At 32.5% G+C, this 72,089-nt stretch overlaps 3 protein-coding genes across 3 annotated transcripts; 1 reads left to right on the plus strand and 2 right to left on the minus strand.

Moving 5' to 3' along the window:
* Positions 1-6,415: 6,415 nt before the first annotated feature.
* On the minus strand, positions 6,416-10,931 carry LOC126736466 (uncharacterized). Its single transcript, XM_050440844.1, has 9 exons — positions 10,743-10,931; positions 10,579-10,693; positions 10,394-10,513; positions 7,477-7,612; positions 7,341-7,420; positions 7,073-7,285; positions 6,846-7,020; positions 6,711-6,793; positions 6,416-6,651 (listed from the first exon to the last, which is right to left on the minus strand). Exons 1-9 carry the CDS (start codon positions 10,839-10,841, stop codon positions 6,455-6,457), a joined length of 1,218 nt encoding a protein of 405 aa, XP_050296801.1. The 5' UTR covers positions 10,842-10,931; the 3' UTR covers positions 6,416-6,454.
* A 15,284-nt stretch (positions 10,932-26,215) lies between these two features.
* On the plus strand, positions 26,216-33,016 carry LOC126736477 (probable ubiquitin-conjugating enzyme E2 C). Its single transcript, XM_050440860.1, has 3 exons — positions 26,216-26,443; positions 26,670-26,986; positions 32,652-33,016. Exons 1-3 carry the CDS (start codon positions 26,337-26,339, stop codon positions 32,753-32,755), a joined length of 528 nt encoding a protein of 175 aa, XP_050296817.1. The 5' UTR covers positions 26,216-26,336; the 3' UTR covers positions 32,756-33,016.
* A 10,505-nt stretch (positions 33,017-43,521) lies between these two features.
* LOC126736472 (syntaxin-16) lies at positions 43,522-58,086 on the minus strand. The gene is made up of 4 exons (XM_050440852.1): positions 57,861-58,086; positions 57,475-57,644; positions 44,292-44,507; positions 43,522-44,234 (listed from the first exon to the last, which is right to left on the minus strand). The coding sequence occupies exons 1-4, from the start codon at positions 57,939-57,941 to the stop codon at positions 43,772-43,774; spliced, it is 930 nt and encodes a 309-aa protein (XP_050296809.1). The 5' UTR covers positions 57,942-58,086; the 3' UTR covers positions 43,522-43,771.
* Positions 58,087-72,089: the final 14,003 nt, after the last annotated feature.

Below are 72,089 nucleotides of genomic sequence, written 5' to 3' on the forward strand. Positions count from 1 at the left end.
ACGAGCTAGCGCGCATGTGCTGCTCAGACCGTTAAAACATATTAACCTAATTACAACTAAAAGAAGAATAAAGACTTTCCCAATTATAATTATTAAGAAAATAAGTCATTAAACCCTAAAAACATATAAAAGATAAAATCAAAAAAAAAATATAGTGTAATAATTTACTATATCAATTACCTTAATATAGGTACCATCTGTGCAATAGACAGAGAGGAGGAAGGGCGGCAAAAAACACGAGCCGAGGCTGGAAAACCAGGGCAACACGGCGCAAAAATGATGACGTCAGAGTTCTCCTCAATCACTTATACTGATAAATAACAGATTCAGATCATATCTATCGAATTACGCTTTTTAGAGTAGGCTAAGAGTGTAGTATTGCAATACTAAAACCATTTATTCAGGTTGGGGAATTAAATATTACGCATTGTCGTCGGATAGGTATTTGCTGTTTTTCTTTTTTACAAAATAACAATAATAATGAGGCATGCCGATCCTCATTTCGCTGTATGACACGAATTAAAATTCGATACTACGGATTTATATTTTTAAAAATCTTTTATTTCGTAAATAGCTACAATGCGAACAAAATAATACGTGTAAGAAAACACCGAGTTTTAAATAAATTATGATTTAGTAAAACGAAAAATCTTAAAATAAATTAGAACCAATTTCTCCTCAGAAATAATGCGTCGCAGACGCTGTCTAAAATTCGAATGTCTTCTTTTCTTTTTAATGGCAAAACTCTTTAAACTTAAAACTAACGCAAACACTCCGCATCCATAAATCGTCATCATAAAGTATCCCATAATGTCAAATAAATAAGGCTAATTGCTCGGGTGACAATTTCATGAAGAGGGCCCTATTGAGTTTGGAATCTAGCTGGTCTGGCACGGAATATATTCTCACATACGTATATAATATGATATGTTTAAAACAAGGGCTTTGCTCTGACTGAAATGGTAAACTAAAAGCGAAAGCATAAAAAATAAAAGAAATTGCTTAAACAGCTAAAATGACCTAGGATCGGTCTATTTTCAACATGTCAGAGTGTTCAAGTTCAATTATTTAAAAAAATACAACCTGTATATCATAGGTAAATCGAGACAAGTTTAATCTGAAGCGAGGGGTCGACTACATGCCCATTAATAATCAGAAAATAAAAAACTTTTCAAGAAATAATATTTTTTATATTTTTTATAATTCTAATGAAAACATAGTTATACAGGGTATTTCATGAAAAGATGCTGGTATTAAATAAAGTAAGTTTTAGAATAAAAGTTTAAGTAAACCTTCTTCTTCCCCGATTTCGATTGGATTCGCGTCACGGCCGACCACTTAAATAAATCGGTGTCCTTCAGAACTTAAGGACCCTCGTCTTATTCTAAAACACATTGTATATTAGAAAACCATTTAGATACCCATTTGGAGCACCATTAAAGGTTTTAGGACGAAAACACCCTCTTTTGCCTAGGCGGGTATAAATACGTCTGAACAGTTTGTGATTGGGAAGTGCTGATACAAGCCTACTTGAAAAAAAGTCAATGTAATAACGGTGGCTTAGGATTCTTTACGCTGAATGTTTAAAATGCAAATAACTTAAAAACTGATAGAGTTATATGAAATAAACAACAGCACCTTTTATTTAAAATTTAACAGCCTTTTAGATTTTCTAGTCGTTTTAGCCATAACTGATTAGGCAAAAAAGATGTGTTGTAATTTACCTAAGTAACAGGGTGTAACTAATGCCCTGTATAAATAATTTAGCATTTCATCATATTTCTTAAATAATTTAGCATATTCACCACAAAATTCATAATTTTCATGTTCAAACACATAAAGTCGCTAATTTTCAAGACGATACTGCTTAAAATCACAAAATTATTAAGAAATTTCAACTTTATATACCCTGTATCTCGTAAACCTGCAACATTTGTATAAGACATGTTAAGCTCAATCGCCATATTTTGGTGTGTAGTATCTCCAGTTCAGAGATTGCCCATTCTTAATGAATCACCCTGTATATAGCGCTGTTTTACACTCTTAAATTTTCTACGAAACGATGCTCATATTGAATATTAAATTTTAATAGCTTTTTCAATTACATCGTTGAAGGAAAGTTATAAAAGAATATTAGAGAAATCCTTTTTGGGCGACCCTGCTTTTTGCTTTAGCAGAGCGCCACAATCAAGATTCTATAGGTCATGTAGGTGACCTCTAAAAATTCCAATCGCTGAAGAATTTTTACCATCATTATGATTGTCTTCTTATTTTAAGCTAATAGGCGTGGATTGATTTAGCGTTTATTTATTATTACATAAACTTGATACACTAATGGATGTCTCTAGGCTAGTTACAATAATAGCATGCATATTTAAGTTGAACGCGGAAGTGCTTTGGCAAGTGAAATAAATGGTAAAGGGGGAACGTCGTCATGTTTAACGTACATACTTTACAGGATGAAGAAGCGGATGTATAATAATATATTATTTATGTATTCCTTGGCGCCAGTTATAAAAATTGACTAATAATATTGTCATATTGGGCGTTTAAAGTAATGAAATAATAGGATAAGACTAAATAAAAACAAAATTAACAAAAAGAAGCTAAAGCATTCTTTAATCGTTGAATTGGAGATGAATTAATATATATATATATATTTTTCTCCAACAATATTTCAATACATTATATTTAGATCAGGGTGTTTCATGAAGGGTGGCGACGTACCATATTTTGAAAAAAGTTGCTAAAAATAATTATTAAGTGTTTACTTTTAAAAATTATTTTTAGCAAAAGTTTATTTTTAAATGTTCCTGATGGAGGGTGTAATTGCTGTTGTTAAGTGAAAAATACGTTTCATTTTATAAAAGTAATAAAAAATATTGCCTATAATTTTACTACAATTCTACATCCTTTTGGTTTAACACTTTTTGTTATAAAATGTTAAATTAGGGTAGAAGAGGAGAAGAAAAGTCTATTGATAAAAGTTTTTATTTTTTTATTATATTTATTTATTTTTTTTTAATAATAGCTTGGTCTCATTAAAAAAAATAAGGTTTGGTCTTTAAAAGGCAAGAATCACTACGTCATATTGCGTTCTCTGGTCACTGCTAGAAGGAAAATTTATAAAATTTTACTTTTTTTTCAATTTTTTTTCTGGAAATTTAAATAGAATGACAGAATTATTATTACATAAAGTACATTAAATGTGCGGTAAAAAATGTGAAATATTCCATTTTCGATGTCCTCATTCGTTTTGAAGTTACAGCGAAGAGAAGAATTATTCACCTATTCTCCATTGATCAAGGAGGCGATGGAAAATTGAAATATATGTAATAATAATAATTATTATTATGATATAATAGCCTATAATAGAAGAACTTGCACAAAAGGAGACTATCTTAGAACAATATTGTCCGAAAGGTTATGCCACATAGACAAACCTTTGACCAATAAGTCCCAATTTATCTCAGAAAAAGAAAAATTTAACATGTACAGCATTGGGAACTTTAGCATGAATATCAATGTTAACACAAGTAAGTATATAATTTATATGTTTTTTTTAAGTCCATACCATGTATTATGTTGTGGAATCCCCAGCGGAATCGAATTATAAATATTGACTGCACTATATTATAAAGGATCTCTTGAATATTTTTACATTTTTCGGGATATTTTACATATTTAATCTACTGGTAATCATAAGCCTAAAGATTAATTGTTGTCTTAATTTAATTAAACACATAATTTCTTCCTTATATCTTATGTTAAAATATGCCCATTTTTATAAAAAGTTTATTAAATTAAATTAAACTAAAGCCCATTTTAAAAAACGATTTTTGAACTATCGACTTTACTTGGGATCTAAGGCGCAAATTACCATTTATTGAAAGATAAAGGTTTAGGTTTATTTATATATATACAGCGAACACATTATTCAGCATTTTTCCAATAATTAGTATAGGCATGTTATCCACCTTGGACTGTAATTTTCCAATATTAATACTGATAACTTATAGGCATTTAACTTAAGACCATTTAGCTGAGTAGTCATATACATATTGAAGAGCTTTATTTAAATTTTTAACTGATTGTCTTGCGTTTTGCTTACTATAGTGGATATATACTCATATATCGTCTGCAAATTTTTATATTTAGTAGCTATTTACAGATTTGTTTAAATTCATCCTTTAAAAAGTAAGAGTTCCAATATGGAGCCCTGAGGTACGCCCCTTGTCACTTAATATTTAAGCGTTTTCCATTGTCGCCAACAGTCAAATTTCTGCCGCTAAGGTAGTCTTTAATAAGAATGATAATACTGCCATCGAAGTAGTAATAATATAATTTAGCAACAAAACGTTGCGAAAGAATGCTGAAGTCTAGAAAAAGTAATGTGGAAAAACCAGTATCATTTACTATATATAATAAGGCAGTTGTTGTACTGTGAGCGATTCTAGAACTTAGCTCATTGTCCTTTATAAATTTAATAAAATCAGCGTACAAAAGTTTTTAAACACATTTATTAAAAATAAGTGGCATATAGCGTATAATATATACTCATCACACAGTTCTATCATTTCCAGACTTATGCAATCAATTCCAACGGCGTTTAAATGAATTGAAGCAATTGCATGGGAGATATAGGTAAATAAACGGTCCAATTTTTAAAAAAAAGTATATTATTAGACATTCGGTATTTTAATAAAATTGTACAGTTTGTGCATCTGCCTAAAAATTTAAAGAAGTTACTGACTCAAGAAGTGATGTATATGTGATGTTTTCATGTAAAGCCTTCCAGGTCTGACGACTTCATTTTGTTGTTCTAACATACTCAAGATAGACCTTTTTTGGATTTCTGACATAAGTAGTAATAAAGTTTTACAGTTTTCTTACTTCTTATTCTATTTTTTTATATTTGGTTTATTTCACAGTCATAATGAACTTTTATTTGTTATTTGATTTTCGTGGACCTTCCTTCAAAATTTGTTTAGGCTTAGGACTGGTCAAACTATATTAAGATTTGAGGCGCATTTAAAGATCAAATAACTAAAATAAAAACATAAACAGAACAGGTTTATTATAATTAATCAAACCATAAAAAATATGTCAAATCTTATAAATTTTGAAAATGATTCCCAACTTGTAAAATGCAACTGAACCTTTCTATCATACATATTTGCAATTGCATTTTTTAAGCTATATCTTTGAAACAAATATAAATGATTCCCTATTATCGAAAACAAATTACTCCTTACAATCTAACGATTTGGGTAAGGAATGTCTGAACAAAAAGTTTACAAACCGTAACACTACACAAATGTTGAATAATGTTTGACTAATGTTGTATCACGAGACAAGCTTTGTTTATAGACTAGACAATCTTTGCTCGCCTTGATATCTTAACAATACTAACAGTTATTATCTTACGCTAAACTAGGGGCACTCTTCTTGCCATTTCCGTGTCAAACAGTTATTTAAGAATATATTAATTTTGGTCATTAGAACCGATTTCTTAGTATATAATATTTTTATTGATTTTACGAAGGCAATAGTCGAGTATAAAAAAATTAAGATACTTCGTAGTTACAAAGATATAATTACACTTGCTTCTATTATTTATATACAGGGTGGTGCGTCGCCGAGCGGAACATAGGAAATCCCATGTAAATTTTAAGAAGGTCAATTATTGGCTTCCCTATACATTTAACAGAAAAATTGTAAGATAACTTTTTGAAGAGATCAATCTGAGAAACCCTCGTGCAAAGTTTCAAAAAATTTTAATAAGCGAATCTGGAATTATTTAATTATATGTTATTGCAAAATTACCAAATTTTCGGTTCAGGTAAAACCAGACACCAGCCACCAACAAACAATTTGTTATAAGGCTTTGTCAAATCTGACGTACAGCCGAATACAAGAAATGTTTTTTTTTCGTTTTATCAATCCCACAACCATACATTCAAACTAAGACACGTTAACATTACTTCTTTATCTAAACTTGTATTTAATGTAACGATGAAGTTATATTAAATATTTATATCTATTTTTTCGTCGATTGAATAATTCATACTTGTTTTCAAATATATTCTTAAATATCGACTGTCACTAATTTATTGACACTTATGATCACGTCAGTGACAATATTCATTTCACTGGTGCCTGTTTGGTTTTACTTCAACCGAAAATTTGCTAATTTTCCAATTACATTTAATTGAATAATTCAAGATTCGCTTATTAAAATTTTTTGAAACTTTGCACGAGGGTTTGCCAGATTGGTCTCTTCAAAAAGTTATCTTACATTTTTTCTATAAAATGTACAGGGAAGCCAATAATTGACCCCCTTAAAATTTACATAGGATTTCCTATGTTCCGCTCGGCGACGCACCACCCGATATAAAATAAAATACAAAGAATATATGCTTAGCATAATATACTAATATAAAATAATATATGGTTAAGAACACGTCAACTTGGTAGACTCTTTTTCGTCCATTTCTTCGCATAACTTTGTAGTACTACTACACTTCTGGTTACCATCGGAATCTACACATCTGCAGACTCCTCTCCTACACTGCACCTGTTCGTAGTTGCCATTTTCTTGGCATGAGGGCTTTTCTGCTGTTGATATTAATAACGTAGCCCTAACACATTCTAAAATAATTTAAAAAAAAAGTAAAAATATCATTAACTTAGGAATGGTACGGTCTTACTACAATCCATAGCTGCCGCTAAAGAGTTAGTTTTCAGAATAGGACTAGTTAGCATATTGCCTTCCTTATCCACACAGTATTTACTAAAACAAAATAGGTTTGATTTGTGTACCATACGAAAAGCAGGTTAATTACTGAGTAAAATTTTCCTGAACTGCCTGATAGCTGCCATCCAAATCGCATTTGGGATACTTATACCCAAGTATGAGATTGTAGCTATTTTTACGCTTTAGCTCTTGAACTTCTTTATATATATTCAAAAACTCTTTTTCACATTTAGTATAATACTGCCCTTGCTTTGTAGATGTATCTAAAATTATGGACAATAAAATAATTATATATCAGTTTGCCTTATTACATACAACAAGGCAAAGTTTCCTTGTTTATTTCATCTATTTTAACTAAGGCATCGTCGGGATATGTTGGTGCGCCATCTTGACTATCTACACACAAACATTCTTCATTTATGCACTGGAGGGAGGCAAAACTTCCATCCGAATTGCACTTGAAATGTTCGTGGGGGTACAGTTCACGACCAATAGTATCTACTGCATCATAATAAGCTCGAGAGCATGCTAAAATTTTTTTTTTGTAGTTGTAAAAATGATTATAGTAGATAGTACCACCCACCACAAGACATATAGTCATTGAGAGTATTATAATTCTTTTCTCCAAATATCCTAGAGCCGTTTGAATGAAGACAATAGCATCTATTTAAGAAAAACCATTGTAAATTATAAAAATATATAGATTTTAAATAACTTACGATTGTCCAGGTATGCACTTGTATTTACCATAGAAGCCATCTTCATCGCACAAGGCTCTGGTTTCCATGGTACCCAAATAACCATTTTTCCTCCTGATGTCGTAGCTCTGCTGTTCTTTGGCACATGAGGTGGACACTAAAAGATTCTTCAATGTATTTTATGTTATTCAAACTATATTTTAAGGGCTGTTAACTTAGAATCAACATAAGTTGTAAGTGAAAACCTGCAGTAACTTAGGCTCCGGCAGATTCTAAAATAAGGTACTGAGTCTCTCTACTTGTTTAATTCGGAATTCAGATGTCATATGTTTATTTTTGTGATGCTAAATAATTACTTTTACGTTTAACTTGTATTAAAAGCTTACATAAATCCACGATGGAAAATTATTCTGAATTGGGATCGTTGGAAGACAGCCATCAGTTTAATGCTTTGTATACCGATTTCAACAACACCAACACATTTGACCGGAGCTATCAAATGCATTGGTGAAATTGTAAATTGTAAGCCATCAAATATTGATAAGCAAATTTCAGAATATGGGCATCCAGAAAGAACGTTTGCAGGGGTCATGGGCAAACAGTACTCTAACCAGCCTCCTAGCACGCAACTGAGCCTGATGAAGTCTGTTACGTATTGTTTTATCAGAAATTCTGGTTCCCGTTGTGGTTGCTAACTAATTTTAAAGCGCTCGTGCAGTAGTGGGTCGTTTCCTAATCGCCCACAGACTTAATAAAAGGTCTTCTCGAGCTAATGGACCCTTTGACGTTGAGGATAGGGTCTTCATGTAACAATGTCATAAATTAAATACCGAGTCAATGCTCTGTTTATAGTGGCCCGACTCACACTCAAAATTTCTACGACTCTTCTTCTGGAATAACCTTCTTTAATTAACGATACGAACACAAAAAAAATAGTTTAGAAGTATACGAATAAGACTGAGGTCTATACATTTTGATTGTAAAATAATATGTTCGTTTAATTACAAAATACGTGGAATAAAAGCTTATGGAGTAGTGGCTCCTTTTTCGTTTTGAGTAGTTTTATATAATTATATCTAAACAGATTGTAACAAAATTGAAAAATACACTTTTATTGACAACGTCAAAAACTCTAACCTGACTTATGTTCACAGTAGTTTCATTGTTTTCAAGGTAAAAACTGACTAAACAATTAAAATTGTTTGAATTGAATTGTCTGAAATTTTAATGAATTGTCACGAAACGCGATTTCTTTCAAACACCCTCATGGAACAATTTAGAAATGTTTAGAATTTTCTACATGGTTTTTGCCTATGGAGACCAATAATTTCAAGAGAATATTGACAGTCAAAGCAAGCAAGTATACAAATTCTAGAAAATTTAAAATACAGGCATATACAATAATATAACCTAAATAACCTAAATTGGGGCCCAAATAGGGCCCTCAAATACGATGAACTACAAAAGATATAGGTGAAAATAATAAGCTAAACGTATGTAGAACCCTAAATAAACTTAATTAATCAACTTAAACTACACAATGCAAGCAAAATTTTATAAAAACTATGAAAATAACTAATGTATTTACATTTTCATAATACTGCTCCCCTCTTAAGTTTGATCGTTTCTTTTTTCCAGTAGACTTGTGGATAGAAGAATGATATCCCAATAGAAATGGTTGTATATAGGAATCCCAGTTGGTTTACTTATAGTTTTTCTCAAATAGGTTTCAAATATCTCTCTGGGGACACTAATTCGGCATATCCAGTTCTGGAACGGCACTTCAGCTACTGTAATTGCTTCTTGGTTTGGAATAGCATAAACCTCGGGCCACTTACTAAGATAATCCACAGCAACGAGGGTACTATATCAATCTCCGGAGTTGCTAGTATGAAAAGGTGGTCTACTGCATCATAATAAGCTCGAGAGCATGCTAAAATTTTTGTTTATAGTTGTGAAAATGTACTACGTCTATGGCAATTCGTTCCAAGGATACGCCAACAAGATTTTTCCTCTGATCCAGGTTCTTCGGCCCTTGCTTGGTTCACACTGTCGGCACCAGCGTTCAACATCTTCATGATTATTTAGCCAGTATAACTGTTCTCTCACTTTTACCAAGGTCAATAATACATCTTGTATAAACAACGAATTCCATTGAGACCAATAAGCTTTCGGTTCTGGAGATTAGTCAGATATATCTTTCATTTTGGCTTTGAAATTTCTCGAGACTTTAGTTCATAAATAAAACCAAATACTGGGTCGAACGGAATTCAGGGACATACTTTTATTGACAACGTCAAAAACTCTATAACCTGACTTGCATGGACTGTCGTTTAATTTTTGCCAAGATAAAAACTGAATGGAACAACTTAGAAATGTTTAGAATTTTCTACGTTCTTTTTGCCGATGGAGACCAATAATTTTAAGAGAATACGGACAGTCAAAGCAAGCAAGTATACAGATTCTAGAAATTTTAAAATTTACAGGGATCTACAATAATATAACCCAAATAACCTTAATGGGGGCCCAAATACGGTCCTTAAGCAAGATGAATTACAAAAACTATAAATGAAAATAGTAAGCTAAATGCAACCTTTCTTTATTGTTGAGTTGCTGAGCATCCTTAGCAAAATTTAATAAGAAGCTGAAAAAATAAAGAAGACTTAATGGAAAAAGTACTAAGAAGAAACTGGAAAGGAACTGAATGATTCACTGCTACTTTTAATTAGATAATTTAAAATTAGCACAAACCCTACAGCATATTATCATACTTATTACTGAAAAAACGGTAGAAGCTAAGCAGTGATACCAGCTACCTTCTTCAAGAAAAAAAGGAAAGACAAATATTATTTACAATAACGCATTATGAGAATTGACGCAATACATATTGCATTAATTGCATCCTTAAAAGTCGATTAGTAATAATTGAAATACTTACTTGGTTGGCATGTTCCATCAGAGCTACTTTCACTTGATACTAAGCAAGCCAATCCTGGTCCACATATTGATGTAAATTTATTCTGTGAAGGATCCCCAACACTGCAAGTATCGCCTTGCGCTAAATATTTTAAGATATAATTTGTATACATTTTTGTTGTGTGAAGTGAAAATAATATTTCATACCTAGGTTTTGAAGGCAGTACTCGCAACAATTACAAATATCAGGGGAAAGCATGTAAACGCCTGAATTCGTGATACTTGTGCTACATTTTGAGTTTACCGGATCACATACAGCATTCTAAAAATACAAAATGTACGAATAACAATAATGCATAATCTATGATTACCTTGCAACTTGTAGCTCTGCATGTAATATCTTCGTCGCCTAGCCCTGAAATTAAACAGAAAAGACAAGAAATTATTAGAAGAACTTTAAAATAATCCATTTGTAATATTATAAAGCGTATATTATTTATCCTGTAAAAATATTTATTAAAATCACTAAAATATTTATCTTATTGCAACGGAATATATCAATCTCAGAATATCTAATCTTCAATAGGATTAGTAATATATTTATTAGACATATTAATCTCTTTTAAAGTTATTATCTCAATTCCTGATATAGCTACCTACATCATATAGAAATAAAATTTGAAAATATCCCAGATCATATATAATATACAGGGTGACAATTTAAGAACTTGAAGTGGCCATATATTAGAAACAAAAAGCTAAATAAAAAAACGCTGAACACAGTTTCTATAAAACGAATGGGGAACAAAAACAAGGATATTAGATCACCTATATCTACAACCCCTTGGACAGGGTGAAATACACCTCTAAAATCCTAAATATAAAGGGGAGTCGAGTGATACAGCCTTTTGAAGCTCTTGAAAAATGCTTTCTAATGACACTATAGAAAATTACATTTTAGAAAATTCTTCTCTCTTTATCAGTAGTGTAACACATTTTTGATTTTTTTTATTATTATTTAATTAAATGTTCAAAATCATGGCTACCATAAGCATGTCTCTTATGAATTTTAAACATGTCAAGCCCGTAGGTTCTTGTATGGGTTTATTTGCTATGATTTTTTTTGTCGAAAAAAAGGGTTGCTTATAAATATTATTTTTAACAATGGTGTATAGCATAACTGAACGTGTAGACATTATTTTCATTTATGGCTCCCAGGATAAATGTTTCTTAAGGACATCTCAACGTTTTAAGGACAGACAGGTCAAAATGTAAACCCAGAGTATGTTCGCCAACTAGAAGTCAAATTTGCAGAAACTGATTCTGCCACAAATAAAAAGAAAAATCAACCGAGATTAGTCGACGAAATAGCGCAAATTGAAATTCTGAATCAGTTTACAATGAATTTAACTTTATCAACTCGTCAAGCAGCTGTAGCAACTGCATTATCTCGTAATTCAATAAGAAAGTATGAATGGAAAGAATTACATAAGTTTTATCCCTATAAACTGCAAATACTGCAAGAACTTGGTGAAGGCGACCCGGTCAGAAAAAACCGGTTCTGTGAAATAATGACAGATAGAATTACGGCAGAAGCTCGACTAGACTAAAAATATTTGATTCAGTGATGAGTGTACCTTTTATTTAAATGTTTGTTAAAAAAGTTGTCCAAAACGGTCATTACTGGAATGACGAAAATCCCCACGTATTTAGAGAAGGTCATACGCAGTACCCCAAGAAAATTAATGTTTGGCTGATACATTGGGAGATAGGAGTATTATCGGCTCAATATTTATACCAGAAAATTTAAATGGCGACACGTATTCTAAAATGCTACAGAGGTCTATCGAAATTAGAAAATCAAAGGGACGTATATGAAAATTTATCTTTAGAAGAACGCTTACTACAATTGGAACAGGATGGAACATCTCCCTATTATGTAATTCCCGTTAGGCAATGGTTGGATGATCATTATCCTAACCAATGGACTGGAAGAAGAAGAGGTTCTATGGAATGGCCACCTAGATCGCCGGACCTAAAACCTTTTGACCTTCTTTTTGTGGCGTCACCTAGAATCTGTAGTTTTTAAAACGCAACCTGAGTCACTAGAGTAATTTCAGCATAGAATAGTAGGAATGCCGTGGTTTATCCAGAGAAACATTTGTAAATGTACGTGAAGAATTTGAAAGTAGCCTTTATTATTGTCTTCAAACCAACGGAAATCATTTTTAATAGTTAGTTAAATTATAAACATTTGAAAATAGTGTTTTTATTTATTGTTTTCCTTAATAAACAGAGAATAATTCTTTTAATTGTGGCTTTCTAGGGTATCATTGGAAAGTATTTTTTAAGAGCAAGATAATGTATCTTACCCTGTACAAAGGTGATACCCAAGGGTTGCAGATAAGAGTGAGATAATATGCTTGTTTTTGTTCTCCCTTCGTTTTGTAGTAACTATTTTCCGCGTTTTTTTACTCAGATTTTTATTCCAAATTTATGGCTATTTCAAGTTTTTAAATTGTCACCCTGTACATTTGAGCATGATCGTATTTATTGATACCGTGTTTTTTAGGAGGCAAATCAATACGCATAAAAAACCTAGTTAGTTTTTTAGTAGTTAATTATTTTAACCTATAATAATTATTATATGATTATAATCATCAGAGCATGGGTTAAATTGCTTCATCATTGACAAATTGGAATTATTATTCAGTCGAATAGAAATGTTTAAAAAACGAGAACTTGGTCAACATATCATTTCAATATTTCTGGTCTGTATCAAATTGCTTCCTTTGTTAAAAATTTCATTGAATAAGTCAACTATAAGCGGATAGCAATTGTATTCTAGGAAGATGTTTCTTGATAAGGAGGCTTTAGTCTCGAAAATATTTAGGAGCACAATGGGGGAGAGTGTGGCGGTTTTATACTGGACCTGCGGACCTTTTTACTGGACATTAGCCGAATTTTACTCGTTTAACGTTTCTAACCCAATTTCAAGGGTTTATGCGACCTGTGTTAATGAGATGAATAACACCGGGTCTAATAAGTGTATTTTACAGAGCTTTTGGGGAATCGGGCGAAACTCAATCACTTGATATTGCGGGCGTGGTTCAACATATCCTCGAAACTGCGGCAACATGCGGACCAGCCAAGGCCGGAAAGAGTGGACAAACTGCGTCGGAGAGTTGACAAAATTGGACTAGTGTACACAAACTTCCCATCGCCATATAGACAGGGTACTAAATGCCCCAGAAGCTCAGAATACTCAAACTAGGAACTACAGTGAGAAGGTGTCCGGATAGGAGTCGTTGATCGGAGACATCCAAATACTCTTTTGAGGAGCTGAGCAGACTGGTTTAAGATAAATTGCATGACGCTTTAGGTGGCAGCGTCGGGTGAGAGTCCCATTTAATTTCTAGTAGCGTTGTTTTTCGCAGGAGTCCTCTCGTTTGCGCATCCACGAGAACGAGAGAGTAGCTGGAGCCAATGAAAAACATCTTTGAGGGGATTGAGTTTTGCGTCCTTAAGGCCGAAAGCCGAAAGTGATTGGACGATTAGATAAAAAAATCTAAAATTCTTTACTAACACAAAATTTTGGTCTAAAGTCTAAGAAGTTGAATTTACTCCCGTCTAAGCCGCAAGATAAATGAGAAGGGGCAGACGTTGGCCTACGCACTAGATGCGGCTTCTTATAAGATACAGGAGAACGCAGGCTTTAGGGTATTCTACCAGCTAGGGTCACTCCGACAGCTAAATCCCAAGATGAGAAAAGGAATGAGGGTAATGCAGATAAACCAGCAACACATCAAGACTGCACTGTGAAGGGCAATGAAGTCCTTTGACATTGCCTTATTACATAGAATTATAGTTTTTCGACGTTTTAAATAAAGAATTAATACCTGGTTTTGTAGCTACAAAGGAATGAGGGTATTATAATATTACAATGGGTACTTCGTACATAGTTAACTTTATTGAAGACTCCATGTATCCCAAGTCCCAGAAGAGCGGATTGGGAGGCTTTAAGGCAGAACTCTACGGTGCGAGTTGGTAACAAGATATAGGCAAAAAAAAACACTAAATGACTGTGTGGAGCACTGACCGACCCAATCATAATGTTTTACATTGTCCAAAAGTCATGAGGAAGTCATATATAAGACTTGACCTTGAAAGAAGACAGTTTAGAAAAAATCCAATCAGGCAAAAAATTCCGGTAGGTAAGGGACATATAGCCTTGACAGAATATAATGCGGGCAAAAACCAAAAAGAGATTCATGGTAAGGAACTATAAAGTACTCCAGAGTGTGCTAAACTTTAGCAGATTCTTGTTAAAGAGCCAAGATATACTAAAAACAATGATAACACACTTACAGGAGGAGACACTGGCTAAACTATTGTAGGTTTAATTTTTTGGAAATATCTTAATAGACCAAATATCTTGCAATGGCACGGCCAACTTAGATTCTACCACAGAGATCATCAAAAAAACTGGAAAAATGCGAGAAAGGTTGTAACAAGATCAAATGAGCGATATTAATTATGCACTGTTCGGATTTTCTTTCTTTAAATCTCCGGGAGGGCATTTATCCAGCACTACTTCAGTGGGGCCTGTAATAGTTATTGTCTCACCTCATGGGGGTGTTCAAAGCGTTTCTGACGCTAAGATACATTCCTATGAAATGAAGAGTTGTCAGAGTTGCGTTTCTTCCGAAATCAGTGAGGCTTGACTATACAACTCACAAAGCTTATTACCCTGAAATCTATGGAAAGACTGTGACAAAAATACATAAGGGATGAAATCCTGATACCAAACCCGCTACATCTCAGTGATAGGATAGGGGATGGACCACAAAGAGTCCATTCTGGATGTATTTGTTGACATCGAAGATACATTTGACAAAACAACATTCCGAAAAATCAGCTAGTCACTAAACACTAGAATACTAGAAACACCCCAGATACAATACAATATATTACAGAAATTTGTACAAATACACAATTCAATTTATAGACACAACTTAAAAGCTATAATATAATTCATAGAACTAATTTTAGATATTTTAATAATATTTAATGTTATTCTTATTGTTTATATTATCTTAATTAGATGATGAAGCCATTAGAATGAAACGAAAAATTTTTCTAGACCACAAATTAGGCCTGTGTTCAAAATTTTTCATTTCCTACATTGAGGCAAAGACAAAAAAAAGTTTTTTTTTGTAAATAAATAAATATATTATTCTACTATAAGGAGTAGAGGAGCGGAGAAGACATAAGAAGTAACAAGAAGGAAATTAAAAATTTAAAAAATTTCAAAACAAGAGATTCGACTTTCAGGGGATTATAATTTTATGACAAATGGCAACTGCGTTAACTGATAATAAAAAATAATTAACAAATGTACTTTAAATTACTTTATCAGTAATTTTTTAAAACTATTATAGTTTTGTGTAATAAACTGTGTTAGTTCAGCATTTACATTTTTTTTTTGGTTATGGTTTCCCTCAATTTTTGTTTTTAAGTTTTGCGGTAAAATTTTAAGAATTTTTTTGAAGCAAAAATAATATATTTCTTTGCAAAAGAGAATTGTTAAAAAAATTTGATTGTATTTCATTATTTCTTTTAGAACGGGTGCTATATTGATGATCAAGCTCAGTGAAAATGACTTTGTGTCCTTACCTTTGTTTTAAAAATGTGTTTTATTTTTTGTAGAAATAAAAGCTTGTACTTACAAATAATCCTCTTAGGTTTAAAGCATTTTAATTCAGAATAAAGATTTTTTTTGTAGGATACTGGCTATTTTTACAACAAGTTTAAAATCTGCAATGCAGTTTCGTGAAGGCCACCCCAAATTGGTAAACAGTATCTTAAAATAGACTCTACATCTTTATAATAAGAAAAATAACATAGTTATTTTTATAGTTATAGTTAGTTTTAAAACAATTAAAAAATAAGATGGCCAAAGATAGTTTAGTTTTAATAAAAGCCGACAAGGGAAACTGTATTGTTATAATGAACAAACCAGATTATTTATCTAAGGTTACTTAAATTCCAATAATTTTTGCAACCTAACTAACAACCCTATGAATAAGTTTATAGCCCTATTAAAGTTTACTCTTAAACAAATCCAGTTGACTCTTGATTATTTTTCCATCTCCGAAAGAAAACTCATTCCCATGAATCCCTCCACTCCTCTCCTTTACTGGTTTACTGCCTACCGAAAATACATAAAGCTAACTACCCTGTTCGTCCAGTAGTTGCCTACATGAATTCTCCTGCTTCCAGACTTTCTTCTTGGTTATCTTCGATTTTACCTTCTACGTTAAACTACAACAATCCTTTTTTTATAAAAAAATTCTTTGAAATTAACTGAACATTTATCTCCTATCCAGATACCACCCCAATCCTGGCTTATCTCTTTTGATATTACTAACTTGTTTCCGAGCATACCTCCGAGTGATTGCATTTCAATACTCAGAGAATTACTTTATACTAACACTAATTTACCCAGTCATTTCATTTTGGATTTGTGTTTTCTAGTCAATTGTGTGCTTCTTCAAAACTTTTTTCAATTTGACAATAATTCTTTCGAACAAAAAACTGGATTAGCAATGGGCTCTAATTTGTCACCTTTTTTAGCCGAACTGTTTATTTATAAACTAGAACAACAAATTTTGGAACACCATTTATTTCAAAAACATATAAAAACATGGGTTTGCTACGTAGACGACATTTTTACTATTTTTATTGGAACCAAAGACGACCTAGAAAACTTTGTTGATTTCATTAATTCTGTTCATCCCAACATACAGTTTACCTATGAGTTACAGAAAGAATCAAGTTTGCCATTTTTAGACCTTTTAATCACTAATCACAATAACCATTTTGAGTTTCAAATATGTCGTAAACCTACAGCCACAGATACAGTAATACCCTTTACCTCTAATCATCCCTTTAGCCAAAAATTAGCCGCTTTTTATTATTTTTTTCATAGATTATTCAATATTCTACTAAACAATATTAATTTAAAAAAAAAATATAATATAATTTTACAAATCGCTCGAAACAATGGATATCCTAAATGTTATTAAGCTATATAACAAATTTTTTTTCAAAAAACTTAAACCATTACTCAGTAAACCCAACACCCTCGGATCTTATCGATCTATTACTTACTTTGGCAACGTCTCTTCTAGTGTCGCACAGTATTTTAAGTCCAATGAATTTGTCACTAAACCTAATATTTGTTTTAAAACCAAAAACAACTTGGCAAAACATTTAGTAAACACTAAAGATAAAATACCGATAACACACCGATCTGGAGTTTACAAGTTAACTTGTTATGTGATATCTGTTATGTCGGCCAAGGCTGAAGGAAAATTGAAGTCAGAGTCAACGAACATTTAAGACTTATCACGCGAAATAAAAATACTTTTATTAACAATACCAATTCTCCTTTTGCGAACCACATATTAGAGTCTGGCCATAATTTTGATCCGGGACCTAACACTGAGGTTCTGCATGTTTGTGAGAAAGGGTTACCGTTGGACTTGTTAGAAGCATTTGAAATAAATAGGGCCATAAACTCCTCAGACTGCACATGCATTAATGAGCAAACTAAGTTTGACAGTTTACGCGTTTTTGATTCAATTAGCCCTAGAAAATAACTTTTACCTTTATTGTTTTTATCTTATAACATTCGTATTAATCAAAATTTAAAATCTTTTTTTTTAAGGCAACGTTAATATACAATAGTTCCTTCTTTTAATATGTAGAAACTTGTATCGTCCTAAGTTTAAATTTTATATTTTGAATCGTAGATGTCCTTATTGTACTATGTTTTTAATTTTAATTCTTTTATTTATTGTTGTTTTTATTCCCGATAACGGGTAATTTTTGTTTTATTTGGTGAACGTATATGTTTTTTGTAATGTTCTGGTAAGTTCTAAACCTGTATTGTTATAGCGAATAAGCTCTTTTTTAAAACTGTCTTGAATTACCTGTATTTCATTTTAGTATCTGGTGATGGCTGTTTACACAGCCGAAATGCGTAATACATTTACCTAAGTGACCTACATGCATTTTTCTTGGAGATAAAGACTTCCCCATTTTGTAATCTTTTTAATGATGTTTTAGTTAAGTCTATGGAAAATCTTATGAATAAATATCCAAATAAACACGTTATTGTGGGTGACTTTAATGTAGACCTTTTAGCAAATAATATCACAGTCATCAGTAATTAGTAATTAGTAAGTTTCCTAAACCTTAACAATTTTTATATTCGTAATAAAATTAGTGATAAGTTTGCTACAAGAGTATCAAATATTCCAAAGTCAAGTAATTGACCATGTTAATAACAGATCAAAATCTAATTGTCCAATGTATAGTAAATGTAGATTCTAACCCTTTGTCTGATCACCAGAAGCTCATTATAATAATTAAAGAAAACTTGAAATAGGTCCGCCCAAAAGTTATACATGTGTTCACTTCCATTAACTGTAATAAATTCAAAGAGCTGTTTAAAAATAAAATTGTAAACCTAAAAATATGTAATTCTCAACACCTTATTGAACTTGTAAACCAGTGTAAACAAGAAGTTCAATATGAAAGAAAAATTAACGGTCATGAAGGTAACACCTGGTTTAACTATGAACTTTTTCAACTAATAAAAGAGCGAGATAACCTTACAAAAAATTATGTGACAATAGAAATGATAACCTCTTATCTGTAGAATTTCGTCTTAAAAAGAACCAGGTAACCAATAGAAAGAAAGAAAGAAAGAAAGAAAATGTGCTATATTACGTAAGAATAATCTTGTGTACAAGCATCCTACAAGCTAAAAAAAACAAAACAAAAATACAATTTCAAAAATTGACAAAACAATGAACAAAATTAAACACAAGAGACAAAACTTTTTGAACATACTTAAATTAAAGATAACTAAATAAAACAATTAATTACTAAATAAAGGTAAACTTGTTGACAAAACCAGAGAAGAAAAAAGGTGTGGTTTCCAGTGCTTTATATAAATCCGGTTCTAAAACTTCTATGTTAGCTTATAGGCCTATTGCTTCTGTAAGTGTTTTTTCCAAAATTATCGAAAAGGTGATAAAAAAGATAATGTTGTCATATATGGATAAGTATATAGAAAACGATAAATATCAGTATGCGTTCATACAATATAGTAATACTTTAAGTACAACAATGGACCTTGTTAATAAAATTTTCACAGAGCTAGATAACAAAAAAATTGTAATTGCGGTATTCATTGATTTAAAAAAGGCTTTCGACGTAGTAAACTTTGATATCTTACTAGAAAAGTTAAAAAATATGGGTTTTAGGGGTGACATTTTTAACGTTCTTAGCTTAAAAGCTGCAGGTCTTAGAGCAAATTATTATACATTTGCTGATGACACGGTTTTATTGTATGTTGGAGAGAGGGTAGGTGTCTTAGAAGAACAAATAAATTCTGACTTTACTTTAAAATTCGACTTTATTCATACTGGTTATTAAATAATAAACTAAAAATCAATGTTTTTAAATCCAAATAAATGCTATTCGTTATAATAACAATTTGCAAAAAGTCAGTTTTTTTAAATACCTAGGTCTACTTACAGATGAACATTTAAACTAAACGAAAATTATTTCACACATTTATAATAAATTATTACCCATGGTGGCAGCTAAATACAAATGCAGATATTACTTATCCTACAAAAATAAATTAAATATTTACAACTCTCATTTTTTATCACACTTTTGATACCTAATTCCTGTGTGGGGCACATGTGGATTAACGGAGTTTAAAGAGCTCAACTTCTACAAAATAAGATTTTAAAAATATTGTTTAGTTATAATCGATTAATGCTCATAGAAAATCCTAAGCTGCGGACATCGCAATACAGTCCTATCAATATGCTCGGACAGCAGAGCTGCCATTAAGGCTATCACGGCCGTAAAGGTAAGCTCCGAGCTTGTACTAGAGTGCATAAAAGTCCTGAAAAAACTAGTGCAGGTTGGCTGCAGGGTCCAGCTCGTCTGGGTACCTGGCCACGCAGGCCATGCAGGTAATGAGGAAGCGGACTCTCTTGCCAGACTGGGATCCGCGAATGTGCCGATGGGGTTGGAACCCATAATTGGTATCGCCAAATGCATAGCGGTCGCGTCAATGAAGGGTCTGCTGGACGAGTGGACCCACCGAAGATGGACTGAGTGCCCTGGTATGAGACAGGCTAAAGCCCACATAAATGGCCCTCTGCCTGTCTCACCAAAAATCTACTACGCCTAAAAAGACACAAAATTCGGCTAGTGACAGGTCTTTTAACCAGACACTGGCACGTAAAAAGCTATCTCCATACCATTGGTATTGTAGACAACCCGGAATGCCGGTGGTGCTGTGAGGAGGATGAAACTGTTGACCATGTGGTCGGGGAGTGCCCAGCACTCACGCGCGCCAGGTTCAAATACTTCGGTAACACCTTCAGTGTACCGAGTGACTTTAAGTCCTTTAGACCAGAGAGCCTTATCGGTTTTTTCTAAGGCCGTTGGGCTCTGGTAACCCCCGGTGGGGCATGACTGGAGACCTATATGCACAATTGGCTTGGCAGCCCACTGTTTTGATAATTTCAATTTCAAATGCAAACGTAACTTTATACAGGGAGCTGGGAGTATCGCCACTAAATAATTTAAGATATTTTGAACAATATAAAAATATTTATAAAATTACACATAACAACCAAAAATTCAATTCAGAAATTATATACAGGGTGTTACTTAAAGGTATGTCATAATTTAAAAGGGACATTCCTGGACCGATTTTAAGTCGAAAAGTTCATATAAACATGGGTCCTAAAATGCTTAGTTTTTAAGATACAGGGTGTTAAAGTTTAATTTTTTTTTCGTTTTTAATAAATTTTTCAAATACGGTTTAAAATATTGAACTGAATTTTGGCACAGAATATTATGGCATAAAAACACATTTTTTAGATGTTCACCTACTTTTTTTTAGCAACCAGTGGCGTAGCTATGATAAATTTTTAATACAATTTTACAAAAAAAATACTACGCCATTGACTTACGAAAAAAATTATGATTTTATCTTAATTATCAATCAATTATAAACAAAAAATTCCTCCATGACTTTTGCCGTAAATCTTACCGTTTGGGTGTAATCGTTAATTAAAAAAACGTCTTTTATGCATAAAATGCATCTTTAAAAATTATGGAAATTAATCAAGTTAGCTTTGCTTGTTGCCAGAAATTGTTTTTTGTTGTTTTAAACATTATGATACTTGCGTTAGTGATTATTCTTGACAGTTTGTTTTTAGTACCCTTTGGATCTTAAAACGTGAATTGTACTAGTTAAAAAATGGCAGATTATTCTAATTTGGAAATGACGCAAATGCATTTCCTATATGGACTTGCCAATGGTACTGCTATGGAGGCGCGGCGTTTGTATCAAGAAAGGTATCCTAATCGCGCTGTCCCAGATAGAAGAATATTTATAAACATTCATCGTCGTCTGACTGAATCTGGGAGTTTTAAGGCTAATTCTGCCGAGAGAAGGCCCCGTACAGTTAGGACACCGGCAGTTGAAGAGGTTGTCCTACATGCAGTCGAAGAGAATCCGACCACAAGTACACGAAAAATTGGTATGGACAAGACGGTATGGGAAATTTTAAGGGATTCTTTGTTATATCCTTTTCTCATACAAAGGGTTCAAGCATTGCTTCTTAGACATTATGAACCGCGTACGTAATTTTGTAGATGGTATCTCCAAAAAGTAACACAAAATCCTTAATTTTTAAATTTTATGTGGAAAGAGTCATAAAGTAATAGTCTAAGCGATATTTAATCATTTCATTAAATAAATAAATGTTTTAAGCATTTTTTTAAGAATTTATACACTTGATTCGTAAAATTTGACTACATGCGCCCACGTACTATTTTGTTAAACGCCTGACCTTAGTCACAGCCACTCAAGCGTGAAAAGTTACATAGGTCCGGCCTTAAAATTTATTTGTATTTAAAACTTTATTATTCGGGATTTTTGGGTTTAGTTTTATTAAGTTAGAAATTTAGGATAGTTAATAGCAAGATAATATTTAATTTAAATATAAGATTTAAGTACGTAAAATGAGTTTAACCAAAAATTTTAATTTAATAAGTTTAGTTTTTAGCGCCATCAGTCCCTTATAATAAGTGATGAGAGAATAGGTGATACGAATTACTTAGGCCCATTTATTCTGTGGATTAAGGCGTTAAATTTTTACTTTTTGACACAAAAGTGTAAAACGTTTTCAAATTTTATATATTTTCTTTTTTTGGGAATTGAGATTTATTTTTACATGGTGGTGATTATTAATGGGGATTTTGGCTGCCATATTCAATGTCCTTTATTATAGTTTTTGTTTAATTAATACATATTATGATATATTATTATAATAACATACTCATGAAAACCCCCATCTCTATATTTAGTACCAACTTCTTTTGATAAAAAGTAATTATGTAGTAAGAAAATTGGAAGTATATTTTTTAAAATAAACTTTTACATTAAAAATCATCTAGCTGTCTATACTTTATGCGTTTAAAAGACCCAAATTTTACTTATAAAAAAACATACTTTACATCCTGAATGTAATATTTATTAATTTGTTTGCCTCGTATTTAGTTATTATGCATATTAGGAGAAATTAGATAAAAATTAACAAAAATAAATACTTATGCTAAAAACTAAAAATCTTATACAAAACACTACATTTTAAGTATACTGGATCCTAAAACTACAGTGAGGATACTAAATACTTTTATAAATTTAACCACTCTTTTGGGTCTGGCCCAAAAAGTTAATACAATTTTCTAAATTCTGTGATTTGTTTTGTTTTTGTGTTTTTCTTACTAAAGCAAAAAAGAGATTTTCCAGAGAATGGTGGAAGAAGCAGTCTTTATTGTGTCACTAAAGGACAAACAGGGGCAGTAAGCTGTAAAAAACAAAATTTTTAAACTTCTTTTATTAATAAAAATATGGTTTTCTTACTATGGCAAAAAAGGGACTTTTTCCCAGAGAATGCAAATCATAAATGTATCATACCTTGTTTCGGCTAAATAATATGTGGATCTTTCTTCCTCCCAAATTTTTTAAATTTTTCTCAAATATTCTATACACCACCTGACAATTCCATTACAGCAGCTCTTCTGTTAACCATCTTAAGCTTAAATCCAAGTTTTATCAGGTATCTCCGCAAGGTTGAGACTGAGAAATGTTTGTCCCTTGCCGATAAGGTGTCTCTATGGTCAGAACTTTATTGCTTTTGTATTTAGAATACACACCTTTCCTTAGCAATTTGGCAATATCCGTGTCAAGTCCCTTGATTGTCCTGCATCTTTTCTTTTTATTCTGCCTTTAATCCTTTTATTTTACAGGCATATTGTACTATAGGGAACCCCTGTTAAAAATGCTGTTTTTTGCAAAGCACTACAATCATTTGTGAACTGAGGATCATTCCTTAGATTGTTATAGATATTTAGATGAATTTGTTTTGCGTCTGTACTTAAACAATTACGTTTTAAAACTGCTTGATTTCCTCTGTAGCTTCTACTTCCCTTGCTTCTCTTTGCTTCCTCAACACTAGAAAATGAACTATCAGAACTATGTAAGTCTAAATCAATGTCCACATCACTCTTATTATTTTTATCACAAATGTTATTGTCTTTCTTGTACACCCACGGTCTCCATAAGCTCGCACACACTTTCCTCTTCATTTACCAAATTTTCATGCCTATTTTCCGAGGGTCGAAACATTTTAAGGTCTTTAGGTATAATACCAAAACAAATCCACAAACACAAATAAAAAAACATACTTCCTCACAGTAAAAACTGCAAAAAATTGAGACGAATACAGGCCAAATTCTAAATTCTTTACTTTCATAAACCTGTAAAAAGCATAACCGGCAAAACACATCAAATAATAACCTCACATGGCCCCCCTCCCAACTATTAAAGGTGATAGACCCATCCAACAACTATTTTAAAGGCGATAGACCCATCCTTAAAGATCTCTTTAAAAACACGTCGAAAGTAATACAAAAACTGCCCAAAAATTTATTTGGGTACGGCCCCATAATTCTTAAAATTAGTGGGATAGAGAGAGATACACAATCACTTGCACAGCCTAAAGTAGGAATCGCCAGAACGCAGGTGTTTTATCCTTGTTTAATAGACTGGCTAAAAAGAGGTGACAAGTCTGTGCGTGCTGGAAGTGTTTAAAATATTTTGTAAGATGCTTGGATTTTAGTCCGCGGTCAATTTTTTGATATTATTTTCTTGTGATATTTTCTTTCTAAAAATTTACATTTTTGAAAGAAAAATAAAAAATAGTATAAAACATGGGGTTTTACGTATATTTAAAATGATTTCCTAGATACACAATATAAAATTTTGCCATTTAAACATATATATCATGCGACAATAAATATGACATAGGCGCACGAACTAGTTAGTGCGGCATCTGCGACACATCAAAGATTCTAATAGATCTCTGAACTGGACTTTAACAGCAACCATCTCATTCCACTTATACCCCCAAATATTAACAAACTTTAAATGCAACTATTGAACTACATCAATATCCTATATGATATATTATACAAATCGATCAATATAAACTCATAACATGTTTTTTAAAACTGTGGTGAAGATTTTATATGAACAGGTATTTTATTATAAAAATTCATTATGTTGTGACTAAAAGATCTTTCAAAAATAGAAGTTCTGTGAAATGAGATTGTTATTGAATCTGTATCCTATTCTGAATAAATTGTCGAATCTTCTGATCCATTTCTGCCACTTTAAACCAACATTTCCTGTGTGTACGTTAAAACTTTCAATGGCACTAAGTTGATGTTTAAAGTTTGCTAAAGTTTCTCTGAATTTACTCATAGTGGTTTCGTTTCTCGTCGCTAAAATGTACTATTTAAATGTTGGTTATTGTTGTTGTTCGTATTTGTTTATTATTTAGATTAATACAATACAGTGTGTTGTTGGATTTCATGGATGTTACAAGCACTGGAATTAAATTCCACAAATTCGCTTATTTTTGTAGCAAAATAACATCGGTTAGAAATATAGACACATAATTTAAAAAATGGATAGGCTTACCACGTTCTATATAACTATTGATTATTAATCTATGTATGTATATTTTTAGAATAACTATTAAGTTTTATATGTATCTGACAGCATTCAAATTTAAAATTACAATATTTCAAAACCCTTTCGCGAAGAAGTACGAATCCCAAACATGGTTTAAATCGCGTATGCGTAGTTGACCATAGTTATTTGATCATCAGTTTCGTCAAGGATCGCTTCCGCGATTCCTCCAGACCTCCAATTCATGGCTTATGCGACTATAATAACATCAATATTCGTGCATACAGAAATAACTAGGGCCTTTTTACTATTAAATTACATTACGATGTGGTATAATCTTGATATTTGCGCTTTCAAACTTATTTTATTGCTGACTTTAAGGTCCTATTTTACGAAATTTCTTAGGATCTGTAAACTAAACGTAAAACCTTTAATGGTTTTAATCGGTTGGGCTCCTCTAAAAATCAGCGAAACCTTATGATTTACCTAATTTTAAAAATTTGTGTAGCTATAGTTGTGCTATTATATATTTTATTAGTTTTACTCGATTAAAGCGAAGAATGTGTGTTGCTACAATTCTCTATACCAGACATTATTTTAAAGTTATAGTATATAAGGTTGCTACAGTACAGATAGATTTTGTATTGGTCTAATTTCATTGGTCAGTTCAAATAAATTTTTTTGCTTTGCATTTGGCAGATGTCAATCAATCATATTTTAACGAACTTTTCGATCGAGAAGGTTTTTTTGATCAATTTTTCGGAATACCTTTGGTACATAATAGAATTTGGGTATTAAAATAATTTTTTGTCACGAAATGGCACAAAACGTCAACCCCTTCTTTGAACAACAGGCGAACAGCCCTTCCAAAGAAAGTGAAGTAACAAAACGGCCCCAAAACGATGGTCATGCAGTGACAAAGAGGTAAGACAGCATTTTTTGCTTTATTTGCGGAATTTGTGACTGTTTTAAACTATTAATCGTATTTAAAGTGGTTTTCTCCTTATCCTTTGCATGGAAAATTGTCATTACTGTGGCAAATGGAATCATGTTACAGCCATAATCATTGATGATTAATGCATTGAAAAATCATATGCTCTTAATCCCCTTTAAAATGTCTAATGCCTAAAACCACAATTTTTTTATGCAGGTTACACAAAGAATTAATGACCCTCATGATGTCACAAGATAAGAGCATTTCAGCCTTTCCAGAAGGAGAAAATCTTTTCAACTGGATAGGAACCATTGCGGGACCTAAAGACTCAGTTTATGAGGACCTTAAATTTAAATTGAGCTTTCAGTTTCCCAATTCATACCCTTACACAGCCCCAGTAGTCAAGTTCATTACACCTTGTTTCCATCCAAATGTTGATACTAGTGGAAATATTTGTTTGGATATTTTGAAGGATAAATGGTCAGCATTGTATGATGTCAGAACTATTTTATTGTCAATTCAAGCCTTACTTGGTAAGTATTTTGCATAATATAGCCATTTTAGCAAAGCAGCTTATAATTTTTTTAACATATATGGTTGAATATATAGGATGATTTCACACTAAAGGTTTAAATTTTTAAAAATAATAAATTACCATTCTGTATGAAAGCTGATAGGTATTTTGTGACACAAATCACAAGTGCTCTGCTGGTTATATATTTCTCCATCACAGTTTTCTTTGTGTTTTGAGTTTAGAAATTTCATTTGGTAGTTAAGAAATATTTTAAAAAAAAGTGATGCTCACAAAGTTTTGAATTGGATGCTTCTTATGAATCATTCAACTATGCAGAATTCAGTCTTAAATTTGTCTTGCATTTTTCTTTTCATATGTGTGAATATATTATGTCTAAACAATTTTTTTATAATTTTCACTTTATATCATTATTGAAACTTATCTAAACACCTAAGAGTCAATACCTTGTTTGAATTAAACCAGAATATCTAACCCCCCTGACATACATATTAAGAAATCTAAATAGTTAGCCAAGGACATAAAGAGTAAATCCCAATCTAACATATTTAATATAATTACAATCTATTATCTTTATAGTTGAATAGAAGTCCATATTTTGTAGGAGAATGTGTATATAAAGATTACAAATAGGAGAAGTCTTTATCTCCAAGAAAAATGCATGTAGGTCACTTAGGTAAATGTATTCTGCATTTTGGCTGTGTAACCAGCCATCATCAGATACAGAACATTACAAAAAAACATATACATTCACCAAATAAAACAAAAATTACCCATTCTTGGGTTACTCTTCAACGGATAATTTTTGTTTTATTTGGTGAACGTATATGTTTTTTGTAATATTCTGTATCTGATGATGGCTGTTTACACAGCCGAAATGCATAATACATTTACCTAAGTGACCTACATGCATTTTTCTTCGAGATAAAGACTTCCTCTATTTGTAATCTTTATTAACTTTATGTTTAAAGGCAACTTTTAGATTTAAACAAAACTTCTCTTGTTGCCCAATCTGGCACCATTACTTACATCCATGTGTGATCCAGCATTTTCAGTTTATACAACTTCTTAATGCATATCCCAGAATGTGTAACTCATAAGAGCTAACGCAGGAATGAGTAAATATACCCATTTATATATTGTCATTTTCATAACTTGTAATAGTTATTTACACCTTATAAGGTTGACAAAAAGTTGTATAAACCCTTACTAAAGTAATGCTTTGTGATATTATGTATTAAATTATGAGAGATGCATTAATGAAAGTTGTATAAATTTAGCATTATACAAAAATGAGTAAAATACTCTTTATTCTATGTTGAACCAGAAAATTCTACATGTTAGAAATTCCTCATGTTTTCTGTGATATATGCAGATTATTATTGATTTGTTTAATAGCATCAAAATGACCTGTGTTGATAGGGTACTTATACAGGGAGTAAAAATATTGGGTGCAAATATTTTAATATTGTTGTTGGAGTCAAAATAACATTTTTTCTATGAACATATGTCCTGAAATGCCTTCCTCAGAGTTACAAATTGCTTGAAGAAAATAATTTTTTTTCTATCAGGAGAGTGGAGGGTTGTATCACAGCAAGTGGAGGCCTTTCCAGCATTTCCTATGATAAATTAAGTTATGTTATGTTATTACATTATTATTTTTATATTGTTAATACATTTTAGATTGAAAAAAATGCAAAAGACAAAAATTTTAGATTTTTTTATGACAAGATGGTGTTGTTAGCTTTTAAAATTTTTTATTAGAAACACAAGATGGGGGCTATTAGGAGGGTAACTCCCCCTGAATCCTCTCCTAAAATTGGGCTTACACCATTTTTGGGATCGAAAATTTCAAAAGCACCAAAAACGGGACTTGCAAATTTTCAGGACATTTGATATGGTATGTCACAGTTTCAAATAATCAATTTTCTTCAAGCAATTTGTAGGCACAGGCTGTAGCTCTGAGGAAGTGCATTTTAGAACACATGTTTATAGGAAAAAGTCTTATTTTGACTCCAAAAATATGCTCCTAAAATATTTGCATAGAATTTTATAACACCTTGTATAAGATGTAGATGTAACTTCAGGTTTAAAAATGTAATGGCAGCAACAGATGATGATTAATAAAAGCTCATATGAAAACATTTATTGACATTAATTTATTGACAGTTTTCTCTGTAAAAATCAATGAATGGGTTATATTAGATAAATGCATGTTTTTTATTTCTGACTGATAGAAAACTTGCAAATATCTACCTACAAAGTGTTACAAAATTGTATATTTGAGAGACCTATTCTTGATATTAAAATAAGACCTTATGCATCTGTAGAATAGCCATGTATCCTAAAATTCACCTCCTCCCAGAAATCTTATCAATATTGTAACTTGCACAAAAAAAAATACATTTTAAATAATGGTCACAATTATGTCTCAAATGTTGTGGAAAGTTGCACTTTTAGTTTTTTGTAGATACAATCTTTATTTTTTACCTCAAGAATAATTTAACTCCATTTGGGTGGTAAATGATGGTTGCCTTCAGTTTATATGCCTAAAAATTTTCTATTTGCAAGTTTTCTTTTTCATTCAAGTAAATAGTTTTTTATAATATTAGGGCCTCAGTTAATATGAAATTAAGCTATACAGGGTGTCCCGAAAGTACTGGGACATAGAACAACAGTAGATTCCTTACGTCAAAATAATGTCATTGAGGCCAACTTGCCTTATCCTAACTTTAATAGTAACTGAAATACAGGGTGTCAAAGTATTATTTGATTTATCGTTTTTTTCTCATAGGTCCTGAACCAAATGACATACTGACAAGAAATTTAGAACATACAAGTCTTTTAAAAAGCAAAATAAAATTTCATATACAGTTTTTGTGTTTTCGGTAGAGGGTGCTCGTTGCGTTAGTTTTTACTTTTTTAAATCCTCTAACAAAATAATTTCCTTTTTTAATATTACATAAAAAATGTATACCTTCTCAAAGTCGCTAGGAGCAACCATTTCGGCAATAATCACACTCAGTTGACAAAAAACAAAGAAAAACACAAAGTCACGGTCTCACAACATGTAATTAAACGGGCTACACGTGTTCGCTCTAGTTAGAGCATCAGGCCTTTAGAAGCCATCCACACACTTCACAGTACAGGTTGGATTCACAGTGGATGGCTTCTAAAGGCCTGATGATGCTCAAACTAGAGCGAAACACGTGTAGCCCGTTTAATTACATGTTGTAAGACTGTGACTTTGTGTTTTTCTTTGTTTTTTGTCAATTTTGTATGTTGGTTTCTTAGAGAATAATGGATGAGATTTTTGGAATCACACTCAGGTTTTCATAATATGTGAATGACTTAAATTTACTAGATTTTTAGCAATGCAATCCTAAATAAAATAAAATTAATACCTAAGATTATTGATATTTATGTAAAATTAGAATAGTTAGTATATAAAAAAAATATTACATTTATATCATTTATGTCATAACCAAAGTAAATGATATTGATTTATTTTTTTTATATTTTATATTTAAACGAATATACCAAAAACAGTAATAAACAAAGAAAAATACAAATAATGCTATTATAACAACTGTTCAAAATGCCCTCCATTAACTTCAATGCATTTTGAAACGTTTAACAAATGACTGCCGCATTTTAAAGAGAAGAAGATCCTCATTATTTTTTTAATATATTTACAGAATTTACAATTTTTACATCTAGTTTATTTAGATTCTTTATAGGACTATCATAAATAATGGATTTTAAATATCCCCAAATACGGAACTCCATGGGGTTTAAGTCTGGACTACGCGCAGGCAAAAGCAAAGCTTCTCCACGGCTAATACAACGTTCGGGATATTATTCGTCAAGGTAAAAATGCACTGGCGTCCCATCTTGCATAAAATACATGTACTGCCTAACATTTAATGGTATATCTTCTAAAAGACCTCCAAGTTCATTTCGTAAGAAATTAAAGTACGAGTCTCCGTTCAAATTAGGTGGTAGTTCATAGTGGCCTATTATATGGTTTCCAATAATACCACACCAAATGTTAACTTTAAATTTATGCTGGAAATGACGACTGACAACTGAATGGAGGTTTTCAGTATCCCACATATGAGCATTTCTAAAGTTAAATACGCCGCGTCTAGTAAATGTAGCCTTATACTAACTAAAATTTCTTCTTCCTGTTCTTGGGAATAATTTTTTGGGCGGCCCAAAATAGGCATTTTTGGCCGAAATGATCCAGTTTCTCCTAGTCGGCTATAAAATCTTTGGAATAATTTATGGTTTGGTTGTTGTTTATCAGAAAATATTTCCTGATACCTGCGTCTTGCATGCCGTCCATTAAAATTTACTTGCGCGTTAAAACAGCATATCACGCATCCAAATTAGTAAATAATTTTAAGTATGCCTAGGCATTACTTAAAATTATTAAACTTGGGAAAAAAACTTTTCTACTCATTTTAAAAGTTTTATATGACATTCAAAAAGTTTGACATAAATAATACAAACACTTGTCTCCAACGCCAACTGCCAAAGATGCGATTTAAATAAAGTAGTAAATAAATATTATTTTAAAAATATTTTTTGAAAAATGGTGTTTATGTCGAAAATGGTTGCTCCTAGCGACTTTAATAAGGTTTACGTTTTTTATGCAAAATTAAAAAAGGATTTATTTTGATACTTTTTAAACCGATATGCGGAGCTGAAAAAAAATTTAGGGTTCTAAAAAAGTAAAAACTAACGCAACGAGCGCCCTCTACCGAAAACTCGAAAACTGTATACGAAATATTATTTTTCTTTTTAAAAGACTCATATGTTTTAAATTTCAGGTCAGTATGTCAATTGGTTCAGGACCTATGAGAAAAAAACGATAAATCAAATAATACTTTGACACCCTGAATTTCAGTTACTATTAAAGTTAGGATAAGGCAAGTTGACCTCAATCACATTATTTTGACGTAAAGAATCTACTGTTGCAGTAGCGGCTCGTCAGGGGACGCGGGTGAAGCGCCGCTTCACCACAAATTTTAAAAAATTTAAGAGTTTTAAAATCGACATCTTTACGTTTACAATTTAGTTTGTTTTATATTTTATAACAAATTAATTCTTTATTTTATCTGATTTATCAAAATAAGTGTAATCCTATAAAGAATATATTTGTAAAAGTATTCAGAAACCCGAGCGTGCTAAACATATTCTCATAAGAGCAGCGGCGACCGCCACCGCATGTGTCAATGCAGCACAATTAGCAGAAACAATAATCCGCTGCAACACCTCTCCCCGCGCTTACGACGGTTGCTATGGCAACGGACGGACAAACACGCGGGGTAATTTACAGAACGGCGCGGCGTATGCATGCCGCTGCCAGCAAGGTTCTTATTCTATTGACTTAGTTCTTGTTTATCGGAAGTAAATTCCATCGCGTTCGGGAATTTTTTTTATAAAATGTTGCCGTTATATGACCCAATTTGCATAATAAAATTTTGTTTTTGCTGCTTATGGTATATTCTGGGTTTTGCGCTTCACCTCTTCCTAAAGTCACCAGCCGCCACTGTACTGTTGTGCTATGTCCCATTACTTTTGGGTCACCCTGTATATATTAGCTACTTATATATTTTAGGTATTTTAATTTTTTATTATTGCTATAATGTTATTTACAGGTGAACCTAATGTAGACAGCCCCCTGAATGCCCTTGCTGCAGAAATTTGGCCAAAGAAAGATTCCTACAAAAGGCATGTGCTTGAAATGTATAAAGAGGTCTAACAATTAAAAAATATTTAGGGTATTTATCATTCATTTATTCAGGATCTTCTAATCCAAATTGCTTGTATTTAAAATTATTACTTTTTCTTGTATATTGAACTACATGGCATTTCAGTCTTTCTTGTGCTCGAAAAATATTTTTCTTAAAAGAACCACATAATTATAAGGTCCTGAATAATTATTTATTATACAGTCTCTTAGATTTCCTTTTTTATGTGTTCACACGGGTGATTATTAATATAATTTTTAATTTAATATAAATTAGTGTAATAACATTATTGAGTGTAAAGTGCAAAATTGGCGTGAAAACATGAGATTTATTATAAATTTTTTGCATTGAAATGGTTATCAACTATTATTATATTTTGTCTTTTTATAGGTAGTGTTTCTTGTTTTAGTATGGCTTGTGACTGATCTATTTTTTTTAAGGGATAAACAGATAGAAACTATTCTTGGTGTATTAATTTTTTTGTCTTAAAACATGTTTTTTATAGTAAGGTAGAATCCTCTCTAACCATATATAATTCAATATTTTTTTTATATTAGTAATTTGCTGTTTGGCTAGTTGATTTTTGTTTGTAATATTGAAACACTGGAAATAAAGGTAAAAAAATCACAATGGTCTGCCTCCTGATTTACTGACGATGTTTCTGCTTTAATATTGTAAATATTAATTAAAGTTTCTCCTCTCAAAAAACTCTTGTTGCTATTACAGGGTGGCTCTCTGGGAACACCATCAATGGATTATAGAGAATTTGACGTACAACTAAAATATTTCGAAGTTTTCACATTTCCAGTTATACCGTAGATGCCAACTGCAGCAATTTAAATGAAACATCATATATGTTTTTGTTCAGATATTATAAAATTTCACATAAAAAATTGCATTTGCAGGTCATAAAAAAATATTTCTCAAAGAAGACTTATTACCTTTGGTAGCATTTTTATAACATTTGATGAATAATGTGATTAAAAAACTACAAAAATTGAAAACGTATTGGAAAAACTTCTTATTTATTTTGTAACTCCAGTAAAATCTCGTTTCTGGCAACTCCCATTTATTACAACTTTCGCCAAATGCGACGCAACACTTCTGTTAATTGCAACTTCCCCTCACTTGCTTCAGTCCCACCAAGCTGCAGTGTAGCATAACTCCGACTAATGAAACACCGAAGTAGGAGTAGCGCAAGTTTGAATTAAATCAACGTTTACATTATGATTTTAAACAGACCTATTCGGATGACGACGTGTTCTAAATCTCTGTGCGTTTCTTTTACTGTTTTCATGTGCTATATAAGGCTAATAAAGTTGTGCCGTGTATCAAAAATTTTGTTCAATGACAAACTACGTGATACAAGTGATTACAACACATAATCTTTCATCAGAGATCATAATCAGAGTTTTCGCGTAAAAGCGATTTATACAAACAACAATAGCATTGTATTGAACAAAAATTTTAAGCTCTAGTGTTCAGAAAATTCTTGATTCCATTGTATCGTGTCGCATGTCGATAAATTTTGACCGTTAGTGAGTTACCGAAAAGTAGCGTTAGCGTTAACGTTAAAATACTGCTTCACTTAAATTTCTTTTAAAGCCTAAAAATGAGAACTTGTTCCAAATGTCAACTGGATTGTGTGCGGTTTCGGTTTTCCTAGTGACCGATGTTGGCAACTTATCTGCAGGAACTACTCAGGTGCAAGAGTCACTGAAATAAAGGTTCTTATCCTGAAAGAAAGATCTTTCGTTCGATTCTTTTGCGCTGATTGCCTTAATAGCAAGGGATCAGATGATCAAATTTGTGGCACTCTGAGTTGTGCCATCCATCCTGATAATGTGGAACCAATTATTGACACAACTACCAAATTACTTTCTAGTTTTGATCAGCCAAAAGTAGACTTAGAAATAACCGCGATTTCAAATTTTTTAGAGGCGGTTTTAGGAGTAATAATATTTTTTTTTGCTTTGAATATGTTATTTTTGCGCTTAGAATAACATATATCTCTTTCTACTTTTTAAATTAACATTATATAAGTTGATATATAGTTGAAAATTTTCTCTTTTCAAAATGCATGTAAACTTGACAACAGAGAATCAATGAATATGTTTGTAAACAAAAGACTCCCCTTGCCCCTGTGCGCATGTTGAACTCAAACAAAGTTGTTATTTACTAATTCTAGCCTTTCAATGTTCTAACGACTTATTTCTATCGATACTGTACTATTTCAAAGTGATCTCGAAAACATTCCCTGGCAGATTTATTATGAATTGGATAATGTTAACGGTGAGGTAGAGTTTTTAACTTCTAATATAATTTGTCTTTTTAACAAGCATGCGCCTCTAGTTACTGTAAAGGGGAAAACTAGGCCATACGCACCCTGGATCACATAATTCGTCTCATAATAAAATTACACAATAAAGCTCTTAATACATTCAAAGCAACTAAAAATCCGAATCATTGGGAATTTTTCAAAGAACTTCACACTCTGATGACCCTGCTATAAGAGCTAAAAAGAAAGCATATTTAAATACGACTTTTCGACAAGGCAGATATGTATTTTAGAGATTCAATTAAGTCCTACGGTATTGAGCTATGTAGTATTATTAATTTTGCAAAAGTAATTGCATTTATGGCATTGAGATTTTCAATGAATGAATAGCTCTTCATTAATGATTCACAAATGTTTAAAACTGCAATTTGGAATGAGTAGTATTTAAGCTGATCAGAAATATCTATTAATTCCTAATCTCTTCTATGTCTTTATTAAAAGTTTCCTCGTCAAGTTTTTGAATAGTAGCGGTAAAATTCCGTATTACTGAAATTTGATTTTCTAGTTCATGTTCGTCATGTGTTAGTTTGTCTATCCATTCGTTAAAGTATTCTCCGTCTGAAGCATCGAGATTACCGGTTATAGATTTCCAAATTGATACCATTTATTAATCCGCCTTTTTCTCAAAAATGTATTTGCGTATGTCAGCCATAATTAAGAGTTTTTTGGTTTAGGGAGTTTGATATTTGTCTAAGGAGACTAACGTAAGTTTGGACTTCGGCCCTAAAGGGTAACATTCGAGGTACGTCTTCATCGAGAGTGTTTACCAGTGGTTTAATTTTGTCATTATTTTCTATTGTATTTTTTTTTAGTTCGAAGTCTTTAGAGACAGGAATTGTTCATTTGCTATTAGACATTTTTAATTTTGATTCGTGAAAGAAAATTCCAATGGTATTAATGATTGGTGTTATAGAATATTGGCAGAAGATGACTGGAAACAGTCCGAAGAGCAGTAAGACAATCATCTGGCTGATCGTCTTGTTCTCTACTCCGATTTAACTACCACGGGCTTCACCAGTGTTCCTTGCGTAGCTTGTCGTGAGTGAGGACGTCATACTTATTCGGTATTCTTTATGGTTCTTTTACTATTAGAAGATGAAGGAATCCACCGTTACGAGTTAGAATACTCGTGTTCTAGCAACGTTGTCAGATCCTACCAACGACTGCGCCAATTTGTTAGATTGCTTATTTCAAAAACTATTTATGAGAACTATGGACCGGATGACTTTGTTAGAGGTGACCGGTATTATGGGAAATTGGATATAACATACATAAACTCATTGACAATCTCTTACATAATATATGGCGCAAATGTTAATTTAGTGACACGTAACACTCCCGAGTCTCTAAGGATAGAAACAGATTAAATAACTAAGCAATTTATTTGTAATGGTTTACAGTTAAGATCATATAACCACTAAATGAAATGCTTAAGCATTTTCGTCCGTCTCGCTGCTTACTTTAGAGGGCGGTTGCCGGATTGTAATAAATGTAGGTATCTAAATGTTATGATAATAGGAAATTATAAGTTGTAATAATTATTATTGTAAGTTATAATTTTGTTTGATTTGAATTTCTGATTATCTGTTTTATTAGCCTAAATTCACCTGATCTCTCTATACCTGGTAATCAGGTAAAACACTTTATTTATAAAATATTGTTAAGTTTTAAATTAATAAAGTATAATAAATATTAACACCCACGTTAGTTTAAAGAATAAATGTTTAATAATTTTGCCTAAATTTTATGTTTTTTTCCAATTTTTTTTTGGCGCAAAGAAACAAAAAGCTTTTTAACAAATATAAATAATATAATAATAATACGAAAATTATATTTTTTGTTTAGTAGGTATTACTACTGATCTGATTCTGTCTTTTCCGAATGTGTGATTGTATTTTCCCATATATCAGTTGTTATAGAGTTCGAGATCCAGATACTAACCACGCTCTAAGGATGGCTCATCATAAAAGTATTTCGGAAGCTTTGGCCCATGGAATAGAGCATGAGACAGCTTTTCAAGCAACTAGAAGGCAGACAGGAATAAGACAAATCAAAACTTCGGAAAGTGATCTCGAAGACCGCCTAAAGAAGATTAAGTTATTATTAGTAAGGAAAGCCTAAAAGACCATTCCAATGCTGGATTGCAATGAGGAGGGGCACCTTAAACATCAATGCCCCAAGCCTTTGCGAGACCCAAGGAACCAGGAAAACTTCAACTAGTCAGCTTCATGGGGCGCAAGCTGGCTGGGTGCTACCAAGCCCCCCGTATAAGACTAAACCGTCTGCCACATCCTGGAGAGAGCTTGGTAGTACCGGTAAAAATATGCGGCTGTGAATGTGAGATGGTGGTAGATATAGGATCAAGTCATGCTATCGTGAAGCGGAACATCGTAGTTCACTGTAGGATTTTAGCACCACCAAATTTAATGTTGGAGTCTGCGGATGGAAAAAGGATTCCAATTCTTGCATGAAGCTACAGTCACCATTGGCTTAACAACATTCCAACAGCCAGTACTAGTGGCAGAAATCATGGTTGATGTCATATTAGGATTAGATGTTATGAATGCTCAGCAGTTTAAAATGGATGTATATAACCGGATATTGACGAGAAATGAAGAGATTTTTATGCACCACCTATATAAAGATAAAGTAAATACCAGAAGCGTTAAGTTATCCAAGGATATTACCATACCAACAAATTCAAGAGGGGGTGGTTAATGCTATAACTGGAGGAAAAGAGCGAGAAATTGTTTTGATTAAGCCCATGGAAAGCTGCAAAGTATATGGTCAAGGAATTTTTCCAACCAAGACGTGAAGACGACAAGAAATCTACTGTTTTGGTGCGAACGGTAAATTTAAAAGGATATGATCAACACCTGAAATAAGGAGAGAACATTGGCGTATGCTCTGAAGTAGTAGCAGTCATGAAAAATGCTGATAGAAGTCGTTATTCAAACAGACCTTTTTCTGCATGTTTACAAAAGCTATTTGAAGAATCTTCTGCTCTTAAGAAGAGAAGAATTCTTACCATAGACCACTGTAGTAAATTCCGACGTCTTTTTGAAGAAAATCAAGATCTTAATGCTTCAAGAAATGAGGACGCAAGGAGTGATAGAACCCAGAGTCCTTGGACATCTCCAGTTATGCTAGTGAAGAAAAAGGATGGATCCACCAGATTTTGTGTAGACTTTCGGCGACTGAATGACATTACCAAAAAAGACAGTTATCCCTTACCAAGAAACAACGACAATAGCTAAAGTGCTGTTCCAGAACTGGATTTGTCAATTTGGTGTACCCAGAGAGATACATTCAGATCAAGGAAGGACCTTTGAGTCACAAATATTCCAACAAGTATGCCAGTTGCTGGGAATCAATAAGACCCGTACAACCCTCCTACACCCTCAGTCTGATGGAATGGTTGATAGATTTAACCGCACATTTGAAACCTATTTGAGGATGGTGTTACCACCACTTTAAGCAAACCGACTGAGATACCTGTATACAACCATTCCTATTGGCATATCGTTCTTCTATCCACAAGTCAACTGGAAAAAGCCCTGCAAAAGATGTCTTCGTTTACCTTTGGACATTCTTACTGGGAGACCCCATGTCTGAAACCCTTGAGGAGTACGTCGACCATTTACAAGAGCGTTTGCAAATTGTTCACGAACAAGTACGGGATAAACTTCATCTAGAAAGTAACAGAATGAAATCACGTTATGACATAAAGGCAAATTCTACCAGTTTTAATCCTGGGGATAAAGTCTGGTTATACGGAGGACGAAGGGCAAGTCACCAAAGCTCCAGAAGAATTGGGAAGGTCCAGTCAATGTGGTCACCGGAATCAACGACGTGGTGTACCGTATTCAGCGACATCCGACAACGAAGATGAAAATGTAAATACGTTAATTATTCTCTTAGTTTTTGTACTAGTTTATTAGTATTCGGTAGTTAAAGTTGATTCGCAGGGTTTATTTAAGGTTCTACTTACGTTTGTTTTAATATTTTTATCTATAGTAAAGTAGTTTATCTTGTTTGAGGGCCCCCTTTTGGCCCCAATTTAGGTTATATAATTGTAAATCCCTGTATTTTTAGTAAAGTTTATATTAGTTTTCTAAAATTTGTATACTTGCTTGCTTTGACTGTCAGTATTCTCCTAAAATTATTGGTCTCTCTTGGAAAAAACAATGAAAGGAATTCTAAATATTTCGAAACTGTTCCATCGGGCTTTAAAAAGGACGCGTTTCGTGACATTTCATTAGGTTTTAATTGTTTAGTCAGTTTTTACCTTGCAAACAATTAAACGACTGTCTAGGCGAGTTAGGTTAGTTTTTGACGTTGCCAATAAAAGTGGGTTCCTGAATTTCGTTACACATGCTGTGGTAAGGGGCATTGTCCACAATTATTAATGATGGGCCAGTTAAATTTTTTAACAATTGTTTTTCAAACCAAAGCAAAAATTTTCCCGATTCATTTCACCATAGTAGTCGCTTGTTTGACTCTTTGAGGAAAAAATAAGATCTGTGTTTTTAATAAATCCATCTTCATTTCCCGCATGGATATATCAACAATAAAGCTTCTGCAATACTCTGCAGGAAATAAATATTTGTATATTTTATTATAAAATTTTTGTCTAAATATTTATAAATAATAACTTACTTCTCTAACAGCGTTCAGTGAAAGCAATGGGCCCTTATTATCCCGTTCATTCTCAAAATACTGCAAGAACGACGCAACTAACTCCTGACACCGACTATTTAACTGCTTTGACATTTTGTCAATAAGAGTAACACCGTACACTCTAAACTTAAAATAAAGTATACTAATCACGGAGAGAAAAAATCATTCTGAACACAAGAACAAAATGCGTAAAACTAAAAGACGAAAAATCAATCAGCCGGTATCCAAATCAATGCTGCGCATCTATTGCCAACTAACGAACAGCGAATTTAACACGCGGGAATTCAAAATTCAATGTAATCGACCCGTTACATTTGATTTGTGAGTTGGTATTACCAGACCGCGTTAATCCCACAACCTGTGACGTGCAACACCTTTTATTTTGTATGAAGTTTATACACATCGATTGAATACTATTCTAAATTAGATATCCATGGCTCACTCTGTCAAACCCCGAGAAGTCGGTGTAAATACTGTCAACCCGACGAAAAACCATGTTGCTGATTGTATAATTATATTCCGACCATGCCATGAGAACTCTTGGGTAAAGAGAATGGATCAATAATTTTTGGAATTTCACTTTTATGTATGACACTTAATTGTCATTATATTAGCAACTTGTTTTTCAAAAGTTTGGAAAACATATAAAATGAAAAAAAACGCAAAATAAATAATGTAGAGATTTGGTTAGGGAACACACACATTTTTTTAATAAAACTTAAGGTATTCCATCAGGTCGATTATGCCATCAGGCCGTTAATCGCATGAGTTTGAAACATGAGAGATATGTTAATAGAATCAAGATTGTAGCCGAAACTATCAATGTGAATTGTACTTTCATGTTTTGTATAAGTTGCTGAAAAATGACGGCCAAACAAATTAACTAAATCCTAACCACCTTCCCACTACCCAATAGTATAAAGCAAATCTACCATTTAGCTGCATACTATTAGATAGGAGACGAAAATTGTTTACATTTCTCAAAAAGTTTTGTTAAAAAAGTTAAGAAAATATACAGGGTGTCCCGTAAATAGTGGTCCAAATGAAAACTCCTAATAGATTGGACAATTTCCAATCAGAATAATCCAACATAGCTCTAACGAAAGTGTTACGGTTTTCGAGATATTTTGATTTTTGCGAAATTTTAAGAAATACCTACCTGTAATCAGTTTTTTTATGGTGTGTCACTAAATAAAAAAAAATCACAATTTCTTCGGTTGGATATTATTTGCCGATAGATGCGCTTTATGATGCGTATTAAAATTTTTCAGTTATGCAAATATTTTTCACAGAATTTTTTTTTTAAATTGCAATATCGGATTTTTTTTTCTTTTCAAAAAGTTTGAAGTCCTATGACGCAATAAAATAATAATAGAATCTTGGTGCCCATTAGCGTAAAAACTTATTCATCCCATGCTGTATTAAAGATAAAAACTTTTTGAATTTTTTGTTAACCTCAAAAAAAATGGTTGTTTCAATGCCGTAAGAACTATTTTGTGAAAAAAAAGTCGTTTTTTTTTTCGATGTAAATTAATTCGGTTTATTTGTGTTTTGCAATTTTACAAAAGGTGTTCAAAATGGCCACCACCTGCTGCTATACACGCCCTACATCTTCTTATAAAGGATCGCTTAATCCGTTAAGCGTGGCCAGCTCTATTTATCTCTTGAGCAGTAGTTTGGATGCGCTCGCGCAGATATTTACCACATATTTCTGCGAATGTCTAAAGGAATATTTTCCAAAAGGATGGGGAGAATATGGAGATAATATTCAGCATTGAGATTTTGCAGCAACTCAAACGGTCCTATAATTTCACCATTAATAATCCCTGTCCACAAATTGATTTTAAATTGGTATTGCGATTTATCTTTTCTATTAATATGTGGATTTTCCAATTGCCAGCTATGTAAATTATGCAGATTCAAAAATCCATCTTTGCGGCAGGTTGATTCGTCGCCCCACAAGATATTTTTAAACCAATTTCCATCTCGCATACTTCTCAACATCGTACGACAAAAATCTACTCTTGCTTCATAGTCTCTTGGTTCGAGCGTCTGAACGCGCTGCACATGATACGGATGGAACCCATAAGTTCGTTTTAAAATTTTTTGAGCTCTGCTTTTGGATATACCTGTACGTCGTTCTATGGCACGTACCGAGGTACTGGGATCCGCATCTCTCTCCTTCAAAACTTCCTCTTCTCCTTCTAAATGCGGCCTACCTTCACGAGCGCCACCTACGCCTTTTCCAGGAAATCTTCCTTCGAGCAATGCAGCATGCTCTTTAATAAAAACTCGGTGGTCTAGATGACGGGCGTTAGGGTACCTTTCTCTGTATAATTCAGAGGCTGTCCTGGCGTTTCCTTCACACAAGCCGTAAATGAAGTGCATATTTGCATACTCAAGTGATGTGTATTGCGGCATACTAACAACTAGAGGTATTAAAAAACTTTAAAGCTTAAGTTAGTGCCAAGTTGTCAACGGTGACAATTTTAATATCGGTGTCATAGGTCATAGATATAAAGAGGATAAGAGGAAAGAAATATAAGTAGGTTATTAGATGGGCAACTGCCTATGTACGGGCTTGGCTGTTGTACTCGTGGCGCCCTCCAGCGTCCGGAAAATCCACATATTAATAGAGAAGATAAATCGCAATACCAATTTAAAATCAATTTGTGGACAGGGATTATTAATGGTGAAATTATAGGACTGTTTGAGTTGCCGCAAAATCTCAATGCTGAATATTATCTCCATTTTTTGCAAAATATTCTCCCCATCCTTTTGGAAAATGTTCCTTTAGACATTCGCAGAAATATGTGGCTGCAACACGACGGATGTCCTGCGCACTACGGTGTGCAAGTTAGAAATTTTTTAAATGAATCCTACCCTAACCGATGGATCGGACGTCTAGGACCTATACTGTGGCCCCCACGGTCACCTGACCTAAATCCTCTTGATTTTTTTACTGGGGATGCCTCAAAGAAATTGTATACACGAGACCCATACAAAACATTGAAAATCTGCGCGAGCGCATCCAAACTGCTGCTCGAGAGATAAATAGAGCTGGCCACGCTCAACGGATTAAGCGATCCTTTATAAGGTGTAGGGCGTGTATAGCAGCAGGTGGTGGCAATTTTGAACACCTTTTGTAAAATTGCAAAACACAAATAAACCGAATTAATTTACATCGAAAAAAAAAAAAGATTTTTTTTTCACAAAATAGTTCTTTCGGCATTAAGACAACCATTTTTTTTTGAGGTTAACAAAAAATTCAAAAAGTTTTTGTCTTTAATACGGCATGGGATAAATAAGTTTGTACGCTAATGCGCACCAAGATTCTATTATTATTTTATTGCGTCATAGAACTTCAAACTTTTTGAAAAGAAAAAAAAATCCGATATTGCAATTTAAAAAAATTTTCCTGTGAAAAATATTTGCATAACTGAAAAATTTTAATACGCATCATAAAGCGCATCTATCGGCAAATAATATCCAACCGAAGAAATTGTGATTTTTTTTTCATTTAGTGACACCATAAAAAAACTGATTACAGGTAGATATTTCTTAAAATTTTGCAAAAATCAAAATATCTCGAAAACCGTAACACTTTCGTTAGAGCTATGTTGAATTATTCTGATTGGAAATAGTCCAATCTATTAGGAGTTTTCATTTGGACCACTATTTACGGGACACCCTGTAAACAATGTAAACAGAAAAGTTGTTACCTCTTTGGTCAATCAATACGTAATATTATACAACATATTTTAGCAAAAAGAAACAATTATATATATTACACAAAAATTACATCATATATATATTTAAAATATTTGGCTTTGTTAACTGTTCTATTAAAATAAATATAATATTCAGCAGTAATACTTATTTCTCCTATACATCCTTTATATCTCTGCATCACATAAATCCAAATATTGGAGAGGATCATGAAATGAAATGAAGCTTATACTAACTTTATGAAAAAGTTCATTTATACATATTAACCTAAAGGAATATATTATAACTTTACAATAATCAAAATAAAAGTCAGTAAAATAGTAAGTGCAGCCAATGTAACAATAACACACATTTTCCTGTTTTTTCTCTGATATGTGTCAGCTTTTTGTAGTTGTTTGTAACCTTCATATACCTGAATTTGCGTGTTTTCTATATTATAATCTATCCTATCTAGTACTGTCCCTTGATCTGCTACCATTTGCGATAAATCCTTGAAGATTTCATTTAAATCCACAATAGACTTTACTATCGCGTTGACTTCTTTTTCTCTCTCCTGGGCAAATCTTGTGTTCTCTTCCTCTAACATCAAAAGTTGTTGCTGAGACATTCGTTGCGTGTTTACAAAAAAACTGTCAATATCTTCAGTGTCATTGTTTAATAAATCTGGATCTGTCTGTTCAAAGTACATTTTCGACCTGTCCTCACGACCTTGTATTTGTCTTAAATAACTATTTTGTGTAGCCCTAAAAATACATATTTATTATCAAAACTGGGTTTAAAAAGTGCGTTTTTATTAATACCTAAAACTAGATGAAAGATCTTGTAAAGCATTTGCTAAAGACATATAAACATTTACTGTTAGTCTTTGTTCCTTTACGTCGTTTTCTAATGAGTGACTCTTGATTATTTGCAAAAGTCGGTGAATTTCATTAAACATCCTAGTAATCTCCTGCGTACAGTTGTCTATAGCTATTTCATCATCTGGACTATCATCAAAAGTTGACCTATTTAAATGCCTGGAAAAAAAATTAATACATATTAACAAACTTGTAGGATATAATATATTCGTAAATATATGACACCTCTGTGGTCAACCTAACGCCAGTGGTTCTTGAAACATAATCAAAGTCGTTTATATCGCACTTCACATAAGAAGGACTCAACTCTTTAATAAATTAAGATACAATTTGCTAATATTTCCAGACATTTAGCATTTTAAATGAGATTTTGAATGAATGAATATGAATATTTTAAATGATCTTATTTCAAATGAGATATTATATCTATAGGTTCAGAGATGTGGTGACAAAAAGATCAGGGGGGCTTCCTTAAAAAAGTGACTAAATCCGGTATTTTTACCTCCACTTTATTTGGCGTGTTGCTTTATTCGTGAGAAAAAAAATATACAGTTTAATATAACTAATATGAAGACTTAAAATTTAAACCTAGGAATTGATTTATACATTTTTAATAATACTTCAAAAATTAATTGGAAAACCACAATGTGTTTTGTTGAATTTTTGCTGAATTCAACCAATATGCTTATGTAAATATGGTGAGACCAGAATCATTTTTCCCAGTATTGAAAGATGAAAGCGGGAAATTGACGCTATATTAATTATTAACTATATTGCGGGAAATTGAGGTTACAAGAACTGATGTTGCTTCCAGAAGAACTACCAGAATTGTTGCTGGCAACAAGGATAATTTAGAAAAAGTTGCGAATATTCCATCCACAAAAGCTGATACAATATCAGACGATATATGAATTGGAGATAAATCAGTCTGGCGAGTTTTGCAGCAGCTACATAAGGATGTAGTAGGACGTACGAAGAATCCAATCTTTTTTTATTGATTTATAATGTGCATTCGCAGCGAGTAGTACGTTATTTTTTGGATCCGACTAAATTAAAAATATCTACGGCTATCAAGCAAGTGTCTTTTCAGTTTTTTGAACAATTCATGTTACTAGTCATTCTAGCTGCGTATCAAATAATTTATAACATTAGTGCTTGAGAAATTGGTATATCGATATATATTACAATGGGTTTATTCTCAAATTAAGTAGAATGGTGTTTACCGAGCGGCAAAAAAACGAATTACTCTCTATTGTAAAGTAGTCATCGAAAGGTATTGTCAGCGAAATATTTAACGACAATGAATTCTTGGATTTACTGGTTAGGAAGCTAGCTGATATCGTGTCGCAAAAAATAGACAATCGGATTTTGACCTTAGAATTGTTATGGAACTTGTTATGAAAACAAAGTTAAAAAATGTTCTAACGGAAAAGGATGAAATTTGTATGAACATGGATTAATTACAACAGAATACGAAGCTAACTCAACTAATTGATTGTCCTTCCTGAGGGTAAGACAGAGGTAAAAAATAAAGTATCTAGGCTTAAACAAGATAAGTTTAATATTCCAAATATTAACATTAAGCGTGCTATTATTGATAAGGTGTGGATAGTGGATGGGAAAATAGTTGCAAACTTGAATGGAAGAAGGAATGTACTAGAGACGGAGGAGGATATTTTGAAATATGATAAGTAACATATAGGCGAAGGCCTTATTTGACAATAGTATTGTATATCTTACCTTTAAATTATTTACGAAATTCATTTATTTTAGATTATTATTATAATTTTTTTTTTAGTTTAATTTTTAAGCAATTAATTACATATAGCTTTTTTAAATGTGCGTTCTTCAATACCTCATTTTGCGGATGTAAAATCATTACTATTGCAGGAAAATTATGATATTCTTGGAATTTCCGAAACATAGTTGTCGTCTTGAAGCTTACGTGCAGATAAGATGGTTATACTTTTAATAGGTTGATAGAGTTGCAAAAGGTTGTGAAGTTGGTATGTATGTCAAAAATATATTTAATTTTAAAATTATAAATTCTTTACAAACGGAAAATGTAGAACAGGTATGGATTAGATTTACATTTGTTATCGGGTCTATTTATAGACCACCAAAAGGCCAGTTTTTTGATTTTTTAAGTATTTTCGAGGACTGCTTATCGACATTTCCAATAGACATGTTATTTGTGGTGGTGATTTTAATTTAATAGATTTAAAAAATAAGATTTTGTTAGTGTTCAAGAATTTCTTTCTTGCCTTGGAGGAGTATTTAACTTACACCAAATAGTAAATTCTCCAACTAGAGTCATTGATAAAAGTAATACTATTATAGACTTAATTGTACTACCTAAGGAAGAACATTATACTTTTTTCACAAAAAACGTTCCCCAAATATCAGATCATATATTAATACAATGCTCTTTAGATACCCAAATAATTAATAATAATAGAAAATATGTTGTTATGCGAAATCTAAAACGCATTGATAAAGAATTATTACTGGAATTCTTAAATAGTACATATTTTGAAGATATAGTGTACATTGCAGATATTAACCATTAAGGTATCATGTTTTATAACTTTATAAAAGATATTTTTGATGCTCTGGCTCTTTTAAAAAGTATCAACATAAAAAAGCAAAAACCACCCTGGTTAACAGACACTATAGAGACCATTATTAAACTTGTGGGGGGGGGGCGTTAGGGATATAGCGTTTAAAAATACAAAAGTACAAAAGATAAAAGTCATTCATCTATAGCGATTAAAAACGAAAAAAAGAGAAATTTGGAATCTATCGAGAGGAAGTAATAAAGTTCTTTAGAAAAAAAAGTAAGAAATGTACATATCGTATCCAAAAATAATAATCGATGTCTTCCTGATAACTTAAATAAACTTACAGATATAAATGTTTTTTTGCAATTTTCTGAAAATAAATATCCTCTCTATTATCGTAATAGTTCTAAACAATTAAAGAGTTCTAACAAATTAAAACTGTAAATAACAAATTTATATTTCACACAGTTAGTGTAGATGAGGTAAGGACGCAACTCTATTATATTCAATCATTGCCATCGGTTACGGATTCGATAAATATAGAAATGTTGTTATTGTATCGAACTAGAATTCAGAAGGATTATATTTTCCTAGAATATGTAAAAATCTTAGTTTTTTTGCAGATATTTTAATTTCCTTTGTTACCCATGATTTCTTTTTTTCTTTTTAAAGGAATTTAACAGCTTAAAGAGTTTGATGTTAAAATCAATTAATTTTATTGCAATCCCTTTTAAACTTAATAAATTTTGCTTTACTGTATATCCTTCCCCTTTGCACGATTTTAGTATTCTTAATGTTTAAGTTTACAATAGATAAAATAGCTTCATGATCTGATAAGGCAGACGGTACTACATCCGTAAAGCAAGAATTACTCTCATTAAAATGTACACAAAAATAATCAATTACTGTACTAGATAAATTGGTTATATGGGTTGGATCCTCTACCAACATTTTTAAGTTAAAAGAATAAAATATTTCAGATAGGCATTAAGTATGTAAACAATCCTTATCTAAATAATTAATATTAAAATTTCCTGCAACTAATACCCTTGACTTCACTGGGAAAATGGAAACCAAATCTCTAACCTGCGTAGAAAGTCCGGAAATCTACCGCGTGGCAGCCTATATACATAGCACATAAATATAGAACAATTTACCAAACACCAGTGAGAAGTCGATTTCATTTTCCACATCAAATTGTTATAATCAAGTACATTATAAAAGTATCCTACTTGGTACAAATCTTCACGAACGAATATTGCAGTATCTCCCCCGATCGAATTATTTCTACAGAATGAGGAAACCATCACATATTGAGAAATATCATGGGGTTCATCAATCTTAAATAAGTGTTCTGTAAATAAAAAAAGTGAGGGCCATTTATGATAATAAATAATGTATGAAATAATTTATGATATAAAAATATTACTAATCCATTAACTTTATTACGTAAAGACTGGATATTTAATACAAGACAAGACATATTAGATGAAGTCATGTAACCGGATATATCGGGCTTGGTTTATCTAAAAAATATATTTCATCAGTAACCGAGTCAACTGATTAAGTGAAAAGTACCTCGCCCGAAACCCCATCAGATCCAAAATCTATACCACACTCGGGATGAAGATCAACACCAACCTGAGTATCAATTTGAAGTAATTTTTGATATCTATCAAACTCAAAAAAATGTAAAAGTTTTTTATACAATATATTTGCTAATAGACACATGCCTCTAGAATTCAAATAAAAACTATTCCTATAAAAAATTTTAAAGCTAAATGTGTTCTGTAAGCCCAGTAACTTAATATGACTAGAATAAAAAGATAAATCTGACATACAATTAAAAGTCTTAGTACTAATAAGATAAAACTTATTAATATACGTAGGATTAACAGGAATTATACATATAATTACATTTGTAAAAAAAGCATTCTTCAGCTAATGAGGTTAAAGATTTAGCAGAAATATCAACATTGTTTACTACCGCCAAAACCATCACAAAATCTGACAAGGTTAAATAACTGAAATCCACACCCGAAATAACATCATTAAACCTAGCATGATGCTTAGAAATTACCTGAATGGCATAGGTATCTAAAAAAATAGTGCAAAGCAGAATAAATATTTTTTCCATAATCATCAGTTAATACCAATACTTTTTGTTGAGACTTTTTTTTGAGAACTTGTTTTTGCTTTACACTTAACTCAGATTTATCGACACATAACTAATCCCTCATAGGGCAGCGAGTTATCACAGGCATCCTGGACTTCTAACTGCTGTATTTTATTCTTAAGGTAAGCTATTTCCAATGAATATGCATGATTCTCATCCTCTAATGCTTGAATGGAATAAACCATGTTTCTATTTAATAATGTGGATTCCTGTCCCTTTTCCATTGGATCATGTTATCACAATGCTCATTTGTTTTCTTCAAAGCTTTCTTTTCACCCCTTACTTTATACATTTCTTCACTCAAGGTAGCAATTTCCAAACGTTTGTCATTTAGAGTTTCCACAATTTTTTTTTCATTTTCAAGAATATCTTCTTCAAAGTCTTGAGTTAGTCTACGGCTTTTGGTAATTTGTAGCTCCATTTTTCCAATTATTTCATTTAGTGAAGCTATTTTTGATGTAGCTGTCTAAACTTGTCATCATTCTTGATTTGAATGAGATCAAACAGGTCATCCTTGCTTTTAAGTTTAATTTTAATATAATGATTCTCCTTTCTCAAATTGTCCAAGTCCTCCTACTATTGATTCACAAGAAGAGCCTTTTTCAAAACCAGTCTCGCATTGTTCGGAACAAAAGATTTTTTGTTTATCTATTTTTTTGTGGGTTCTAAAATCCCTTTCTAAACAGCTAGGGTGAAATAAATTTTACAAACAACGCAGCAGTAGTACACATAAGTCTTATTACCACAGCACCTAAATCTAAATTTGCAGTCCATCCTGTATTTTTATCATTAATATATTGTACAAAAATTTGTACAATACCGTCTAGTTAGTCAACCAGAACTTTGATATTGAAGGCCAGGTAAAAATTAAGGTCAGCCTTATCTGCATACCATAAGCACAGCACAGGAGATTTCAATAGGATGGTACTCATCAAACAATAGGAGAGCAACTTTCATATTTTGTTTTTTTAGGAACTGATAACACAGGTTTTATTAAATAAATAGTTACACTACGGTTTTCTGTGATTTAAAAAAGCACTAATTATTGTTTTTGACTATTAACACACCAAACAAACGAACACATAAACTTTAGGCTTTATTTTAATATAGAACTTAACTAAAAAACGTAAAATTTTTTACCGTCGCTAAAAGCAATAAATGCGGAGCGATATTTTAGTCATACGTCGCTTTGGACTGCTTTACAATGAACTGACTATAACGTTTATCAAAAATTATCTTAAGGATGGAATGCAGTATGATGAAACTAGTGTAGGTCAGTCAGTCAACTAGAAAAAATATTGGTTGCGGTGTGCCGCAAGGTTCAATCCTAGGGCCACTTTTATTCATAATATATACTCTCAACTTTACATCATGTATGAAAAATATGACAGCACATTTTTATGCTGACGACACTCAAGTTCTTTATTCATTCGACACAAGTGCTTGGCTGGTGGCGCAAGCTTTAAAATAACTCGTTTTTTTGCAATTTATATATTGACTTGCTTGAACTGTTATATTGATTATTGTGCAAAAAATAAATGGTATTATTATTACTTATTTCAGCTGATATCCACACCATATTCTTTTTTGTTGGTAGTATTGGTAGATTGGCAACGTTGTACTAGATTCGATAAGTTTGTTTATAAAGTGTTCTCGTTAAAATTTTGTAAATTAAGCCTTTAGTGTACTAAAAAACATCCTTTTTCTGTTGAGAGCTGTCGAGTGCATCGAGTATTATGAATTTAGATGGTAAATAGTCCCTAAATACTATTTTTTATTGTATTGTATTGCCGTTATTATAAGCCGTAATCCGCCAACCGGACTCTAAACGATTAAGCTCCGTGCAGTACGTGGTACTTGCTCATAGGCTCGAAGCGGGGTTGCCGTTGTCTGTTAATTTTCCCGCGACTGAATAAAGATGACGCTTCCAAGAAGTTGCCGCCATTGTGGGAAAGGAATAGGCAAGAAAATAAAATTGCAATGTGGCATATGTAAAGGACTTTACCACTTAACATGTGAGAATGTATCGGAGGTTGAGGCACGAATTATGCAGGAGGATAGGACACCCTGGAACTGCAGTACTTGTGTTCGTAGGTCATCGAGTCATTTTTCACAGCCAACTACTTCAATTCGAGACAAGGACACGTCATTTATGGATCAACACAGAAGGAGTTCGTCCCTCTTTGTTCCACAGTCTGAGACTCTTACATCGCGTGATACTGAATTAAAAGTTTTAATTCAGGAGCTACAGAGTGAGGCCAGAGAAATGAGAAAATCTATGGATTTTTTAAATGAGAAGTACGAGGATGAATTAAAACGCACCAAAGTTCTATCGGAGATGGTTTCTGAGATCGCAAGAGACAACCAAGAATTAAAAATGGAGGTGCAAAAACTGAAATCAGCCATAAATATGAACGAGACTGCTAAAATAAAAAATAATGTTTGTGTTACTGGACTTCTAGCTTCTGTTAAAGTGGAAAATAAAGATACTTGTGTATTAAAATTGCTACATAGGGTGTGTCGAGACGTCAAAGAAAGTGATGTGGACAAGATGCAACACATACCGGTTAAAAATGGGGTTAAAACCATAATTACCTTGAAATCTGAGAATTTAAAGCAGCGTCTCCTACGATCCAGGGCCACCAAGGGAAAATCACTGCAATCAATTCAGGTATGGGAGATTCAGCAACACCGATTTATATAGAAGGGGAGCTCACAAAAGAAACTTATCTACTTCTTAAGAGGACCAAGCAGCATTTAAAGGACTCGTATAAATATATTTGGCACAGAAATGGCAACATTTTAGTTCGAAAAGCTGATGGTGAAAGGTACTTAGTAATTAGGAATGATATGGACTTAGATGAAATTACTGCTTAATACTTCTTATTATCATATTTTGAGTATATACTTTTTTGTTTATTTATTTTTAATTTACCTATTATAAAATCATTTAAAGAATATGGCGGACAAACTAAAAATAGGTCAAATTAATATTCGTACCTTGTTGCCAAAGTTTATTAATTTTAAATCTTATGTATTAGATAATAATGTAGATATAGTAGGGTTATCTGAAACCTGGTTAACTAATTACACGACGGATGAGTTTCTTCGAATTCCAGGCTATAATTTAGTTAGGCAAGATCGCTCTACTGGTCGAGGAGGGGAGGGGGGGGGGTAATGTTTTATGTAAAGAGTTTTATTAATTTTCAAATAATTAATTATTTAACTGGGAATTATGCAGAACAATTATGGTTAAAAATCAAAATTGAAAACAAGGTATTTATAGTAGGATGTTATTATAGGCCGCCCAATAGTAATATTAATAATTTTTATGATGAATTTGAGGTAAATGTTTCCACTTTACTAACAGAATGTGACCTTTTCTTGTGTATGGGCGACTTTAATGTAAATATGTCTAATCTGCAATCTAATGTTGTTGAACTCTTCTCATCCATTCTAGAGTCTTTAAGTTTAAAGCAAATGGTGGATGAACCTACTCATCAAGGACTCTCAGGTGAAACACTTTTGGATTTATTTATTTGCTCGCATGAAGAATTTATTAGTTCGGTAAATATAGATTTAAATTCTAACTTTTCAGATCACTATTTTCTAACATGTGACTTAAGCTTAAAAGTGGCAAAGCCTGAGGCTTTTTTTCATACTTATAGAGATTTTAAAAATTTTAACAAGGAGGATTTCACTAGGCAACTAGAGACCATTCCATTTAATGTAATTTTTTATTTGACAAATTTAAACGCTAAGATCGATGCATTTACCAACTGTTTAATAGAACTTTTTGATATTTACGCTCCAAAAAGAACTGTACAAATTACTAAGAAAAAAATTCCTTGGATAACACCTAATTTAAAATATTTAATGTCACTTAGAAATAAAGCTTTAACTAAGTATAAGAGGAGTAAGTTGCGTGATGACTGGGAATCTTATAAAGAGTTAAGAAATTATGTAAGTGCAACTTTTAAGAGGGAACAGAGGGGGTATTTTGAAAATCAAATCAGAATTAACGGATCTAGAGAAAATTGGAAATTGATGCGTGACTTAGATATTTATAATTCATCAAAAAATAGTGCCGGGGCGTTGGTCTGCAGAGGATATTAACAACTATTTTGTTAATATACCACAAGTTAATCCTGATGCGGATTTGTTAAATTTTTACCTTAATAATACATTATCAAAGCCCAATGTTTTTCATTTCAGATTAGCTACGGATCAAGAAGTTAAAGATGCTCTTTTTCAAATTAAATCAAAAGCTATTGGAGATGATGATATTGGTATTGATATGTTGCTACTTTGCTGTCCTATAATTCTCCCTGTAATAACACATTTAGTAAACTATAGTATAGAAAAATAATCTTTTCCTGATAAATGGAAATGCTCTTTGGTAACACCTCTTCCTAAAGTAAATAATCCTGTAGAATTGAAGGACTTACGCCCGGTTAGTATACTTCCTACTCTTTCTAAGGTCTTAGAAAGAATTCTTAATATCTAGATAAGGGAATATGTACAAAAATATAATTTACTACCGGAAGTACAGTCTGGATTTCGACCAGGATACAGTTGCTCGACGGCGCTTTTGAAGGTCACAGATGATATTATTCAAGCTATCGAAAATGACGAACTAACTGTCTTTATTCTTCTAGACTATTCAAAAGCGTTTGACAGGATAAATCACACTCTTCTTTTGGCAATTTTAAAATATCTGGGTTTTGATATACCTTCATGCACCTTAATTGCTAGTTATTTACAAGGTAGAAGTCAAAGGGTAAAATTGAATGGTAAATTGTCCAATGCAAAACAGCTTTTATTTGGTGTTCCACAGGGATCCATTTTGGGACCTCTTCTGACCAGACTAGAATTGTAGCGGATCAATTGGTTGAGTTGAGATTTATCTTACCAGATCACTTAATGGTTACTTAAGGGTTTTTATGTAATACTCTCCCAGGCTTCTTGGAAGAAGTTCAATAAATACGCTTCACATTATAATTCAACATGACAGTAGATTGTCTCATTTTCATCAAGATCAAACAAAGCATTTAAAGAAGTGTACACTAGAAAGCTGTTAGGTAGAGGAGTACTTTTTGTGTAGTCTCACCGCTCACCAGAGTGTACAGCACAATTTTTTTTTATTTGAACACAATTAAAAAAACTTCTGTATGTGACCCTTGTATATTTTGATTATGAAATGCTTTTGCAAAAAATTTCAATTGTATTTATTTAATTGAAACAGTAATAATTTTATTATTATAAAAATTAATCATACCACAAAAAATCGCTATTCTCTTTTTTTCTGAAAAAGAGCTACTACATGTCATTAAAGGACTCAAGGCTGGAAAAGCAACTGGGATAATCTGCCTGCTTATTAAGGGATGTGCTCAGGTTCTTCTGCAAATAATCTCTAATATTAGTTTAAAAACAGGTTCTTTTCCAGATTAATGGAAATGAAATAAAAGAAACTATCATAAATTAATTTACCCTTTATTAAAGACCAGCATATCAATGTATGTCGTGGTTTTAAGAATGGCAAATTCACAATCTGCTGCCTCATTATGTTTCAAATGGTTTTCGGAAATACCCAAACTGATAATTGGGAACTCTTTGATCCCACAGAGAGAAGACATTTTAAAAAACAATCAATTGATGAATCAATAATATTTTCCAAAGGGCATAGCAGTCTAAATAATCTATACCTTAAAAAACAAATCAAAAGAAGTTACAAGGTTTGGATAAGGGCTGGCTCATCCCACATCCCACATCTAGCTACATAGGTGTTTTAAATATAATGAACATATAGCAGAGGCTTCTGAAAGAAATTTTGAAATTTATAGATATATAGAATATTTTAGTAGTCCTGGTAGTCAACATATTTATTTTGACAACCACTATGCCAATTAAGTTGATCTGCACAAATATTTGCAACCCAATACAAGGCAACGAGGAGAAAGTTTATCAATAAATATAAAAACTGCCAAAGATTTGAAAATGTTAATTAGATTATAAAAAGTATAATTTTTTGGCAAATCACATTATTCAATTATAATTAGAAAACAAGAAGATGATAGTCCTAAAGAATTTTATGATTATGATTTGTTCTAAAGCCTAATAAACATACAGGGTATGTTGGCAAATTTGTTAAATATAGAAAAAAAGTAGATTTTTTTTAGATATAGTTGATATCTTATATGGAATTGCATTGTTCTCTAAGAAGATATGCCTTCTATAGAAAAACCTTCACCTAGTGGATGTATTAAAGGTTTAATAACATTTCAGAGAAATATTTATTTATTCAAACTTTCATTTTATTTTTTTAGATGCCATTGAATTATTTTTACCTGAAAAAAAAGATTTTTTGACTTACATAAACAGTAAATATTTGGTACCATAAACTCCCTAGTGCCTAGAGGTATTCTCGTGAAACCTGCCAATATTATTAAAGTATTGGTTTTTGTTAATCTGAACATGTTTTTACAGTATTTAAAAAATTAGGTAAACAAACAGTTAATTAATTATTAAGAAAAGAAAAATACAGTAATGGTTATAGGCTGAATAATTAATATTTCAATGTGTATTTCATATGTATATTTCCAATTATATGATCAATATAATCCAACTACCAGCCCAATTTGTTTTCTTTTTCTGAATGTGAAATAATGTTACATGAAATATTAAAGGATTTTGATATACCAATTTTTAAGTCAATTTTGAAGGAAAGATATCTTTATTTTGACACCTGGCATAAAAGGCTTAATAATTGAAACTCAATGATTTGACAAAGGGTGAGTTTTTGGGTAATTCTGCAGTTTAGCGGCTTTTATCAAAAGTAACGAAAAATTGTCGAATTTTTTGCAAAGTGGGTAGATTTCGATATATATTTTTCACTAAGAGTGGCGGAAAGCCATATTTTATCACGAAGAGGGTGTTATCACGCACTAAATCACTCACTATAGGACGCGATTAATCATTAGAATAACATTGTATACCATTAGTTTTGTCAACAAATAGGTGACAACTGAGGTGAGATTAGGTGTGGTGTTGCCAGTTTTGTTGCTTTTTGTCACTCTGCAGCTGAATCCTTGTCTTCAGTCTGGCTGACTCATGAGTGCTTTCTCTAAAGTGGAGAATTCACTCTGTATTTTTTTAGTCATTCATTATCATAAAATATAAAAAATGATGAATGAAACTAGTGTATAATCATAACATTATACACTAGTTTCATTACATATCATCATGTCAATTACATGTAATAAACACAAATTTGTTTGAATGAAAATTTATTTTTAGGAGTACATCATTTTTAGAATTTCTTTTTTTTAAGTTCTATTAAAATTCACATATTCGTGGCGAATTATATCATATTATTCCGCCACTTTTTTTTTTTTGGTAAAATTAGGCTTTTTAAAAAAAATTGTAATAATACGCAAAATTTGATGAGCGGTGCTTGGATGGGAATCCCATCCTATCCCCTCCCATTCCATCAACACCCAACGGGAAGCGTAAGCTCCCCAAAACACTGCACACATACTCCCAGAGTTGACAACCCGTTTGACAGATAGCGACTGTCATTTAATTTATGCAAAAAAAAAACAGCAAAAAATTTAAATAAATCAGTTTACCTCTATTTGTGAGTACTTCACATTGTTTATAAAGAAACTATTTGCAAAATACACCTTTCGCCACTTTATTAATTTTTTCCAGATAAAATTAAGCTATTTAAAAAAGAAAACCAGGGAAAATATGCCAAATTTGACAAAAGCCACTAAACTGCGGAATCATATTATTTTTAATTCGGACCAAAATCTAAAAATTACCAAAATAACAATATATTATGGGTGTCTTCGGTATGTTTGTTGCACAAAAATAACAGATTTAGTTACAAGAAAAGGTAAAAACAGTTTTTGTGAATTTATTTTATGCATAATACCTAACATTTCATGTGAAAAATATAGAGTGAATTTGCCACTTTAGAGAAGGCACTCATGAGTCATCCACACTGGAGACAAGGCTGAAGCCTGAAGCTGCAGAGTGACAAAACGCAGTAGTGACAGAACTGGCAACACCACACCTAACCTCACCTTAGTTGTAACGTTTTTGTTGACAAAACTAATCGAATACAGGGTTATTCTAATGATGTTATTCTATTTATGTACCATAGTGAGTGATTTATTGCGTGATAACACCCTCTTCGTTATAAAATTTGGCTTTCCACCACTCTTAGTGAAAAATATGTATCCAAATCCACCTATTTTGCAAAAAACCCGACCATTTTTTGTTAGTTTTAACAAAAGCCGCTAAACTGCAGAATTATCATTTTTTGTCTGATTTTAGAAATTAGTACATACAAATTAATATCTATGAGACTTCCATGATGTATTACCTAGAATGAAGGGATTTTAGTTCACCTATTTTGGCCTTCAGCCGAGGCAAGATCATTTGGGCTTTTTCCAAGTAGTCTATCCAAACTGGAGGCATTTTATTGTCATGTCGTCCCGAGTAACCTTCTTCTATGTCAGTTAGTGAAACTAAATGCATTCTTTCTGATGAATCCTTAAATTTAAGAGCATATTATCTACTTACTAATTGTATTAACTATGGGCACCTATTAACTAGTTTTCATGTTTCCTGATGTGTATTTGCTACATATTAATATGCGGTTTGATAACTATGAATGATTTGAGGATATATGGTAGCTATTTTGTGTTTTTGTTTACATAGTAAATTCACATCATTCATGGAAAAAACTAAGAAAGCCTGTCTGCTTACTTGATCAGGATATATTTGTCTACTACGGATGGCATTGTTCCGCATAAGGAGGAAAACATCTGTAAGACTCCGGTGAGCCATTTTAATAACTTTTTCGGGCTATTCAATAATTAAAGTTGAAAAAACGGTTATTTCTCACTTTGTTATGGATTTGATTGCCATATTAAAATCCTCTCACCCGTCATCAGATGTGACAGGTTCTTATTTACATTGAAAAGTGTGATGTTAGTAAATGATGTCAGCTGGAAGATATGTATATGTATGAAGCTAGCGTCCGATCGGTTGCCAACAACTAAAGGTGATTTTTCATGCATTCGTCATACGACGATCCAACAGAATTCTGATTGGTTAGACAATTTACGCGCCAAGTTATATACGAAAATTTTGAATTTTGTCATCCGACTGTTGAAAGTTGAAAAAAAATTATCTTTTTATACGTCTTCTTCTTCCTTTCTTACTGGTCTCTCCAACTAGGCAGTTTAGCCATGGGAATTATTTGACACATATGACAACACATTTTGTTTATCTTTTTGTTTGTTTTAGTTGTCCTTGTTATACAGGGTGTTTTAGTGATGGATTATGGGAGGCCCACTTTTATGATGACCCATATCATATGTTTCCAATAAAAAATTTGAAACAAAATAAATCTAGAACAGCATCTAATTAGCCATGAAAAAATATAAAATTATCGTTTTTTGAATTTTCGATAAAATTAATTTGATTTGACAAAAATTAAAGCAGTCATGGCCTGGCTCAATGGCTAACTAGATGGTGTTGCTAGATTTTTAATTTTTTTATCGGAAATATAAGATGAGGGCAAATAAAAGGGCTCGGCCACCTGAAGGGTTAACTCCCCTGAATCGTCACCTAAAATTGGATTTTCATCATTTGGGGCGGAAAATAAAAGGAGCAAATTTTCAGAAGATTTGACGCATAACTGTAGCTACGGTTCCAAATAATTGATTTCCTTTAAGCAATTTGTGTGAGCTGTAGCTCTGAGGCGACGCATTTTAAAAAAAGTCTTATTTTGACTCCAACAATTCTCTTAAAATATTTGCACCGTATTTTGTAACGCCCTGTATATAAAATTGGTAAATTTCTTCTTGTTTTAAATATTATATACTTTATTTTATTATTATTTTCATCAACGTTTACAATTTTTCAGAATACAGAAGTTATACAGATCGTGTTATCGTGAGCTACGTATTGCCCAAAATAATGGTAACACCGCTTGGTTGCGGCTTCCAGGCGGCGGAATTTTTCGTTTTTATTTCGGAGTCAGCAGACCTCACTTTGCTGTGTTCTTGCACGTTGCATTAATAATTTTTAAACGTTATTTTCGTGTTTTTTTCACTATGGCTGTTTATACCCCTTCCAAAAGAGTTCAACTAATTAAATGGTTTTATGGAGGCAATTCGGCAGTACAATGTAGAGATTTGTTTTTAGTGACATTTGAGAATAGACCGATTCCTTGTGCAAAAACGGTTTTAAATGTGGTTACAAATTTTGAGACACCTTTTTTGAGACACAAAACGTCAAGAACCACCTGTTAAAGGGGTCCAGGATATAGAACGGTGGGAAGAAATGGTTTGCAGTACCCTAGAACTTGATTCGACACGGTCCACTAGAAGTGTTGGAGAAGAACTGGGAATGAGCAATAAAACTGTTGCTCGTATCTGGAAAAAAATATGGGTACAAATGTTTCAAAAAGTATTCAAAAACTCAGGAAATATTTCCTGAAGACCAGTGGCGAAGAATGGAATTTTGTGAAACCATGATGGAAAAGGCAAATGAAAACGAATATTTTTTAAAAAATATTTTGTTTTCTGATGAATCTTCTTTTTCATTACATGGCAAACGCAATCCTTTCATTGTTCGTTATTGGTCTCAGGAAAACGAGCACAGAAGTTTTCAGTTTCGTACCCAGTATCCTCAGAAATTGAATGTTTGGGCAGGTATTTTGGGCGACAATGTTATAGGGCCATTTTTTATTCATGGCACTTTAAACGCCCAAAAGTACCTTGAGTTGCTGCAAAACCAAGTTCTTCCTGCCATTCAAATCCTACCTGATGTAGACCTGGGATCGGTTTATTTTCAGCAAGATGGCTGTCCTGCTCGTAACGCGGCTAGGGTAAAAGAATTTTTAACAAATATTTTTCCTAACCGCCTTATTAGTGGGACTGGCGATATTAAATGGCCTCCTAGATCTCCAGATTTGTCTCCAAATGACTTTTATCTGTGGGGTTACTTTAAGCAGACCATTTACAAACATGAATTTAGTAGGCCAACAAATTTAGAGGAGTTGCGAAATAAAATTATCGAAAGTGCCAATTCCATTTTACCTGAACTCTTTTGGAGGTGCGAAATAGCTTTTACGATAGGTTAAGTTTTTGTTTAGCGAAAGAAGGCGGTTTATTTGAGCCTTTTATTTAAAAAGTGATATGTTGTTAAGTTTGTTTATTAGAGTTTTATTTCTGATTTTTTATTATATTTTTATCAGAGTTGATATTTTCTTTTTTATTAGAATAACGCTTTAATTTTCATTATGCAAAACACAGCATATTAAATATTTTAAGATTACAATATGCGGGTTTTACACATTGTCATGTCTGTAAAACCCGCATTAGAATAAATATTTTAAAAATGCCTGGATTTTCGCGTAATATTTTGGGATATTTTGTCGCCAAACGACGCAACTCCCACTAAAGTCAGATGTTTACTAATCCCGTCCTCGGGCCGGCCGCGGGGCGGTGCTCTGTCGCAGGCACTCGTACACGCGCGACGTTGCAAAATTTCGCTTCTATGCGGTTTCCTATAAGTAACGAACGAAAACACGATCTGTATATACAGGGCATCCGTAAAGTAGCGGATAAATTCAATAGAAATTAAATGGACCGCTTCTGAAAAAAATGCCCGAACCCGTCGATTTTAATATCGAGTTTAGGGTTTTTCTATGTGGAAATTAAATATACAGGGTGACTAAAAAAATTACGTTATCAGTGTTTTTTAAATGGAAACCACCATATTTTAATGCAGAATCAGAAAGAATGCATTTTTTTAAAAAAGATATGGTACAAAAGAATAGTAGTTACATAAGCAATTTTAAACAAAAAAAGATGATAAAATGTAGAATTAAAGAAATACCTATCTAAATTAAATGTTGGTACCGTAAATGCGCCCAACTTAGAACGGGGATGTGACTTGGAACAATTTCCCCCTCCCCAAATACGAACTTGAGCATACTCGACGTGATGCGACGGGTAATTTTCTCCGATTAATAGTGTTAGACTGTGGCGTGGTGAAATTTTTTTTTAGATAAATTCCTAGGGGTACGCGACTTGGAGCATATTATGTTTTTTTTGTTCCAAGTTATGTTACGCCACTTTACACTGGCGTAACAAAAATGTTTTTTTTTTCAGATTTATTTACTGGGATATTACGCAAACACATGACTTTAAAATCCAGAAGAGTTCTAGGCTCTCGCACTTATCACAATTACAGTGACGATACGCTGCGAAGGGTATTGGAGGCAATGGAACAAGGCCAAACACTAAGATCAGCCTCAAAGCAATTTGGTATTTCACTAGGGACCTTATCACGTAAAAGAAGAGGTCTATCACTCGCAAATACGGAGGCCAGAAGGGTCTGTCAGAAGCAGAGGAGAATTAATTGGTTCATGGGATAAAAATTGCAGGTAGTTGGGGGTTTCATTTCACTGTTTACGATATAAAAATTCTTGGTCAAAATTACTTGGACAAAAAAGGAGTAAAAAAAAGAGATTTAAAAATAACATGCCTGGTCGCAGATGGATGGAAAGATTTTTATTTGAAAATCGAAAGCAGTTAACAGAAAGAAATGCAGAAAATGTCAAAAGATCTCGTTTTGAAGTATCTGAAAAGATAATCAATGATTATTTTTCGGAATTATTAAAATCTTTGGAAGGGGTAGAACCAAGTCATATCTTTAATTATGATGAGACTAACTTTACAGACGACCCCGGAAAAAAACGAGTCATAGTTAAACGGGGTTCAAAACATCCGGAGCGATGCATTGATAGGAGTAAGGCTTCTGTCTCTGTTATGATGGCCGGGACTGCTGACGGTCATATTTCCTCCTTACGTAGTTTACAAGAGTGCGCACCTGTATGATACTTGGACTCATCATGGACCTAAAGACTCTAGATACAATCGGTCGAAATCCGGATGGTTTGACACAAGAATCTTCGAAGATTGGTTTTATTCTATTGTGATTCCATTTGTAAAAAAATTAGAAGACAAGCCCAAAGTTATGATCGGAGATAATTTGTCAAGTCACCTCTCCCTTTCTGTAATACAGAAATGTGAAAAATACAACATTAGGTTCGTGTTGTTACCGCCAAACACCACGAATCTTTGTCAAGCATTAGATGTTTCATTTTTTCACCCTCTAAAAGTCTCTTGGAGAAAGCAACTAGATTCTTGAAAAATTAAAAACCGAGGATGTGTCCCCAAGGACCAGTTTCCATCTCTACTAAGGTTAACACTAGAGGGTTTGTAAGATTCTTCTCAGAATCTTATCAATGGTTTTAGAGCTTGTGGGATTTGTCCATGTGATCCCAATCCTGTACTTAAGCGTTTACCTACATGAGTTAAGAAAATTCCTACACAAGAATAATCCGACAAAATGAACTCTTCTTTTATGGAATTATTGGAAAATATGCGATATCCGAACGAAGCTGAAGACAGCACTCGCCTTGACGTAGCTTCCGGCAAAAGTATTACCTCTAGTGATATTGAAAATCAAGAAAATACAGCACCTAACTCAGTAGACAGCGTGATTAAAAGCGTGATTCATACAACTTCGCAGAATTTTGAGGAGGATGCGGTTCAACCAAGCACCAGCGGCTGGAAATGAAAGAATAAGAAGAGACATGAAACCAGTAGTAGCTCATATTCAAATATCTCAGATTTTTCGGTTCATGACTCATCTGAAGACTACGAAACCTTAGAAGATGTTGTCAGGCAGGAGAATTCTTCGATACCTAATGAGTCTCACCATGCCCCTGGTGATTTCGTTTTGGTAAAATTCAAAACAGAAATAAGAAAGGCCGTTAAATGTTCTCACTATATGGGTAAAGTTGAAGAAAAGTTTAGCTCTTATGATCAGTTTCATTGTAAATTCATGAGAAGGTTTGTTGGTAAAAAATGTCCGGAAAATACATTTGTTTTTCCAGGCATAGATGATTTTTCCATAGTGGATATTGGTATGATAAAGTTGAAACTTAATTCCCCTGTTGTATTAAGAGGTCACTACAGTTTTATTATCCCAAATAAGGAGATTTACGACCTGAAATAAATAGGTATATTTTTAGAAGTTTAGATTTCAGAATACCTATGTGATTTTTTGTTTTTTCTCAGAAATTTTCCTCGTTGATGAGGAGAAGTTGATCTCGTTATTTTTAAGTTAATATTTTTGTTTTAAGAAATTTAAGTTTTGTTTTTGGTACAAGGTTTATTTTAGTAAAAAAAATTATTTCATTTTTTTTATGTACCAAGTTACATTAAATGAGGTCCTGCTGGATATTTAGAGGAATATTAATGGTGTTCCATCCAGGGAGCACTAGGTACCTAACTTGGAACATCGACTTTTTATTTTTTTTAGTACATTTAATGTTTATTTTTTAAGATCTTTAATATCTCAAATTAATGTAAGCAACATGACTAACCGAAATCAATTTATAATCATTTCTGAATAGCAGCTGTTTTTACAAAATTACAGTTTAAACTTGAAAAATGTTCTTGAAAAGTTGGGCGCATTTACGGTATTTGTTGTTGTCAGTGTCAAAAAGTGAATGTATTTTGGTGCAACTATTTGAAGTATTTTTACATTTGCAACTGGTGTTTATTCTTTTTAAGAGACGAAAGTAGTGTCATCCTGCGTTTTATTAGTAACTACACTTTATTACCTATTGTTATTGTATGAAGTATGAGAAAATTAACCGAACGTGAAAGAATCGAAATCTTGTGTGGTTCAGTTGTTTTATGCAACTCATCCTGATTGGTCATCTATTAGCCAAAGCATGGTAAGCAGAGTTGAAGCAAAGTGTCGTAAATTCGGGCATGTTCGGGATACTCAAAAAGCGGAGTTCAATAACCCCGGTATTGAACCCCGCATGGGGGTATGTGTGGGGATACTTAAAAAATAAAGTATATGTCACTAAACCAGCGAGTTTAGAAAATTTTAAACCAACAAATACGCTAGGAAATTAGAAATATTACTCCAGATATGATTGGCAACGTCCAAAAAGAATTTTTAAATTCCCTTGGTTATTGTTAGGCTGTTAACGGTTCTCAATTCGAACATTTAATTTAGATAGGTATTTCTTTAATTTTACCTTTTATCATAATTTTTCGTTCAAAATTGCTTTTATAACCACTATTTATTTGTCCTGTGTAAAAATGCGTTCTTTCTGATTCTGCATTAAAAAATGTTGGTTTCCATTTAAAAAACATATTAATGACGTCATACCTTTTTTTAGTCACTCTGTATATTTAATTTCCACATAGAAAAACACTAAACCAAATATTAAAATCGATGGGTTCGGGCAGTTTTTTCAGTACAGTGCATTTCATTTTTATTGAATTTATCCACTACTTTACGGATGCACTGTATATATACTTTTGTCATTATCCTCAAAAACTAAACTTAAGATTAATCTAATTGTAAATTTTTTTAAAAGAATTTAATGAGCAGCAGAAAAAAATTACAGATGTTCTGTATGTTTGCTGACTGTTGTAGAAATCTCGTTAACTGGATTTTGTAAACAATATGTTGCTCGACAAAAAGGAACATGGAGAAGTAAATTATTTCGGCTTGAGTAAGGTGTAACATGGAAAGAGAAAAGCAAGGCAATCAAAATATCTTGTTATTCCCTTAGAACATTGAAAGTCGAGAATCAGTAAACAAACTTTGTTTGAGTTTACAAAAATTATCACCGTTCTCTGTTGTCAAGTTTACACACATTTTCAAAAGAGGAAATTCTTAAAAAAAGCTTTATATTAGCACAAATAATAATGCTTACTTAACTTATTTGTGTCGGATTTTGTATTAAAAATAAAAAGTAGAAGCAGATATAACCTATTCTAAGAGCAAAAATTATGGTATATAATAATTAATAGACGTTTTATATACCATAATTGATTGTGACAAAACTGGCATTTATTATTAATATAACAGTACACAGCACACATGCGAATTGCAAAGCTACATTACCCATTACTTTTATTACATGTTCTCTTAATATTTTCTTTTCTAGAATAAAATTTTAGCAACATAATAATAATAATAATAATAATAATAACCTAAAATATTTGTTTATCATTTTGTTTTTTAAATATACATTGTGAGAGTTATGGGTATGCAACCCACGCTACATTGCAAAATTGGATAGTCTATAGCAAAGCGGATAATATCTACACCCTCTTGCAATTCTGCAAATATAAGACCTCAAAAATAAAAATAGAAATACCTGCAGTTAAATCTCTTAAAATTACAACTTACACATACATATTAATAAGTAACATACGAAATTAAACAGTATTAATGATATTAAGACAATCTCTGAAAGACTTAAACTTAACCTTAGGTAAAGCTTTTGTAAAAATATCTGCTTGTTGCCTAAAACAATTTTGCCTTGATCAACACAGTCTCGTATAAAATAGTATTTGATATCAATATGTTTAGTTCGTTTGGATTCTAAAGTTGACGCCATTTTAATACAAGATTGGTTATTTTCATAAATCAAAATAGGAAAAACATTTTCTTTTAATATTTCTGATAATAATTGCCCTATAAAAAAGACATTGACTAACGTAAAATGAAAGATCAAGATATTCTGATTCTGCACTTGATAAAGCTACTATGTTTCGTTTATTTGTTTTCCAAGAAATAAGATTCTATTAATTTTTACTGCAAAACCAGATATGCTTTTTCTGTTTTCATCATTTGCAAAATCGGAATCAGCAAAACTATATAAACTAATTTTATTAGATGATTTAGAAAACTTAAGACCACAGTTTTCTGTTGACTTCAGATATTTTATTTAAACATGTTTTAAATAATTCCAATGCTCAACTGTAAAATTATTTCGAAATTGACTAAAAAAGGATATCGCAAAACTTAAATCAGGTCTAGATCCTAACATGAGATACATTAAGCACCCAATTAATTCTTAGTAAGGTATATTTTCCAACTTTTTATCAGTTTGATTTTTGACATTTAATTTCAATTTCGGTTGCTTTATTAATTTCTAAACCTAAAAACACAATATTTTTATTGTTTATCTTCTTCATTTTGAAAGCTTGAGATAATTTAGTTTCCAAGACATTTAATAGATCAATTTTATTTGAAAATATTATGAAGTCATCAATAATCATCAAGGATTAATATAAAACAAGTGTTAGAAAAATAAAGACATAGATCTTTCTTTGACCTTTCAAATCCAAAATCAATTAAAGTTTCATTCAATAATGAATTCCAACATTATTGAATGAAATTGAGGGCTTTCTCTCAAACCGTTCTGGTTCAAGTCCTTCTGGTTGTTTTATGTATCTGTATACATTTAATTTCCCATTCAAAAATGCTGACTTTACATCCATTTGTATTACATTCCAATTATACTCAATGTATAAAGATAGTAATATACTCAAAGTTACCATCCTTGCAACCTGAGCATAAACCTCTTCTGATAAGGAATCTTGTTGATACTCTCGAGCTATTCTTCTTGCCTTCTTTTCTAATTTACTATCTACTTCTTTTACCCGAAAATCCCACTTTGAATCTATAACCCTTTAATTTCTAGGATATGGTACTAATTCCTATGTCTTGTTTTCCTGTAAAGCATTTAACTCTTAATCTATAGCCATTTTCCACTCATTTCCATGTTGTACAGCCTTTGTATAGGACTGTGGCATTTCTGATAAGAGATGTTCCATAGAAAGAGCAGCAAATAACTATCCTAGCTAATAACTACCGACACTGATACACACGTATCAGTGTCGGTAGTTAAGTCATAATCTTGTAAATAATTTTCATTTACTTGTTTCTTGAACTTCTTCGCCTTGCATGTTCCTTTGTCACTTCCTGATCACTATTATTACTGTTACTTTCTTATTATAAATCTTGGTCTATGTTCTCTGTTCTTTTTCTATTTTCATTAACACATTCCTTGGTATTATGTTTTTCTCTTTCTTCTTCTTCATCTCTAATTAGATTCTGGCACAAATCTATCTCCTTCTTACAGCCATTTAACATTTGCTCATCAAAAATAACATTCCTTCCATGCACGACTTTCTTTTCACTCTCATTCATAGTCTATATCAATTATCTGAATAGCCAATCATAAGCAGTTTTTCAGAGTGAGTGTCTAATTTAGATTTTTTAATTTCTTTAGAAATTGAATTATATCTAAAAAGTTTAATTTTTCCTAAATATGGTTTTTGACCGTACCATATTTCTGCTGAGCAAACAAGTTTTGGTAATGTACGAATCTCTGTTTGATTTATTAAATAAATGCATGCTCTAATATCTTCACCCGATAAGGATTTATCTAATTTACAATCAAAAATTAAGCATCTTGATTTTTCATATGGCTGCCTAGTCGGTTTAGCTTCCGCCCTTTTATGTCCCAATTTCTTGCATAAGTGACATTTGTAAGGAAAATTCCCTTGTAATGTGCTGCTTCTAGTCCAATTTCCACCTTTTTCTACTGCGTGTTCCTATTTTCCAGTTGCCAAATTGTATTCCCAAATTTTGCCCAAACCTGCCTAATTAATTTCTGGGCCCATAACCTATGGTATATACTAATTAATACATAGGTCGATTGTGACAAAACTAGCATTTATTATTATAACAGTACACAGCACTAATGCGAATTGCAAAGCTACCATTACTTTTATTACATGTTCTCTTAATATTTTCTCTTCTATAAAAAATTATAGAATATATCTTCTATATAAAATTATAGAATAAAATATTACCAACATATTAATTACACCCTAAAATAATTATATTCACATTTTGAGAGTTAACCCCAACCTACATTGCAGAATTGGATAGTCTACACCAAAGCGGATAATACCTACAAAAAAAATATCTTCAAACAAAGAAAACAAAAATTAACATTTTTATTCCTAAAACAACTTCTAAAAAATCTTGAATGGCAACACCGCAAGCTAAACCTCTGTGATGCGTAAAATGTTATCTTGTCAAACAGATTTGTGTTTACACTCGGCATTTGTGAAGTTCTGTGTTTTTTCTTTAGTTTTTGGTTGAAAAAGGAAAAATGACCGTTGACCATGTAGTCGGGGAGTGCCCAGCACTCACGCGCGCCAGGTTCAAATACTTGGGTAACACTTTCAGTGTAAGTTCCGAGTGACTAAGTCCTTCAGACCAGAGAGCCTTATTGGTTTCTCTAAGGCCGTTGGGCTCTGGTAACCCCCGGTGGGGCATGACGGGTCCATTGGGAGACCTATATGCATAACTGCCTTGGCAGCCCACTGTTTCGACAATTCACAATTCACAAAAAGGAAAAATGGCTGATTTGAGTGTTTTTGTGAAATGTTTTACGATGGTAAAAACTTGTGCTGTTTGTGGAACACCATGGAAAAAAGGCGACTCAAGTCAGTCTTTTGACCGATACTGTCATAAAATCATACAAAGGGAGAACCGTTATCATAAACCGTCAGAAATAAAATAAATAAAAACTTCAATGTAAAGTGTGTGTGAAATACAAGAATATTTATATTTTTAAATTCAATTTTTTTTTTGAAAATACTTATCTATTAATAGGCTATAAAGAATAACAGCCCTATCATTAATAATCTTTTTGATGACTCGTAATATTGGTCAGAATAAAGGAAAGGCATAAACGAATTCTCCCTTTCATTAAAGTGTAAAAGAGTCTACTGAACAAGAGGACGGGTCCTTGTTTAATAATATATATCTTTCACATTAGTTATTAATTATTTAGGTAAACGGGTCAATCAATGGTTTCCCAAACCTTTTAACAATCAACTGAAAGTCACAATCAAATCAGTTAAACTTAGGAAGCATGACTCCATATATCTCTTTGTTCACACTATTTCCAGATCTTTCGGGGTACTTTATTTAATTTGTTGTAAGGCTTCTTACACTACTTATATCATTTATGTAAAATATTTCCGTGACATTGTCTATTACACAATCTAATTTAGAAGCAAAATATTTAAGCCCCTAATTACTGCAAAGTCCTAAAAAATTAATATGGTGTTTTTTTTCTATTTCGCCCCCCAAAACCCATGTGTCTCCTCCCCTCCTGAGTAAACGCCCCCAAGGAGAGCTTAAAGAGTCTGTGCAAATTTCTGAGGAATAATGATGTTCCCAAATATTTTGCCTAGCCTTGTTGAATGTTATAATGTTAATTTTCATATAGATATCATAGTTTAGATTTAATATTTTAAGCACAAATATTTCTTTATATAATTTATTTTTTATCATTAGGAATTATTATTATTTTTAAGAACTTCCATAAGGTCGGATACCACCCCAATGGCAGGGGGTAAAAGAAAAAACGGCATAATTTTCATTAAAAAGTTGTACTCTTCAATAACTAATTTGACGTGTCTTAACGATTTTTTAAAAAATCTTCAGCTTTTGAAATATTCGTATTTTTGGTCACCGTGTAAAAAAAATGTAAAGGTAAAAGATGTAGGGGGTGACATATTTCTTTTAAAGTTCCTATTACACATAGTTTTAGATATATACAAAGTATTGTAAAAAGTTAAAAAAAAAAGAAAAAAAATATTTAAATTGGATAGCTTTGTATTTTATTCTTATTATAGGTTAATAAAACAAAAAAAACAGTTATTAAAACATTATTCGATTGGTTAAACTGTTCTATTAGGTTATTCTTTTTTTTATGTAAAAAAATAAAAAGCAAAAGTTTTGAATGTTCCTCACCGAATAAAATAGTTTTTTTTGCAATATAAAACCGCTCAAAATTTACCCTTAAATTACCCCAAAATTTATCTTTTTTTATTTATACGTTTTACCCATAAAGCCAAGAATTACCTAATGGCCAATAAAAAGTATCAATAATAATAGCAAAATTACTGAAATCAAGGGTTTAAATCACTTAGGTTTTAAGTTTGCTAAACATATGTGCATATATTTGAATAAGTGTGCAATGAGGAAGTTGCATGAAAAACAAAATCGTTTTTTTTAGTATTAAAAACCAAAGAACAAAGTACAATAATCAATACGTATTTTTTTATTTTGCTTAAATCCGATTATTTCAAAAGATATTCGAGTTTTTAGTTAGTATATATAGATATACAAAGCATAGAGTGGCGACATTAAACTATCCTCTTATGACGTCACAGGCACATTTCAAACCGCTGTAACTCTGTAAATTTTGGAACTATGAAAAAAAGAAAAAACACGTGTTTATTTATTTTTCATTCCCTATCAAAATCAAAAATAAAAAAAATTGATGCAACTTCCTCATTCCATCTTTTTTCTTTTTAAACATTTTTTGAAACTGTGAGATATTTGTAGGTTTTTATATTTCATAATTTTTTATTAACCATTTTTTAGAAGGCGCAATATTACGCAATAAAATAATTTTCTGTAAAACATGAATTCGCCTCAACAATTTAGATTTTATTTAATAAAATTTAGTATCTAGATATCTTAAAAACCTTAATACCTAAACTATATGATTTCCACTATAAACGTAAATAAAAAATAAAACTAATGAAATAATCTACTCTACAAAAAAATACGCGCTAATACAGATAAAAATATCTTACTGGGCGAATTTCTGATCATTCATCTGTAGCAGTAGTTCAATTTTGTTAATTTTAGCACAGTCCGGCAAACCGCTTCATCGCTCTGTCGAAACAAACCGGCGCGATTTTAAAAATTTCCAATTTAATAAGGCAGGCTGACGACAGCGCCAAGTGCGGCGTGCGCCACGTCCCTTGGTAAGATTACGCGTCTATTCTCTCGTTAGCCTATGATGTTACTAAACCTCTGAGCACCTCCATAGTCATCAAACTACCAAGACTACAGGATACTCCCGTCAATAATCGGGAGTATGCAGGCCTAGCCTGCATCCTACACGCGGTAACCCTGTCGAAACTAAATCCTGTAGATCTAGACTGGACGTCGATAAACTCCCCGGCAATAACACTTGGGATTGTTGGACTAGAGTCACACCTTTCTTCCGCTATTCTTGGGTGTGCCTCTGCTTTCTCTTCTTTCTGCTTACTATCTGCCGCCCTCGGCCTGCTGTTCTTCTTTCTTAGTGTTCGTCTTTTCCTGCATCTTCTTCTCTTCTTTAGCCCAATCCAAGGTGTGTAGGCAACGTGCCATTGGATGAATGGCCGTGGGGCAACACACGGTTGCTGACGTTCCCTCTGGAATACCGAGCGACCTTCCAGAGTATCCAGCTTTACCCAGGTAAACGGCTTTGCCTGGGTGGACCGCTATTTCCGATATACTCGTGGGACCAACATGGATCATCAAAAAACAAAAAAAAACTCTCTCTCCCCTTCGTTCTCCCTCCACTATGGCGGGCTCTCATACATCAGAGCTCACCTTTCCTTCAGCTCCTGTTGCGGGCCCTTCCTCTGATGAGCCCACACATTCTCCCACACCCGAGGACTTTTCCTCAGCAGGGAACCCGGTAATCCCCGACGTCAACATCGACGATCTAGCTGGAGCTCTCAACAGGGCACAACTGAAAAGAAAGAACCTCTGCGGTCTGAGAAAAGAATGAGAAGGAAGGCTAGGGCTGCAGAAGAGGCCAAGGACTCCCTGGGCTCGGCTTCCGCGACGGCCCTGGCACCTACTCTCTCAGAGGCTTGCAAGCCTGGGGCTTCCACTAAGAAGGAACCAGGCACCAAAAGGCTCAGGACACCCGGGTCTACGCCTACCGAGCGCGCTGGCGAGGCGTAGACATAAACATGTAACTTGTGAGAATTCCCGCGCAATCATCCTTATTAAGAATGTGCGGTGCTTTCTCCTCTCAGGTCTCTGCACAAAAGACCTAGTAACCGTCAAACTGTCAATGGACACGGGAAAGGATCTGGTAGTCTGCTCTGCCTACTTTCCCATCGAAATTGAATCACTCCCCCGGCCGTCACTGCGGTGGTCAAATACTGTGAAGAGTTGGGTCTCCCGCTTCTCATGGGCTGCGAATACGGCCTT

Source organism: Anthonomus grandis, chromosome 5 (genome assembly GCF_022605725.1).
Source record: "Anthonomus grandis grandis chromosome 5, icAntGran1.3, whole genome shotgun sequence".
Lineage (NCBI taxonomy): Eukaryota > Metazoa > Arthropoda > Insecta > Coleoptera > Curculionidae > Anthonomus > Anthonomus grandis.

Bases quoted from the DNA above. Each gene is read 5' to 3' on its own strand.
- LOC126736466 (XM_050440844.1), bottom strand. From the start codon at position 10,841: ATGGATTATTTTAAAGTTCTTCTAATAATTTCTTGTCTTTTCTGTTTA. The intron at 7,286-7,340 runs GTGGGTGGTACT...AAAAAATTTTAG, and splicing joins CAATGACTATATGTCTTGTG to CATGCTCTCGAGCTTATTAT. The intron at 7,021-7,072 runs GTATGTAATAAG...CCATAATTTTAG, and splicing joins CAAGGAAACTTTGCCTTGTT to ATACATCTACAAAGCAAGGG.
- LOC126736477 (XM_050440860.1), top strand. From the start codon at position 26,337: ATGGCACAAAACGTCAACCCCTTCTTTGAACAACAGGCGAACAGCCCT. The intron at 26,444-26,669 runs GTAAGACAGCAT...TTTTTTATGCAG, and splicing joins GGTCATGCAGTGACAAAGAG to GTTACACAAAGAATTAATGA. The intron at 26,987-32,651 runs GTAAGTATTTTG...TGTTATTTACAG, and splicing joins GTCAATTCAAGCCTTACTTG to GTGAACCTAATGTAGACAGC.
- LOC126736472 (XM_050440852.1), bottom strand. From the start codon at position 57,941: ATGGCTCACCGGAGTCTTACAGATGTTTTCCTCCTTATGCGGAACAAT. The intron at 57,645-57,860 runs GTAAGCAGACAG...CTTAAATTTAAG, and splicing joins GACAAATATATCCTGATCAA to GATTCATCAGAAAGAATGCA. The intron at 44,508-57,474 runs GTAATACATCAT...TTTTTTTTCCAG, and splicing joins CTAAAATCCCTTCATTCTAG to GCATTTAAATAGGTCAACTT.